The sequence below is a fragment of the Pan troglodytes genome, chromosome 10 (assembly GCF_028858775.2).
Source record: "Pan troglodytes isolate AG18354 chromosome 10, NHGRI_mPanTro3-v2.0_pri, whole genome shotgun sequence".
Classification (NCBI taxonomy): domain Eukaryota; kingdom Metazoa; phylum Chordata; class Mammalia; order Primates; family Hominidae; genus Pan; species Pan troglodytes.
The window spans coordinates 93,774,405-93,846,493 of NC_072408.2; the positions used below are offsets into that span (position 1 = coordinate 93,774,405).

Sequence of the window (72,089 nt, forward strand, 5' to 3'; positions counted from 1 at the left end):
ATGAATGTACCACAGTAATGGAAGACGTTAATAATCAGGAAAATCAGAGGGGGGCATTTGGGAACCCTTGTACTTTTTGTTAATTTTTTTCTGTAAACTTAAAACTTCTCTAAAAAATAAATTATATTAATTTAAAAAATAAGATGAGTTTTTTTAGTCATTGTTTTCCAATAATTATTTTATAAGTAATAAAATAGCCTAATAACTAGAGCAACATATAGATGAATATTAATCCAAAATAAAAATGCAAGGGGTTTATAAGCAGAAGAGATATGTAAGAAATTATAAAGAAAAACAGTTAAAACTTTGACATAAAAATTAACTCCATAAAAAAGAAAATTGTAAATATTCAACTAAAATTAGAAAAAATACAAATGAGAATAAATATTGGTGAGGTATTAGAAAATAAGGGTCAATATCTTAAAGCAGCATAATTTAGTCCATTCTGTAATAGAAATTAGTACTTATGACTGGGGTACTGCCTCAAAAACTAAAATCAAATATTTGTAGAATTGTTTTAGGGGTTCAGCAGTAGGTAGTGAGAAAAAATATATATCATCAGGGTATGAGACAGTATCCAAATTTTGTAGTGGAAAATATTTAGTGCAATACACCAGCAAAGAACTGGAAAACATATGATACAGCTAATTTACCCAGGATTGGTGGGTAACAGGAGGTTAAAATAGCTTGTTGGTAGCACGTAATTTTTGCTCTTTGCTGTGTTTGACAAGGCATTATAAGAAACTTATAGCTAAGCAAAGCATTAGCCATTTTGCAAGCAAGAATAAAAGGGAATAGAAAAGAGTAAATAAATTTAGGCATCAGGATGGAAAAGACAAACTGATAGTTGGTCAATATTAAATGATAAGAATGAATGTATTTTAGAAAAGAAGACCATGAAATACAACTAACCCTGCTACAAGAACTAAAACAGTGCCATCACGAGACCCAGTGTTCATAACTAGAAATGAATTAAGGTGGTGCCTGAGAATTCCTCTTTATTATACCCTTGTTTGGCTCTGTTCTTACATAAAGATCATATTAAGAAAGCATTGTTCAAAAATGAGTACACATTATAGGAAATTACTCAAAAGCCCAATACTAGCTGTCAGGCCTCTGAGCCCAAGCCAAGCCATCGCATCCCCTGTGACTTGCACGTATAAGCCCAGATGGCCTGAAGTAACTGAACAATCACAAAAGAAGTGAATATGCCCTGCCCCACCTTAACTGATGACATTCCACCACAAAAGAAGTGTAAATGGCCGGTCCTTGCCTTAAGTGATGACATTACCTTGTGAAAGTCCTTTTCCTAGCTCATCCTGGCTCAAAAAGCACCCCCACTGAGCACCTTGCAACCCCCACTCCTGCCGGCCAGAGAACAAACCCCCTTTGACTGTAATTTTCCTTTACCTACCCAAATCCTATAAAACAGCTCCACCCTTATCTCCCTTCGCTGACTCTCTTTTTGGACTCAGCCCACCTGCACCCAGGTGAAATAAACAGCTTTATTGCTCACACAAAGCCTGTTTGGTGGTCTCTTCATACAGACGTGCATGAAATTTGGTGCCGTGACTCAGATGGGGGACCTTCCTTGGGAGATCAATCCCCTGTCCTCCTGTTCTTTGCTCCGTGAGAAAGATCCACCTACCACCTCAGGTCCTCAGACCGACCAGCCCAAGAAACATCTCACCAATTTCAAATCCGGTAAGCGGCCTCTTTTTACTCTTCTCCAACCTCCCTCACTATCCCTCAACCTGTTTCTCCTTTCAATCTTGGCGCCACACTTCAATAGCTCCCTTCTCTTAATTTCAATTCCTTTCATTTTCTGGTAGAGACAAAGGAGACACGTTTTATCCCTGGACCCAAAACTCTGGCACCGGTCACAGACTGGGAAGGCAGCCTTCCCTTGGTGTTTAGTCATTTCAGGGATGCCTCTCTGATTATTCAACCACGTTTCAAAGATGTCAAACCACCCAGGGACACCTGCCTTGGTCTCTCACCCTTAGCGGCAAGTCCCGCTTTTCTGGGGAAGGGGCAAGTACCCCAACCCCTTCTCTCCTTGTCTCTACCCCTTCTCTGCTTTTCTAGGGGAGGGGCAAGTACCCCTCAACCCCTCTCCTTCACCCTTAGCGGCAAGTCCCGCTTTTCTATGGGGCAAGAACCCCCAATCCCTTATTTCCACGCCCCAACCTCACATCTCTGCACCCCAATCCCTTATTTCTGAGCCCCAACCTCATATCTCTACACCCCAATCCCTTATTTCTGCACCCCAACCTCTTATATCTCTGTGCCCCAATCCCTTATTTCTGCGCCCCAACCTCTTATTTCTGTGCCCCATCCCTTATTTCCATGCCCTGACCTCTTATCTCTGTGCCCCAACCCCTTTTCTGGAAGGTAAGAACCCCTGAACCCCTTCCCTCCATTTCTCTACTCTCTCTTTTCTCTAGGCTTGCTTCCTTCACTATGGGCAACCTTCCACCCTCCATTCCTCCTTCTACTCCCTCGGTCTGTGTTCTCAAAAACTTAAAACCTCTTCAACTCACACCTGACCTAAAACCTAAATGCCTTATTTTCTTCTGCAATGCCGCTTGACCCCAATACAAACTCGACAGTAGTTCCAAATAGCCAGAAAATGGCACTTTGAATTTTTCCATCCTGCAAGATCTAAATAATTCTTGTCGTAAAATAGGCAAACGGTCTGCGGTGCCTGACATCCAGGCATTCTTTTACACATCAGTCCCTTCCTAGTCTCTGTGCCCAGTGCAACTCGTCCCAAATCTTCCTTCTTTCCCTCTTGCCTGTCCCCTCAGTACCAATCCCAAGCATCGCTGAGTCTTTCTAATCTTCCTTTTCTACATACCCATCTGACTTCTCCCTTCCTCCCCAGGCTGCTACTCACCAGGCCGAGCTAGGTCCCAATTCTTCCTCAGCCTCTGCTCCTCCACCCTATAATCTTTTTATCACCTCCCCTCCTCACACCTGGTCTGGCTTACAGTTTCGTTCCGTGACTAGCCCTCCCCCTCCTTCCCAGCAATTTACTCTTAAAAAGGTGGCTGGAGCCAAAGGCATAGTCAAGGTTAATGTTCCTTTTTCTTTATCCCAAATCAGATAGCGTTTAGGCTCTTTTTCATCAAATATAAAAATCCAGCCCAGTTCATGGCTCATTTGGCAGCAACCCTGAGACACTTTAGAGCCTTAGACCCTAAAAGGTCAAAAGGCTGTCTTATTCTCAAAATACATTTTATTACCCAATCTGCTCCCGACATTAAATAAAACTCCAAAAATTAAATTCCGGCCCTCAAACCCCACAACAGGATTTAATTAACCTCGCCTTCAAGGTGTACGATAATAGAAAAAAGTTGCAATTCCTTGCCTCCACTGTGAAACAAACCCCAGCCACATCTCCAGCACACAAGAACTTCCAAACACCTGAACCGCAGCGACCAGGCGTTCCTCCAGAACCTCCTCCCACAGGAGCTTGCTACACGTGCCAGAAATCTGGCCAGTGGGCCAAGGAATGCCTGCAGCACGGGATTCCTCCTAAGCCGCGTCCCATCTGTGTGGGACCCCACTGAAAATCAGACTGTTCAACTCACCTGGCAGCCACTCCCAGAGCCCCTGGAACTCTGGCCCAAGGCTCTCTGACTGACTCCTTCCCAGATCTTCTTGGCTTAGCTGCTGAAGACTGACACTGCCCGATGGCCTCGGAAGCCCTCTAGACCATCACGGACGCCGAGCTTCGGGTAACTCTCACAGTGGAAGGTAAGCCCGTCCCCTTCTTAATCAATACGGAGGCTACCCACTCCACATTACCTTCTTTTCAAGGGCCTGTTTCCCTTGCCTCCATAACTGTTGTGGGTATTGACGGCCAGGCCTCTAAACCTCTTAAAATCCCCAACTCTGGTGCCAACTTAGACAATACTCTTTTAAGCACTCCTTTTTAGTTATCCCCACCTGCCCAGTTCCCTTATTAGGCTGAGACACTTTCACTAAATTATCTGCTTCCCTGACTATTCCTGGACTACAGCTGTATCTCATTGCCGCCCTTCTTCCCAATCCAAAGCCTCCTTTGTGTCTTCCTCTTGTATCCCCCCACCTTAACCCACAAGTATAAGATACCTCTACTCCCTCCTTGGCGACCGATCATGCACCCCTTACCATCTCATTAAGACCTAATCACCCTTACCCCACTCAACGCCAATATCCCATCCCGCAGCACGCTTTAAAAAGATTAAAGCCTGTTATCACTCGCCTGCTAGAGCATGGCCTTTTAAAGCCTATAAACTCTCCTTACAATTCCCCCATTTTACCTGTCCTAAAACCAGACAAGCCTTACAAGTTATTTCAGGATCTGCACCTTATCAACCAAATTGTTTTGCCTATGCACCCCGTGGCACCAAACCCATATACTCTCCTATCCTAAATACCTGCCTCTACAACCCATTATTCTGTTCTAGATCTCAAACATGCTTTCTTTACTATTCCTTTGCATCCTTAATCCCAGCCTCTCTTCGCTTTCACTTGGACTGACCCTGACACCCATCAAGCTCAGCAAATTACCTAGGCTGTACTGCCGCAAAGCTTCACAGACAGCCCCCATTACTTCAATCAAGCCCAAATTTCTTCCTCATCTGTTACCTATCTCGGCATAATTCTCATAAAAACACACGTGCTGTCCCTGCCAATCGTGTCCGACTGATCTCTCAAACCCCAACCCCTTCTACAAAACAACTCCTTTCCTTCCTGGGCATGGTTGGATACTTTCACCTTTGGATACCTGGTTTTGCCACCCTAACAAAACCATTAGATAAACTCACAAAAGGAAACCTAGCTGACCCCATAGATCCTAAATCCTTTCCCCACTCCTCTTTCCATTCCTTGAAGACAGCTTTAGAAACTGCCCCCACTCTAGCTCTCCCTGACTCATCCCAACCCTTTTCATTACACACAGCTGAAGTGCAGGGCTGTGCAGTCAGAATTCTTACATAAGGACCAGGATCGCGTCCTGTAGCCTTTTTCTCCAAACAACTTGACCTTACTGTTTTAGGCTGGCCATCATGTCTCCATGCAGCCGCTTCTGCTGCCCTAATACTTTTAGAGGCCCTCAAAATCACAAACTATGCTCAACTCACTCTCTACAGTTCTCATAACTTCCAAAATCTATTTTCTTCCTCATACCTGATGCATATACTTTCTGCTTCCCGGTTCCTTCAGCTATACTCACTCTTTGTTGAGTCTCCCACAATTACCGTTGTTCCTGGCCCAGACTTCAATCCGGCCTTCCACATTATTCCTGATACCACACCTGACCCCCATGACTGTATCTCTCTGATCCACCTGACATTCACCTCATTTCCCCAGATTTCCTTCTTTCCTGTTCTTCACCCTCATCACGCTTGATTTATTGATGATAGTTCCACCAGGCCGAATTGCCACACACCAGCAAAGGCAGGTTATGCTACAGTACAAGCCACTAGCCCGCCTCTTAGAACCTCTCATTTCCTTTCCATCGTGGAAATCTATCCTCAAGGAAATAACTTCTCAGTGTTCCATCTGCTATTCTACTACTCCTCAGGGATTATTCAGGCCCCCTCCCTTCCCTACACATCAAGCTCAAGGATTTGCCCCACCCAGGACTGGCAAATTAGCTTTACTCAACATGCCCTGAGTCAGATAACTAAAATACCTCTTAGTCTAGGTAGATACTTTCACTGGATAGGTAGAGGCCTTTCCTACAGGGTCTGAGAAGGCCACCCCAGTCATTTCCTTCCCTTCTGTCAGACATAATTCCTCAGTTTAGCCTTCCCACCTCAATACAGTCTGATAACAGACGAGCCTTTATTAGTCAAATCAGCCAAGCAGTTTTTCAGGCTCTTAGTATTCAGTGAAACCTTTATATCCCTTACAGTCCTCCGCCTTCAAGAAAAGTAGAATGGACTAAAGGTCTTTTAAAAACACACCTCACCAAGCTCAGCCACCAACTTAAAAAGGACTGGACAATACTTTTACCACTTTCCCTTCTCAGAATTCAGGCCTGTCCTCGGAATGCTACAGGGTACAGCCCATTTAAGCTCCTGTATAGACGCTCCTTTTTATTAGGCCCCAGTCTCATTCCAGACACCAGACCAACTTAGACTGTGCCCCCAAAAAACTTATCATCCCTACTATCTTCTGTCTAGTCATACTCCTATTCACCGTTCTCAACTACTCATATATGCCCTGCTCTTGTTTACACTGCCGGTTTACACTGTTTTTCCAGGCCATCACAGCTGATATCTCCTAGTGCTATCCCCAAACTTCCACTCTTAACTCTTGAAGTAAATAAATAATCTCTGCTGGCAGGACTATCCTGAATCTCCTTAGGCACTCTCTAATCAGATGTCCTGAGTCATCCCAATTCCTAGAACTTTTATACCTGTTTTTCTCCTTCTGTTATTCCATTTAGTTTCTCAATTCATCCAAAACCGTATCCAGGCCATCACCAATCAGTCTATATGACAAATGTTTCTTCTAACATCCCCACAATATCACCCCTTACCACAAGACCTCCCTTCAGCTTAATCTCTCCCACTCTAGGTTCCCACACCGCCCCTAATCCCGCTTGAAGCAGCCCTGAGAAACATAGCCCATTCTCTCTCCATACCACCCCCCAAAAATTTTCGCCACCCCAACACTTCAACACTATTTTGTTTTATTTTTCTTATTAATATAAGAAGGCAGGAATGTCAGGCCTCTGAGCCCAAGCCAAGCCATCGCATCCCCTGTGACAGGCCCACATGGCCTGAAATAACTGAAGAATCACAAAAGAAGTGAATATGCCCTGCCCCACCTTAACTGATGACATTCCACCACAAAAGAAGTGTAAATGGCCGGTCCTTGCCTTAAGTGATGACATTACCTTGTGAAAGTCCTTTTTCTAGCTCATCCTGGCTCAAAAAGCACCCCCACTGAGCACCTTGCAACCCCCACTCCTGCCGGCCAGAGAACAAACCCCCTTTGACTGTAATTTTCCTTTACCTCTCCAAATCCTATAAAACAGCCCCACCCTTATCTCCCTTCGCTGACTCTCTTTTCGGACTCAGCCCACCTGCACCCAGGTGAAATGAACAGCTTTATTGCTCACACAAAGCCTGTTTGGTGGTCTCTTCACACGGATGTGCATGAAACTAGCAACACATAAACTCTGGTTTAGAAGAAGTAAAAATGTACTGCTGATAGATATGAGAGAATATGCTATATTTCATTTATCATAATACATGTGGTAATAAGCTGTACAGATCTACACAGCTAATCTACTTAATATAATTTTTTAGTCTTGAGAAACACAAATTGTTTTGCTCATCAGTTCAATTTCTAATCTATGTTTAAGTTCATTACATAAAATTCATGGATTTATACCAGCATTCTAAGCAAACAGAGTTTGTGGCATTGGAAAAAAAGGATTCTGTGATTGTTGAAGTGAATTATGTTATAAATGCAAAGAGAAGATAAAATATTTTTTAAAAAAATTTCTAAAATATATATCTATATATATTTTCCCTTTTTTTTCTGAACATTTTTTTTGCTGAACCTTTCTATAGTACAGAAATATCATGCAAAAAAGTTCATTCTCAGTCAAGGTTTAAAATAATTTTCTTAAACAGAAAATCCACTTAATATTCATCTAAATTTCTTTCCATAGAGAAGATTTTTGTATATACAAAGTATAATTACAATATATTATTCAAACCTACACTGTAAATGAATAAGAGATATGTAGCAAAAGAAAATGTGCTTTGAGTCCTTTACATATTATCATTGAAGCAGAGTAATAAGATCATATTTTCTGTTAGGAGTATTATCAAGATGGTGCCTTCTCTCCTATATTATTATTACTATTATTATTATTATTATGTTATAATATTGGGTTACTTTAATAATATAGTGGAGAAGATTTAGCCATATCAGTGTAAAATAACATTATACAGTAGAGATAAAAATAAAGGCTTTGAATTTAAGAATTTTATGTTAAAATTAAAATGATTTAACAAAAATTCTTCAAAAATCATACAAGTTATTTCCATTTTTTGATTTAGAGGTCATTTTTATTTGAAATAGCAATGCGTTCACTCTATTGCTGAAATGATAGTTTATTGTAGGCAAAAATAAATTAATTTAATAGGATTTTAACTTAACTTTTTCCTCTCCAGGATCTTTATACTTTACTTCTTATTTCTTTTTTTTTAACTGATACCCTTGCTTCTTGATATCACAGCCTCACAACCTTATTCACCTCAGCAGGGAGCATCACATAAAAGAGATGCTTGAAAGGGTAATGGCATTCACTGCACTGCTAATCTATTCTTTCAACCACTGATTAGCATTGAAATTGATTTTGAACTCCTTGTGACTAAAATGACATTAATTTAGCATTTGCTGTTAGAAACATAGCACTTATTTCATGTTAGCAGGTGACACATGATTAATTTGATAACTTGATGGTTCCAACTCTTTACAAGCATCAGAAATGTTAGCCGAGAAGAGCTCTGTGAGAGAAAAGTAACTGTAAATGTCTTTGAATACCAAAGACTGAAAAGTCCTCCTTCTGTGGAAAGTATTTGGACTAGGTAGTTTCTGTGAATGCTGTGTATGCATTCGACACTCGAATTCTCATCAGCATCTCTGTGATAACTCAGAGGTTCTCAATTCTAGCTCAGTGTTAGAATCACCTAAAGAACTTTAAAAATATTGGTACCTTGATCCCAATCCCAGAGGTCCTGATTTATTTGGTGAGGTATGGTGTCAAGGCACATCAGTACATGCCTTGACACCAAAGCTCACCAAACAAATATATATAGTTGTATACCATATATAATATACAGTGTACAACATGATGTTTTGAAATGTACCTACACTGTGAAATGACATAATCAAGCTAATTAATATACACATTACCTCACGTACTTATTGTTTGTCATTAGAAAACAAAAATCTCTCTTAGCAATTTTCAGATTCAAATACATTATTACCAACTATAGTCAATATGTTGTACCATAAATGTCTAGAATTTATTTATCCCATCTAACTGAAATTTTATATATTTTGACCAACATCTTCCCAACCTCTCATCCTTTAAGTCCCTGGAAACCATTCTACTCTCTTCTTCTATGAGTTCAACATTTTCTACCTAGAAGCCTCTGATGAGAACCAGTGATTAAATATTTAGTTTAAATTTCAACTATTATTGTAGATACAATGGGTACATATGTAGGTCTGTTACTTAAGAACATTTTGTGATACTGGTGTTTGGGGGTACACAGCCATAAAAAATGAAATAGTGCCTTTTGCAGTAACATGGTTGGAACTGCAGGCCATGATCCTTAGTGAGAACCAATTTTAACTCAGTCTTCAAGTACCCACACTGATGTATGCCTCTTGTCATGGACTTGCCCATGTATGTTCCAAAACTGTCTATAAATAGTAAGTATAAATATTAAGTATTTTTTTCTGGCTCTCATATAGGAATTTGTGCAAGTGAAAAGGACAGTAATATTTCCCTTGTAATATATGTAAGACAAATTGTGCTTCATTTTAATGTCAAATGTTTTCAACACTTTTCAGTAAAATAATTTTTTTATTATATTTCAAGTTTTAGGGTACATGTCCACAACGTGCAGGTTAGTTACATATGTATACATGTGCCATGTTGGTGTGCTGCACCCATTAACTTGTCATTTAACATTAGGTATATCTCCTAAAGCTATCTCTCCCCACTCTCCCTACCCCACAACAGGCCCCGGTATGTAATGTTCCCCTTCCTGTGTCCATGTGTTCTCATTTTTAATCACACAGGGAAAATGTTGGTATAATTTATTTTTAAATCTCCAAAATATTTTTACAGGATAGAACCATATTAAAAATAAAATTTAAAATATAAACTCTCTTAGTCTATGTGTTAGAATGAAATATTCATTCCCACTATTTCATCCCATTGCTCTTTACAATTATTCATTTTTGTTAGAAATAATAAAATATGCAACGGAAAGAAAATCAGTCTTTCTAAAAAAAAAAAAAAAAAAAAAAATTGGCCTAGATAGAGGATCAGGATTCTAGGGATGACTCTGCAGCTCACTTGCTGTAAGATTTAGGTAAACTTTTAATCCTGCTTCTCTTCACTTTCATAAAACATTAGGCTTGCAATAAGCTAATTCTAATATTCTTTTGAGGCATTTACTCCCCCCAAATTCATTTCTCATACTACAGGAAAATTAAACTACTCACTTTGGATCTATTGTCAAACCACATTTAGTTTGATTGGCACTACAAAGGCACTGCAAAAATACTTGTGAAATAAATGAATGACTGTTTCCCTTACTTTACTGAATATTTTACTTTAAACCCTACATATTTTTCAAAAAATAAGGTTTTATCTTTAGCTTCTGCAATGTTGCTTTGCAGGATCCTTAATGAAACCCAATCTCACAAATATTTCAGTAATACAACTATCAAACTAATTTTTATTTATATTACCAATTAATAACAACAACAATGCTGACTTCTCCTTATATAGGACCTGATGCTTTTAACATGCATTCATGTGTGTATATATCTTGCCATGATTCTAACATGGTGTGGTGTTCAAGGGCAGTATCATGATCTCGTGTAACAGATGAGGAAACAGTTTTTCTTTGGAAGCTGAAAAGTGATAGAACATCTCATTTAAGGCTGTATTTCTCTTAATTATATTGCCGGCATTTGAATACAGATATTGTGCACAGATTCTAAAATGGATCCCAATGATAACCAGACCTTTGTGTAACCCGCTTCACTTCTGTGTACACCAGATCTGCCGGCTTGCTTCTAATAAACAGAATACCACAAATGTGATGAAATGTCACTTCAGAAATTGGGTGATAAACAACTTTGAGCTACCTCACTTTCTTTCTATTTTTTTTTTCTCTCTCTCACTTCTCTCAGGACTTGCTCTGAGAGAACATCAATAGGTGTTCATCTTGAAAATAAAATTAAGAAGACTGAAATGTTACCTTACCACAAAATGATTATTCTGACAATGCTTTTGCCACATTCGAGGTGAAAATCATGACAAGCGTCTATGGTACTGCCATTTTAAAATAGTAAACTAGTAAAAAAATAATGAATGAATCTCACAGAACAACTTGAGGACCAGAAAAATAAAAATGTGATGATTAAAGTCTCAGGAAGATAAACACATAAGATACATTTCACTAAAGTCGAAGAAAAATAAAATTCAAGAAAAATCTCTAAGGTATGACATGACTTTTAAAAGTTGCTATAAAAGAAAGAAAACAAAACAAGTACATATGCCATTAAATATTTGGTTCTTCTCCAAAAAGTCTGTGTGTGTGTGTGTGTGTGTGTGTGTGTAAATAAACATATACCAGAAAATAGCCTTCTACTTGCCCACAGTATGGTGCAATACACAGTACACCACAGCAGGAGTTTGTCATGGTACCTCTATGATTTGAAACTTTATCATAAAAACACATGACTGATGTAGAACTTGCAGTTAAAGATGCCATTCTATAATAGCAATACACATTGCTTCCTGGTGAAGAGTTTATACACTAAGGCCAAATTACATGTTTGGGATACTGACAGCCTTGTTTAACATTTGGAACATAAAGTATATAAACACATTAGTTGAATGAAAGAAAAAATAATTTCTCCAATAGCAGATGTACTGATATGTATCTTGATCATGTCACAGAGCTTGGCCCTAAAGAGCTGTGATCTTAACCTTCTTGTCTATAATGACTCAATATATGTTCCTGGATTAGTATCTTTTTAAAACATCAAAAAGATCATGGGAAAAATTTCAAAGTAAGAGAAAAAGATGGAGTCTATAAAACACATATTTTCTTGATATGGGGTGAGATAAATGAAATTGTAGAAATATTTCCAAAATACTTGGGGTGAAATGGGGATGAGCTTAATGGAATATTTAAAAAATATTAGAAGAAATAAATGTTGAAAGATGAATACATGAAAGTTGTGCGAATGCTGAACTTAAAGACTATTAATCAATAAAATATAAATACAAATAAAACAATTCAATATTAGATTGTGAAAGCAAGAGGTACCTATGAAAACGAATATAATTGTTGAATACTGAGACTAGAGAACCTGGGAGGTCACTAAGCTTTGATTTGTAAGCAAACACTCCCTTAAGAGCTTAACTTCGTTCAAGTGTTATCATTTCATTAAAATCTTGAAATAATCTTTCCATTTGATTTGAGATTCTGGAAAATAAAATTTTAATGTTATTTTTTCCTGTGGTTGTTTTTAACAAGTATTTTTTAACATAAAGTTGAACTTAACATATTTCCTATTTTTGTTGGACTTGTAGTCCTGATAGAGAAGTTTCCTTCCTCCCTAGTTAGAAATTCACTCACAGCTTCTTTTAATAGCTTTTTTTGTTTGTTTTACTTGGTACATTTACATAATTAATCCAAAAAAAGATAAATTTGGAAGTTAACTCGTTGCATATGGCAGGATAAAACTTCTCTTTTAGTATTGCTTCTTCACTTTTTAGTTTTCTGTTTGTATCAGTGAATGTTATTTTAGTGTGTTGATTGTGAAATCAGCCACTTTCTTATTTGGATTGTGAAAGTGATTTTGGGGAAGATTCCTAGATGTATATTCAGGTTATATTTAAATAAAGTTTATGTTATGTTTTTCTTTCCAATTTCAATGATTTTGTCTCACCTAATTGATGTGGCTAGTATTTTCAAATTGATGTGGCTAAAATGACAAAGGGTCTGATATTTTAACTACTTGCCAACTAACAAATTAGAATGCCACAGTTCCAACTTTGCTAATAGACAACATGAGACTCCTGGGTCAAATACAAAGGATTTTATTATTTACACCAAAGCAGACAGAAGGGGCTTCATATTTCTATTGGTTCTTGTTCTCCAAGTTCCACACGGGTGATTTGGAGCAGCCTACAATGTTCCGCATGGGTGATTTGGAGCAGCCACAATGCTTTGTGTCACAAATGACGAACTCTCAACTTGGGACATTCCCAACCTTACAGGGAGAAAACAAACAATCCTGTCCAACCTTTATTCCAGGATAAGATGTATATATTATCTTTATTATCCTGGTCAGTGAACAAGTCTACCCTCTGCTCTGTAGGGTGACATTATTCCTGCTTCCAAACTGTTTATCATAGAAACACACTTGAGAATATATTCTGGAAAAAAATTAATACAGACCTTTAGAGATACCATGAAGAATTTTCTCCCAACATAATGTTAAGTAATAATGAAGATAAGATAAATCCGTTTTTGTTCGTTTGTTTCTGATCAGGTGGAAAAGCTCTTAGCATGTATGCATTAAGTTAGTGTCTGGCTTTAGTGCTGAGATATATTAATTCTAACATGCTAAGGATACATTAACTGATACCAAATTATTGACTGTCTTTTTAACAGAATTGGGGGTAATATTTTGTCAAATGCCTTTTAAGAACCTACAGATATAATCATATGCTAATTTTATCTACCTATATTAATGTGTAATAATGGATAAATTAGTGGCTAAATGAAGATAATAATAGATTTATTAATGTATGTCTATTATTATAAATTAGAGAAATAATTCTAAGATAATCCCCAATGACCTGTATCCATGTTTAATATCCTTGAGTGTAGGAATGACCTGTAACTTCGTTTTAGAATATAGCAAAGGGAAGATAATATTATTCCAATGATTACATTAAGTATCATAATATGGCAAAAATAAAGAGATACCAAAGATGCATTTAAGGTTCCTAGTCAGTTTACTTTCAGGTTAATGAAAAAAGAAATTGTACTGGATGAGTTTGACATAATCAGGTTAGCCATTTAAAAGAGGGTCTAGAGATCAGACAGAAATCTGAGACTAGAAGAGTAGAAATGTTCTGGCCATGAAGAAGCTAACAGCCTGGTTTGAACTCTCAATGGACAGAGACAACTTCTTGGAACTGGGAACCTCGATTCTACAACTAAAGGAAGTGAAAAATGCCAACAACCCTGTGATCTTGGGAGGGCACCCAGGACTTCAGATGAGACACCTTGATTGCTGCCTTGGAAGACCCTGCCAGAAGAATCGGTTAAGGTATGCTTGAACTTCTGAGCTGTAAAACTGTGAGATAATGAAGTAAATTGTTTCAAGATGCTAAGCTTGAGATAATTTGTTATGCAGCAATATAAATCAATACATTTTGTAGTAAATGCACTAGATTTATTAATGGATATAATGCATTCCAATGAATTCCGAGATGAACCCTATTTTAAAGTATTTTTAACGATGTCATTGCCTTTGGTTTGGTAATATTTTATTTAAGACTTTTATATTCATTAGTGAGTTTGCGATGTAGTGCTTTTTAGGTATGTAGCATTCTTATATTGCAGATGACTAGAATTCACAATAAATTTGATAAGCATTGTATGTTAAAAATATATTCATTTTACCCTGACACTTGAATGTTCATTTAGTCATTGACATTTAGGGTTCAAAATTAATAAGAAGGCAGGTGGCGGTTATTTTTTCTGTTTTCTTTATGAATGCATTTCAAGCAGCTGGGACCGTGATTAAAAAATTATGGTTGGTCCATTAAATTTCTTGATGAATGAAAAAGTAATTATTTCATCATTGCTTTTTATAAGTCAGTATTGTGCATGAGTTGGCCATAGATAACTTTATTCCCATACTTTCATAGATTCTCCACTTACCATATATGCATGTATATATGTATTTGCTTATTCATTTGTTCATTTTTATTATTATTTGTTGCTGTTGGCATTGAAATGTTTAGAGTCGTATGCCTAGGTCTTTATATTCATCCTGTTTATTACCTGGATGGTACACTCTAGATATCTTATTTACTTATATCTGTTTTCAACTCTGGAAAAAGATTTTTTATTGTTTCTTTGGTAACATTTTTTCTTCTGTTCTTGTTGCAGCTAATCTTTATATCTTCTATTTTAACCTTCCTTTCTTATTTTTCTCTCATTGTCTTGCATTTACTACATTTTAGTAAAAAAAAAAAGAACAAAATTCAGGTTTGTAGGCTCATTATTTCTAATGTATTAATTCTGCTATTCAGCCCTTCTATTTAGTTTTGTTACTATGATTGTTAGACATATTTCAAGGAATTCTAATTTTCTCACTTTATCTTTGGTTTTAACCATTTTCGTTTTTAAGATGAGATGTCCACCACATAAACAAATGTCATCTATAAATATTAATTCAACAATATATTTCAATACATTACATTTTAGGCTTTTCTATACCTTGAAGCTACTGAATTTCACTGGAAAAAAAGTCCTAACCTTTGCATTATGCAGTTTAGTTCTGTGTGGGAAGTTTTTTTAAAATGAAAGAAATCGTGCGTGTGTGTGTGTGTGTGTGTGTGGGATATGTTTGAAAGGGGATGTTAAATTACTAAATGGTAACGAAAAAAATAGAGCAGGTTAAGGAGATAAAGACTACAGTGGGCAGTAGGGGGTGCAACTTTATATAGAATGGTCAGAAAAGTCTTTGATTAGGTGACCCTTAAGCAGAGACGAGAGGAAGTGAAAGATGAAAGAGCAAGTCATGCAAAAACTAGAAAAAATTTTGGGGAAGGAAAAATGACTCTTTTATGAAAAGGCTCTTTTAGTGTATATAAGCATTAATGTTTACAAAAACTTACTCCTATATCTTCTACAGAAAATGTTATAGACATTTTTATTTTGTGCATCAGTTAGCTATTTCTGAGTAACAATTTACCCTAATATAAAACGGCTTAAAATATCAGGTGTTTATTATTTTCACGAGTCTGTGTGTTAGCCAGGTTGGTCTACTGAAGTGGATGAAGCTCAGCTTATCTCTCCTAGACTTACGTGTTTGAAATGAGCAAGTGGGTTAGCTGGAGGCCTGTTACCCTAAGACAGCTGCAATTAGGATGCTCCACCATGTAATTTATTGTCCTCCTCCAGTTTATCCTGTCTGGCTCTCAGGGTAGTGGAAGGTTCTGAAAAGAGAGAGTGAAATGTGCAAATAATTTTCAAGATTTTGCTTGTATTAAAATTGCTACAGTCTCATTGTGCAAAGCAGGTTATACAGTTTAACAAAAAGTCAGAGTGAAAGTAGACTACAAAGTTATAAAAGAAAGGACATATACAGTGGGAACACTTAAATGGGGTAATTAGTGCAATCAATCAATGTTGATTTAACATAAATCAATAAATTATTACTCTGAGAATTTGAATTATGTTCAATTACCATTTATTTATGGTTGTAGGCTTTGTATCTCAAAGGGTTTGTTAACTCATATGTAGCTGCTATTTCTGTATATCATAGTCAAACTCAGTTAACTCTAGAGAAAGTATGCTGCCCTGTAATATAAATCAATTCTACATCTTCTTAAATGTTTCATTTTTTATTTTTGTGGGTACACAGTAGTTGCATATATTCATGAAGTACATGAGATATTTTGATGCAGACATGCAATACATAATTACATCATGGAAAATGGGATGTCTGTCTCCTTAAGCATTTATCCTTTGTGTTACAAACAATCCAATTATACTCTTCTAGTTATTTTAAATGCTACAATTAAATGATTATTGACTGTATTCACCATGTAGTGCTGTCAAATACTAAATCTTATTTACTCTTTCTATTTTTTGTGCCCAGTAACTGTCCTCAGCTCCTCCCACTCCCCACCCTCACCCTTCCCAGCCTCCGCTAACTTTCCTTCTACTCTCTATCTCCATGAGTTCAATTGTTTTGATTTTTAGATCCCACAAATAAGTGAGAACATGTGACGTTTGTTGTTTTGTGCTTGGCTTATTTTACTTAACATAATAACCTCCAGTTCCATCCATGTTGTTACAAATGAAATGATCTTGTCTTTTTATAGCTGAATAGTACTCCATTGTTTATATGTACCTCATTTGCTTTATCCATTCATCTGTTGATGGACACTTAGCTTGGTTACTTATAAGTCTTCACTATTGTGAAGAGTGCTGCAATAAACACAGGAGTGCAGATAACTCTTTGATATACTGATTTCCTTTCTATATACTCAGCAGTGGTAGCTCTATTTTTAGTTTTACGAGAACCTCCAAGCTGCTCTTCATAGTGGTCGTACTAATTTACATTCACATCAACAATGTAGGAAGTTTCTCTTTTCTCCATATCCTCTCCAGCATTTGTTATTGCCTGTTGTTTGCATATAAACTATTTTAACTGGGGTGACATGGTATCTCATGGTAGTTTTGATTTGCATTTCTCTGATGGTCAGTGATATAGAGCACCTTTCATATACCTGTTTTTCACTTGTATGTCTTTCTTTTTGAGAAATCTCTGCTCAGATCTTTTGCCCATTTTTAATCAGATTATGATATTTCTTTCCTGTAGAATTGTTAGAGCTCCTTATATATTCTGGTTATTAATTCTTTGTCAAATGAGTAGTTTGCAAATATTTTCTCTCATTCTGTGGGTTGTCTCTTCACTTCGTTTACTGTTTCCTTTACTGTGCAGAAACTTTTGACTTGTTCTGATTCCATTTGTCCATTTTTGCTTTGGTTGCCTGTGCTTGTGGCATATTACTGAAGAAATCTCTGCCCAGTCCAATGTTCTGGAGAGTTTCCCCCAATATTTTCCTGTGGTAGTTTCATAATTTGATTTAGCCTTTAATTCATTCTGACTTTATTTTTTATATGGCCAGAGATAGGGGTCTAGTTTCATTCTTCTGCATATGGCTATTCAGTTTTCCCAGTACCATTTGTTGATGAGACTGTATTTTCCCCAGTGTATGTTCTTGGCACCTTGTTGAAAATGAGCTCACTATAGGTGTGTGAATTTGTTTCTGGGTTCTCTATTCTGTTCCCTTGGTCTATGGGTCTGTTTTTATGCCAGTACCTTGCTGTTTTTGGTTATTATACCTTTGTAGCATAATTTGAAGTAAGGTAATGTGATTCCTCCAGTTTTGTACATTTTGCTTAGGAGAAGTTTGGCTATTCTGGGTCTTTTATGGTTCCATATAAATTTTAGGATTTTTTTTTTCTACGTCTGTCAAGAATGTCATTGGTATTTTGATAGGAATTACATTAAATCTGTAGACTGCCTTGGTTAGTATGGACATTTTAACAATATTGATTCTTCCAACTCGTGAACATGGAATATTTTCATTTTTTTGTATCTTCTTCAATTTATTTCATCAGTGTTTTATAATTTTTATTGTAGAGAGCCTTCACTTCTTTGGTTAAGTTGATTCCTAGGTACTTATTTTTTTATGATTATTGAAAATGAGATTACTGTTTTAATCTTCAACTTTTATTTTTAAGTTCAGTGGTACATACATGTGCAGGATGTGCAGATTTGTTACATAGGTAAACATGTGCCATGGTGGTTAGCTGTACAGATCATCCCATCACCTAGGTATTAAGCCTTGCATCCATTAGCTATTCTTCCTGATGCCCTCCTTCCCCACATCACCCCCACCAGCAGGACCCAGTATGTGTAGTTCTCCCCCATAATGTTATTACTTTTTCAATTTCATTTTCAGATTTTTTGCTGTTGGTACATAGAAACACAACTGATTTTTGTATGTTGATTTTGTATCCTGCCACTGAATTTGTTATCACTTCTAATAGTTTTTTTTTTTTTTTTTTTGGTGGAGTCTTCAGGTTTTTCCAAATAGAAGATCATATCATCTGCAAACATATAATTTGACTCCTCCCTTTTCAATTTGGATGACTTTTTTAAAAATTTATTTTGTCTGATTGCTGTAGCTAGAACTTCCAGTACTATGTTGAATAACAGTGTTGAAAGTGGGCATCCTTATTGTGTTCCAGATCTAGGGTAATGGCTTTCAGAATTTTCCCATTTAGTATGATACCAGCTGCGGGTCTTTTTATTATGGTGAGGTATGTTCCTTTGATACCCAGTTTTTTGAAGGCTTTTTACACAAAGGGATATTGAATTTTATCAAATGTTTTTTAGCACCAATTGAAATGGTCATATGGTTTTTGTCCTTTACTCTGATGGTATGATGTATCATATTGATTGATTTGTATATGTTGAACCATCTTTGTGTCCCTAGGATAAACCACAGGGTTATTTATTTGAACCCCATTTGGCCAAGATGAATAATCTCTTTGACGTATTATTGAATTTCATTAGCTAGTATTTTGTTGAGAATTTTTATATCAATATTCGTCAGAGATATTGGTCTGTAGTTTTCTTTTGTTGACGTGTTTTTGGTTTTAATATCAGGCTAATACTAACCTCATAGAATGAGACTGGAAGTATTGCGAACTTCTATTTTTGGAATAGTTTGAGTAGGATTGATACTAATTCTTCTTTAAAGGTTTGGTAGAATTCAGCAGTGAAACCATTGGGTCCCAAGATAATTGTTTAATGGGAGAGTTTTCATTACAGCTTCAATCTCGTTACTCTTTATTGGTCTGTTCATGTTTTGGATTTCTTATTGGTTTAATCTTTGTAGGTTGTATGTTTATAGGAATTTATCTATTTCATCTGGATTTACCAATTTATTGGCATATAATTGCTCAGAGTAGTCACTAATGATCATTTTAATATCTGAAGTATCAGTTGTACAACTGAAGTATCAGTTGTAAGGTCTCCTTTTTCATCTCTGATTTTAATTACTTGAGTCTTCTCTTTTTTTTCATTGTTAGTCTGCATAGAGTTTTTTCAGTTCTGTTTATCTTTTCTAAAAAGCACCTTTTTATTTTATTTGTATGTGTTCTTCATTTCATTTCATTTATTTTGCTCTGATCTTCATTATTTATTTTCTTCTACTAATAGTGGGTTGAGTTTGCGCTTGTTTTTTCAGTTCTTTAAGATGCATCATTAGATCATTTGTTTGAACATTTTCTTCTTTTGATGTAGGCACTTATAGCTATAAACTTCCAGTTAGTACTGCTTTCACTATATCCCATATGTTTTGTTATGTTGTGTGTTCATTAATACTTAAGTCATTTTTCAACTTTCTTCTTAATTTTTTCATTGTCTCACTGGTCATTCAGGAGCATATTAGTTAATTTCTATGTGTTCATATAGTTTCCAAAATTCCTTTTGTTATTGATTTCTAGTTTTCTTTCACTGTGGTCAGAGAATGTACTTGATATTTTAGTTTTTTTTTAATGTTTTAGGACTTATTTTGTAAACTAACATATGGTATATCCTTAAGAATGATTTATGGCCTGAGGAGAAAAAATATTGTGCAGCCATTAGATGAAATGTTATATACATATCTATTAGGTACATTTGTTCTATAATGCAGATTAAGCCCATTTTTTCTTTATTGATTTTCTACCTAGGAGATCTGTCCAATGATGACAATGAGGTGTTGAATTCTTCAGCTATTATTGTATTGAGGTATTGAGGTGAGTCTCTCTCTTTATCTCTAATAATATTTGCTTTATATGCCCCAGTGTTTTATATATATATATATATACATATACATATATATATTTACAATCATTATATCCTCTTGCTGAATTGACTGCTTTATCATTATATAATGACCATTTTTGTTTCTTCTTACTTTTTTTGTCTTGAAACATCTTTTGTCTGATATAAGTATAACTACTTCTGCTCTTTTTTTGTTTCCATTTGAATGGTATATCTTTTTCCAATCCTTTAATTTCAGCCTTCATGACTCTTACAGATGAAGTGTTTCTTGTAAGTAATGGATCATTGGGTCTTGTTTTTTCATCCATTCAGCTATTCTCTATCTTTTTATTGGTTAGTTTACTCCACTTACATTCAGTGGCATTATTAATAAGTAGGACTTACTCCTGCCATTTTGTTATTTGTTTTCTGGTTGTTTTGTGGTCTTCTCTTCCTTGTTTCCTTCTTTCATTTTTTCCTGTCTTCCTTTTAGTGGAGGTGATTTTCTCTGGTGGTATGATTTATTGCCATTAATAATTTCTTCCTTTTTATTTTTTGTATATCTATTGTATTTTTTCAATTTCAGAATAATGTCTTATAACCCATTATTTTATACTGATGACAACTTGACACTGATAGTATAAACAAAAAACTAATAAACAGGCAAAAAGAAAACTAATAAAATCTCTACAATTTAACTTTCTGTCCCTGCTTTTTAACTTATTGTTGTTTCTCTTTGTGTCTTATTGTACTGTCTATGCCTTGAAAAGTTGTCCTAATTATTATTTTTTATTGATCATTTAGTCTTTCTACTTAAGATATGAGTAGCTTACACAACACAATTACATGTTATAATAACCTGTTTTTCTTCGTGCTTACTATTAGCAATGAGTTTTGTACCTTCAGATGATTTCCTCATGCTTATTAATTAATATCATTTTCTTTCAGATTGAAGAATTCCTTTTAGTATGTCTTGTAGGACAGGTCTGGTGTCAATGAAGTCCCTCAACCTTTGTTTGTGTGAGAAGGTCTTTATTTTTACTTCATGTGTGAAGGTTATTTTTGGTGGATATACTATTCTAGGGTAAGAGCCTTTTTTTTTTCCTTTAGTACTTTAAATATATTATGCTACTTCTGGCCTGTAAGGTTTCCACTTAAAAGTCTGCAGCTAGATGTATAGGAGCTCCATCGTATGTTGTCATTTCACTTCTCTTGCTGCTTTTAGAATCCTTTGTCCTTGACCATTGGGAGTTTTATTACTAAATGCCTTGAGATAGTCTTCTTTTGGTTAAATCTGCTTAGTGTTTTATAACCTTCTTGTGTTTGAATGTTGCTATCTTTATCTAGGTTTGGGAAATTATCTGATATTATCCCTTTGAATAAATTTTCTACCCGTCTCCTTCTCTACTTCCTGTTTAAGGCCAATAACTCTTATATTTGCTCTACTAAGGCTATTTTCTAGATCTCATATGTGTGCTTTTTTTTTTTGTCTCCTCTCACAGTGTATTTTCAAACAGCCTGTCTTCAAGTTCACTAAATCTTACTTCTGCTTGATAAATTCTGCTATTAAGAGATTCTGATGCATTACTCAGTATGTCAGTTGCATTTTTCATGTCTAGACTTTGTGCTTGATCTTTTTTATTTCAATGTCTTTGTTAAATTTATCTGATAAAATTCTGAATTACTATTCTGTGTTATCTTGAATTTCTTTGAGTTTCCTCAAAATGACTATTTTAAATTCTCTTTCTGAAAGGATACATATCTCTGTTTCTCCAGGATTGGTCTTTGGTGCCTTATTTAGTTCACTTGGTGATGTCATATTTTCCTGGATAGTGCTGATACTTGCAGATGTGTGACTGTGTCTGGGCATTGAAGAGTTGGGTATTTATTACAGCCTTCTCAGTCTAGGCTTGTTTGTGCCTGTACTTATTGGGAAAGCTTTACAAGTATTTGAAGGAACTTGGGCCCTAAGCCCAATAATGTTGTGGATTTTGCAGACTTGTAGAGGTACCACCTTGGTGGTCTTGGATAAAATCTAGAAAAATTATCTGGATTATGAGGTAGAGATTCTTGTTCTTTTCCCTTACTTTCTCCCAAACGAATGGAGTCTCTCTCTCTGCGCTGAGTCATCTAGAACTGGGAGTGTGGTGATCCAAGCACCCCTTTGGCCACTGCCACGGGACTCTGCTGAGACAGATCTGAAGCCTGTACTGCACTGGGTCTCACACAAGGCTCTCAGTAACCATTACCGCCTAACACCTATATTCACCCAAGGCTGTAGGGTTCTAAGATCAGTAGTTGGTGAAGCCAGTAAGGTTCGTATCCTTCCCTTTGGGGTGGTGAGTTCCCATGGGCCCCAGGCGGATCCAGAGATACTGTCTGAGAGCCAGGGATTACAGTCCAACACTATACAAAATTATCTGATGTTCTATTCTACCACAGCTAAGTTGGCACTCAAACCACAATACAAAGTCCTTCCCACTTCTCCCTCTCCTTTCCACAGGCAAAGGAGCCTCTCCTTGTGCTTACCACCACTGCCAGCCCATGGGGGTTTGTTCTAGGCCACCGCCAATATGCACTCAAGAGCCCAAGGGCTCTTGAGTCAGGTTGTGGTAAACGCTGGCAGGCCAGGGACTCACCCTTCATGGCAGTAGGCTCCTTTCTAGCCCAGGGTAGGTCTAGAAATGCTGCCCAAGAACCTAGGCCTGGACTTGAGGACTCCAAGTGCCTATTATTTGCTCTGCCCCACTGCGACTGAGTTGGTACCTAAGGTGCAAGACAAAGTCCCCTTGACTTTTCCGTCTGCTTTTCTCAAACAAGAGTCTTTCTCCACAGCTAACACAACTGGGAATGTGCTAGGTCACACCTGAAACCAGCACATCTCAGTCTCACTTAAGGCCGACAGTGTACTACCTGGGTATCACTGCTAGTTATTGAGTGCCTAAAGGCTCTTTAATCAGCAGGAGACAAATCCTGCCAAGACTAGGTCTTTCCCTTCAAGGCAGTGGTTCCCTTTTGGCCCAGACTGTGCCTAGAAATGTCATCTGGAGGCTAGGGCATGGAATGGTGGCCTCACAACTCTGCCAGGTGGCGTATCCTATTGTCACTGAGCTGGTACTCAGGATGCAAGTCCTCTTTACTCTTTGATCTCCTCTCCTTAAGCAAAATGAAGGAGTCACTTTCATTTCTTGAGCTGATCTGCCTGAAGAGGGGTGACACAAGTTCTCCCTTAGCCGTCCTGGAGGTGTCTCCCTAGGTGACAAGCCGAAGTCCACTGGCTCTAAGCCCAGCCAAACACTAGGACTTGCCTAAGACTTGCAGTCCTTGTGTCCTAGAATATCTTTGAAGTGTACCTAGGACCACAGAACACTTTGGCTCATGGTAGTAAGGTTTGCTGAGAAACTCAAATTCTAACCTCTGGGATAGGCAATTCCCCTTTCTAGGGCTGGTCCAAATGCTCCCTCCATGTATGGGCACTGCCTGGGCCCAGCATGGCTTTTCTCTCCTCTCTGCTATGACAGAACAGCACTGAGTTCAATGTAAAGTCCCCCAAATGCTGTGTTCTCCCTCCCTCAAGTGCACAGGCTCTCTTTGTTGCACAGCTGAAGATGGAGGAGGGGTGGGATTGGCAATTCAGAACTAACTCTTCTACTTTCTTCAATGCCTTTTCAGTGATATAAAGTTAAAAACAGGTACAGTGATTGCTCACCTGATTTTTGGTTCTTGTGATGGTGCTTTTCTGTGTGCAGATAGATATTAAAATTTGATGTTCTCACGGCAGGAGAGACAAATGGTGTAGGCTTCTATTCTGCCATCTTGCTCTGACTCCCTTGAGTTAATTTTTAAAATTAATTTTCTTTTCTAAGACTTTCAGTTTCAGCAAAGATAGATTAGCTTATTTTGGACTGACTTTTTTGCTGCAAATAACTGTAAATGTGAGACTATATATATATGAAATTTTGGAGAATAACCAATAGAGGAAGGATATGAGCATAGACAATCACTGAGAAACATTAAGCGTATAAGATAAGCTATATATTCATCTTATGTTTCCTCTGAGGATTTTTTTCTTAATTTTTTATAGAAATAGAGTACAAGCTGAAAGCAGTAGTATTAGTGGCTTGAGGAAACAGATGTTGGAGCTTGACATAGTTTAAACAGATGTGTAGAACGCAGGATCATTTCTAAAAAGTAAGAGGCACACCACAGAAGTTATAGCTATACCATGTAAGTGAAAGCAAAACTAAAATAAACCAGACCCAGCCAACCCTTGAGAATGAAAATATTTCCCACAAATTTAAGCAAAAACTGATTATTCTGTAGCCATGGTTGTAAATAGCCATCAAAATCTGAGTTTCATTGATCAGCGGCAACTCAGTGAACGCATTTTTACAAGCCAATAAATCAATGTAAATCTCTCATTTATGGTAGTCAGCTAATCATACACATGATTCCAATAAATATGCATCTATATGCTTGATAACTGATAAACAGCCTATTTTCAAATAACAACCTGTGTGGTTGATGTCAGCTCACTCATGCTTCTGAAAGTCTACCAATACATGAATTCTGTCCTCATCAAAGTCCCTATGGAAGATGAGTTCTCAGCTCTACTTGGAAATTATATGTCCAATAGAAACAATTTTCCCTTAATATAGTAAGAGATAGTTTCAATTTTTAAAAAATTTTAGACATCAATTTTGATTTCATCATCCAGTGATAATCTAAAACCAACCCAATATAGTATCAAAGAGATCCACTGGTACTCTATCTACCTGCCAAGAGAAAAATAAATCGTATATAAAAAGTCATATCACCTAGCCCTTCTAAAATGTTTTCATCCACAATAATATGGGTTCTACTGAAAATTCAGAAACTTGAAATAAAATATGACCAGATGATCAAAAAGGAATAAAAACAGACTATGAAAACAGACCTACAGACGATTCCCATAAGAGTTGCCAAAGTTACTTTAAAATTCTGAGAATACAGTCAAGAAAATAGGAGAAAAGGATAAAATTTCAAAATGTGAAGATTTTCAATAGAGATATTCAATCTATAGAAAAAGTATTAAAATAATTGTAAAGAATTGAAAATAATACAATACCTATAATTAAGAATTCATTAAAATTATCAGCATTCCGGAAACAACAGAAGATATAATTAATGAAATTGAAGACATTTACTTAAATAGAATAAGAGAAAATTTATTCCTGGAATAAGTCATGATGAAAAATAAGTCTTGGAAGATTGTCTGGTGGTATCTACTAAAGCTAAACAGAGTAACTTCATTTCAAGGTATATACCCAAGAGAAATGAATGAATATATCCACCACAAGTCCTGCCCCCAAACATAAATTGCAGCTTTATTTATAATTGCATAAACTAGAAAAAAAATAAGTATTTTATTTTATTTTTAACTTTTATTTTAGGTTCAGGGATACAAATGCACGTTTGTTATATAGATGAATTGCATGTCACAGCAGTTTGGTGTACAGATTATTTTTCACTCAAGTCATAAGAATAGTACCCAATAGGTTGTTTGTTTGTTTTTTTATCTAGCTCTCCTACCATCCTCCACCTCAAGGAAGCCCCAGAGTCTGTTATTCCCTTATTTGTGTCCATGTATACTCGATGTTTAGCTCCCACTTATAAGTGAGAAGATGCAGTATTTGGTTTTTGGTTCTTGCATTAGTTCACTAAGGATAATGTCCTCCAGCTCCATTAATGTTCCTGCAAAGAACATTACCTTGTTGCTTTATGGCTTCATAGTATTTCATATGTACCCCATTTTCTTTATCCAGTCTACAGTTGATAAGTTTTAGGTTGATTCAATATCTTTGCTATTGTGACTAGTGCGGCAATGAACATACACTTGCATGTGTCTTTATGGTAGAATGACTTGTATTCTTTTAAGTATATATCCAATAATGGGATTGCTGGGTTGAATAGTAATTATTTAAGTTCTTTGAGAAATTGCCAAACTTTTTTCCACAATGGCTGAACTAATTTACATTCCCACCATCAGTGTATAAATGTTCCCTTTTCTCTGCAACCTGTCCAGCATCTGTAACTTTTTGACTTTTTAATAATAACCATTCTGACTCATGTGAGATGATATCTCATTATTGTTTTGGTTTGCATTTCTCTGATGATTAGTGATGTTGAGTATTTTTTCATATGCTTATTGGCCGCATCTATGTCTTCTTTTTAAAAGGGTTTGCTCGTGTCGTTTGCCCACTTTTTAATGGGGCTGTTTGTTTCTTCTGTGTGTGTTAATTTGTTTAAGTTCCTTATAGGTTTTGGATATTAGTCCTTTGTCAGATGTTCTCAAAAATTTTTCTCCCATTCAGTAGGTTGTATATTTACTCCATTGACAGTTTATTTTGCTGTCTAAAGCTTTTTAGTTTTATTAGGTCTCATTTGTCAATTCTTAAAAAAATCAAGTATTTATCAGCAGTAAACATTAAATAAATTACGATAAATCACAAAAGGGTACTACACAGCAACAAAAAACATTGAGCTACTGCTAAGTGTGACAAAATGAATAAATATCACAGATATCTGAAAGAAAACAGAAACTGAGTACGTCTGTACATGCAGTATGATTTTATTTCTATACGATTCAAAACAGGCAGAATTAATCTATGGTGGAAAAAATGTGTACTTTAAAAGGAAAAAATTGAGTCACATTACTGTTGCTAAATTCACCCTCACATCTTCAATTAGGATAGAACACACATCTATTCCTTCTTGTACAAAAGAAGGAGGCAAAAACAATAATTAAAAAAAAAGAAAAAGAAAAATATAGATACCAGCAAGAAACTATCCTTTTCCCTTCACTTTAATTTTGTTAGTGCTTGACCTCTCCCAATACCTAGAATCCAACCAACTAAGTAAGGATTTAAAGATACAACTGAAGTATAATATTTTGGCTAAGAAAAAAATCTAGTTTTGAATTTCATTTTACATGTTTTCAGAATATCCATACAATAATTTTTGAGTAGTGTTAGGTTTTATTTCTTGAAATGAATTTTCTGCAAATAGTGTTTAAGAAATCTGATAACAGACTGTGACCTAATTCTGAATACCTGAGAAAGAGGTGGTATCTCAGGTGACCACCTCAAAGGCACAGAAAATGAATCAGCTGTTTCTCATTATCACCCACCTTCGAGGTACAGCAGCAACATTTCTTCACCTTTACAAAGGTCTAAGGTGGTAATTATGTCTGCATTCTTCTTTTATGATAGACATAGCAGCCTACAAAAAGCATTAATTCAACCTTGTTGATTACATTACTTCTAGCTACAAAGGTAGCAAATTGTTTATTTTCTGAAATGACTTATTACACATCTGGCTTTAGTAGATTAAAGAAAATATAAGCTCATTTGAATTTGCATGCATAAACTGGAACTATTGATAAATGCGACTGTAGCATTAAAATGTTTTATGTTAATTTTTTTCTATGACAACAGTTTTATAAAACCACGTACTTTAAATGAATGCCAACCCAAACTGGCATTAGAATCGTTGACATTCCAGTACAATCACTCTGAATGTAATAATATTTAAATGAAAATATCTGAGGTTTTACATTTTTAATATAATTTCAGTAAGAATGCAGTGAAACAACAGGTGAAGTATTATAAAATTTTCTGTATAGTGTGCTAAAGATTAAGAAAGTGAATTCTATTTCTTTTATCTTATCACTTATATATATAAAGAGTACAAAATCAAACATTTTTAAAAATTGAAAAATAATTCTAAATATCTCCCTATACATATGATAATATTATACTCAAATATTTTGAACCTATAGAATGACTTTTGGGAGTATTTTGGTTGTGCTCCTGTGGGTGTGTGTTGATGTGCATTACACTTAATTTTAATTTTTATAGATACATAATAGTTGTACATATTTATATATTACATGTACAAACAATGTACTTATTGGATGATTAATAAAAACGTTGTCACTATAGATTTATGTGAATTTAAAAAAAATGGAGCACCAAAACAACTAATGTTTTTCTAAAGGATCACTTCCAGTGAGCAGATAACCTCTTGCTTTATAAATCTGTTAAAGGAAATGTATATTAATTGGTGATGGTACCCTTCCTTTAGTTGTAAAGATTTTTCTGGTGTGTGTGTGTGTGTGTGTGTGTGTTTAAATTTCCACTTAATAGTTTTTTTGTGCTCAATAGAATTTATTTATTTATTTATTTATTTACTTATTTATTTTTAAGACAGAGTCTCACTCTGTCACCCAGGCTTGAGTGCAGTGGCGTGATCTCGGCTCACTGCAACCTCTGCCGCCCAGGTTCAAGAAATTCTCCGGCCTCAGCCTCCCGAGTAGCTGAGGTTACAGGCACCTGCCACCACTCCCAGCTAATTTTTGTATTTGTAGTAGAGACGGGGTTTCACCATATTGGTCAGGCTGGTCTTGAACTCCTGACCTCATGATCCACCCGCCTCGGCCTCCCAAAGTGTTAGGATTACAGGAGTGAGCCATGGCGCCCGGCCGTGCTCAATAGAATTTAAATGTTATGTTTGATTTGGTAGATATACTGTAACCCCAAGCTTGAAAAAAAAAATTTTCAAGAGAAAAGTCTCTCTATCCATAGATCAAATTTATAGGTAAAATTTCAATTAAGCTCACAGTTTACTGAACATTCAATACTCAAATGTATTATAAGTCATTTTCAAACAAAGATATTGAAGTGTAAGAGGTAATAGCCTAAGACTGATCATCTGCCAAGTGACCTGTTTTATATATATATATATATATATATATATATATATATACACACACACACACACACACAATATATATACATAATATGACCTTTCATATATATATATATACACACGTATATATTATATATACATATATAATATATACATTTAATATATATGTATATATGAAAAGTATTTTCTCTTTCTCAAAATGTTACAGAAACTGGCTTAGGTTAGGTTTAGAAAACTCAACTTCCTCAGTTGCAGTGCTTGGATACTAAGACTCTACCTCTAGCTCTGTCATTAAAGGGAAAGACTGATGCTTCACCAAACACAAAGGCTAGAGTGGTAAAGTCTGTCATTGGATTGCTCCGCCACATAGTTGCAACCACAAGGATTAAACTCCAGCCCTGTAATAATACCATAAAAATGCTGGTTCTTCCACTAACCATCAATGCTGAACCATCAGGATGAAGCTGTAGCGAAGATTTTAACAAGTCACATTACTGTCATATCCTGATCACATTAATAAGGCAGCTCAAAGCTCCCCAGCTCACAGGTCAGATCTTGTACTCAAAACTTCCGAGTACGATGAGCAATCTTGATTGTTACTGTTCTCTTTCCATGATATATCACATATATGGACACTAAAATGCATTAGAAGTTCCTTATGTAGGTAGGTTTGCAAAAATAATATCATGACCTCCTAAACCTGAAGGAATACATTCAAGGAAAAATAATGAGTTTAGGCAATAACATGTCAAATTGTAAATTTATTTAAAACTGGTTTACCAATTTTAATTAATTTGAATATAATTTTAATGACAAACCTGTGTTACTTAAGTGTCCTATTGTTCTGTCAATTGATTTTAAAAAGATAGGTACATATATATTACATACGTTTCTGTTTACATTTACATATAATATATAGTATTTTACAATGATTCTTCCTTCTCTTTATAAACAAAGTAAACAGTTTCTGCTGGGCTAAGTCAGATATTTCCTGATCACCTAACTAAGAGAAGAAAAATAAAATAGATTTTTCCAGCCCATGGTTGTTTCATTACTCCAGACAACACTTTATATTGATCCTTCTCTATTTATTTCTAATTTTGTTGCCACTGATTGAGTTGAGCTCTAAATCTTGTGATGGCTTACATGCTGTTAGGATGCTGCATTGCTACCAGAAGCACCAGGTAGCAATGTTCTCATTTTAAACTCTAATTTGGTCTTATTTGCAGCAAATTAAGGTGTCTGATGCAGCACTTTAGCACCCAAAATGCATTATTTTACGTCTTTCATAATTCACCCTCACAGAAAATATGTTGTATGTGATCATTACGAGTTTGTATATTAGATATCTAGAATAAGAACTGTGAATCAGATAAATAAACATAGAAATTGCCCCACAATCCACCAATATATGTGGCAAAGCTTGAGTCTCTAAATCATTATATTTCCAATTTCTTTGTTTAAAACTTGCCAGAAAAGCAAAATGTGACATGAAAAGGGTTTGAATGGTATACCTATTTTAAGGATTATTTCCTATTATAGACGCTGAATCCTGACTTTTGGATAAGGTTTAGTTTTGAAGAGATGTCTCAATGAAGGATTATATATGTAGTACATTTACTCATGGACATACAATGAGAACTACTGATTACTCACATCAACAATTTTTTTGGAATATAAAAATTAAGGCAGTGTAATTTATGAAAAGAATAGATGAATGAGAAGGATGAGGAGTCTGGAAAAATGGCCCGAATTTGGGCTACTGCCATAACTATTTAGGTAAGACCCCATGCCTGAAACACAGTATAGGTATTTAGTAAGGAGAAGAACACACAATAAGAAGAAAAAAATTAATGTAGATTTTTAGAATTATAGAAAATATAGCTAAATGTGTATTTTGAAATACAGGTACTGGTTTTACATTTTGTCATTTTTATTTACATTTTACACATTGTGAAATAAAAAGGCTGCATTGATTGCTTTTTAACATCACTTCTTCGCTTTGGACGGGTTTGTCTTTTGTTGTTGTTGTTTACAGGAGACCCACTTTATTTTTTTAATTATTATTATACTTTAAGTTCTAGGGTACATGTGCACAACGTGCAGGTTTGTTACATATGTATACAAGTGCCACGTTGGTGTGCTGCACCCATTAACTCGTCATGTACATTAGGTATATCTCCTAATGCTATCCCTCTCGCCTTCCCCAACCCCATGACAGGCCCCAGTGTGTGATGCTCCCCTTCCTGTGTCCAAGTATTCTCATTGTTCAATTCCCACTTATGCATGAGAACATGCAGTGTTTGGTTTTTTGTCCTTGCGATAGTTTGCTGAGAATGATGGTTTCCAGCTTCATCCATGTCCCTACAAAGGACATGAACTCATCCTTTTTTATGGCTGCATAGTATTCCATGGTATATATGTGCCACATTTTCTTAATCCAGTCTATCATTGATGGATATTTGGGTTGGTTCCAAGTCTTTGCTATTGTGAATAGTGCTGCAATAAACATACGTGTGCATGTTTGTCTTTTTTATGGCCTTTTCACACTTTTTTTTTTTTTACTGAGGCCATGGGTCATACCTTATTCCTTTCATCCTTAAAACTGGACAAATTGTTATTGGACCAAATTTACCACACTTTGCAATAAAATGGTTTACCAGTCTTTATTTTTAAGAAAACACCGTAAGTTTGTAAAATTTCTGTAGTTACACTTACTACACTTCTCAAGCTATCATAATTATCTCACATTCATTACTCAAAAACAGTGATTAGCAAATTCTGCCACAAAAGATAATGCATAACATAAAGCTTTAAGCTGCAGGAAACATCCTAGAGTTTTGTGTGGCCTTCATGACAGCTTTAGGCACCACATCATATTATAGTTGCGAGAAATTGAATTTAGAGAGGTCCAAACTGAAACTAATTGACCTTTGTCTTTCTATCACCCTTATTTTTATCTCTAACATTGTATCCACTTCCATCACCATGGAATTATTTGCAGTGCCCTACTGGCTGATGTGGGTTCATCACAACTTCTGGTGAATTTGCCTACCAATTAGCAACCCCTGGGAAGAGAGGTAGATAAAACATAGACTTTCAAACATGTTATGTGATTACATTGGGTCATTTTCTAAATACAATTAAAAACTCAACTATAGCTATGGTCAACATGAGTAAAGTGGCTGAAAGTTTTGCAAAATTTATAAGTTATACAAGACATTGTAAATTAAGCAGAGGTTTTCCAGTTGTTCTTCATCCAATGTGCAATAAATTAAAAAACTGGTTTTACAAGATGTGATATGAAGGAGCATTATGAGACCATTTACATTTTGTATGTATCTTATATTTTAAAGTAAGATAAAGTGCAAGAACTCATTAAACAATGAATACTTCTTGGCTATGACATTTTAGAGTTGTTGTTTGTGCTAGTTATAGTTTCTGAAAATTTAGTCAAAAGATAAAAGCATTTAATGTAGGAAATAAATGAATACTCAAACATAGCAACATGACTACACAATTTTGCATTTGTAAATGAGACATACTGATAGACTTTTGTTTAAAAGACTTTCCAGGGTGGAGCCAAGATGGCCGAATAGGAACAGCTCCAGTCTACAGCTCCCAGTGTGAGCAATGCAGAATACGGGTGATTTCTGCATTTCTAACTGAGGTACCGGGTTCATCTCACTGGGGAGTGTTGGAAAGTGGGTGCAGGACAGTGGGTGCAGTGCACTGAGCACCAGCCGAAGCAGGGAGAGGCATTGCCTCACCCAGGAAGTGCAAGGGGTCAGGGAATTCCCTTTCCTAGTCAAAGAAAGGGGTGACAGACGGCACCTGGAAAATCGGGTCACTCCCACCCTAATACTGTGCTTTTCCAATGGTCTTAGCAAAGGGCAAACCAGGAGATTATATCCCATGCCTGGCTCGGAGGGTCCTATGGCCATGGAGCCTCGCTCATTGCTAGCACAGCAGTCTGAGATCAAACTGCAAGGTGGCAGTGAGGCTGGGGGTGGGGCGCCTGCCATTGCCAAGGCTTGAGGAGGTAAACAAAGCCGCTGGGAAGCTCAAACTGGGTGGAGCCCAACGCAGCTCAAGGAAACCTGCCTGCCTCTGTAGACTCCACCTATGGGGGCAGGGCACAGGCAAACAAAAGGGAGCAGAATCCTCTGCAGACTTAATTGTCCCTGTCTGACACTCTTGAAGAGAGTAGTGGTTCCCCAGCACGCAGCTAGAGATCTGAGAACAGACAGACTGCCTCCTCAAGTGGGTCCCTGACCCCCGAGTAGCCTAACTGGGAGGCACCCCCAAGTAGGGGCAGACTGACACCTCACACGGCCGGGTACTCCTCTGAGACAAAACTTCTAGAGGAACAATCAGGCAGCAACATTTGCTGTTCACCAATATCCGCTGTTCTGCAGCCTCCGCTGCTGATACCCAGGCAAACAGGGTCTGGAGTGGACCTCCAGCAAACTCCAACAGACCTGCAGCTGAGGGTCCTGACTGTTAGAAAGAAGACTAACAAACAGAAAGGACATCCACACCAACACCCCATCTGTATGTCACCATCATCAAAGACCAAAGGTAGATAAAACCACAAAGATGGGGAAAAACCAGAGCAGAAAAACTGGAAACTCTAAAAATCAGAGCACCTCTCCTCCCCAAAAGGAATGCAGCTCCTCACCAGCAATGGAACAAAGCTGGACGGAGAATGACTTTGATGAGTTGAGAGAAGAAGGCTTCAGACGATCAAAGTACTCCGAGCTAAAGGAGGAAGTTCGAACACATGGCAAAGAAGTTAAAAACCTTGAAAAAAAAAAAAGAAAAAAACCCAGACAAATGGCTAAGTAGAATAACCAATGCAGAGAAGTCCTTAAAGGACATGATGGAGCTGAAAACCAAGGCACGAGAACTACGTGACGAATGCACAAGCCTCAGTAGCCGATTTGATCAAATGGAAGAAAGGGTATCAGTGATGGAAGATGAAATGAATGAAATGAAGCGAGAAGAGTTTAGAGAAAAAAGAATAAAAAGAAATGAACAAAGCCTCCAAGAAATATGGGACTATGTGAAAAGACCAAATCTATGTCTGATTGGTGTACCTGAAAGTGACGGGTAGAATGGAACCAAGTTGGAAAACACTCTGCAGGATATTATCCAGGAGAACTTCCCCAATCTAGCAAGGCAGGCCAACATTCATATTCAGGAAATACAGAGAACGCCACAAAAATACTCGTTGAGAAGAGCAACTCCAAGACACATAATTGTCAGATTCACCAAAGTTGAAATGAAGGAAAAAATGTTAAGCGCAGCCAGAGAGAAAGGTCGGGTTACCCACAAAGAGAAGCCCATCGGACTAACAGCTGACCTCTAGGCAGAAACTCTGCAAGCCAGAAAAGAGTGGGGGCCAATATTCAACATTCTTAAAGAAAAGAATTTTCAACCCAGAATTTCATATCCAGCCAAACTAAGCTTCATAAGTAAGTGAAGGAGGAATAAAATCCTTTACACACAAGCAAACGCTGAGAGATTTTGTCACCACCAGGCCTGCCCTACAAGAGCTCCTGAAGGAAGCACTAAACATGGAAAGGAACAACTGGTCCCAGTGACTGCAAAAACATGCCAAATTATAAAGACCATCGAGGCTAGGAAGAAACTGCATCAACTAACGAGCAAAATAACCAGCTAACATCATAATGACAGGATCAAATTCACACTTAACAATATTAACCTTAAATGTAACTGGGCTAAATGCTCCAATTAAAAGACACAGACTGGCAAATTGGATAAAGATTCAAGATCCATCAGTGTGCTGTATTCAGGAAACCCATCTCATGTGCAGAGACACACATAGGCTCAAAATAAAGGAGTGGAGGAAGATCTATCAAGCAAATGGAAAACAAAAAAAGGCAGGGGTTTTAATCCTACTCTCTGATAAAACAGACTTTAAACCAACAAACATCAAAAGAGACAAAGAAGGCCGTTACATAATGGTAAAGGCATCAATTCAACAAGAAGAGCTAACTATCCTAAATATATATGCACCCAATACAGGAGCACCCAGACTCATAAAGCAACTCCTTGGAGACCTACAAAGAGACTTAGACTCCCACACAATAATAATGGGAGACTTTAATACCCCACTGTCAACATAAGACAGATCAACAAGACAGAAAGTTAACCAGGATATCCAGGAATTGAACTCAGCTCTGCACCAAGTGGACCTAATAGACATCTACAGAACTTTCCACCCCAATCCAACAGAATATACATTCTTTTCAGCGCCACACCACACTTATTCCAAAATTGAACACATAGTTGGAAGTAAAGCACTCCTCAGCAAATGTCAAAGAAAAGAAATTATAACAAACTGCCTCTCAGACCACAGTGCAATCAAACTAGAACTCAGGATTAAGAAACTCACTCAAAACTGCTCAACTACATGGAAACTGAACAACCTGCTTCTGAATGACTACTGGGTACATAACGAAATGAAGGCAGAAATAAAGGTGTTCTTTGAAACCAACGAGAACAAAGACACAACATACCAGAATCTCTGGGACACATTCAAAGCAGTGTGTAGAGGGAAATTTATAGCACTAAATGCCCACAAGAGAAAGCAGGAAAGATCTAAAATTGACAACCTAACATCACAATTAAAAGAACTAGAAAAGCAAGAGCAAACACATTCAAAAGCTAGCAGAAGGCAAAAAATAACTAAGATCAGAGCAGAACTGAAGGAGATAGAGCCACAAAAAACCCTTCAAAAAATCAATGAATCCAGGAGTTGGTTTTTTGAAAAGATCAACAAAATTGATAGACCTCTAGCAAGACTAATAAAGAAGAAAAGAGAGAAGAATCGAATAGACGCAACAAAAAAATGATAAAGGGGATATCACCACCGATCCCACAGAAATACAAACTACCATCAGAGAATACTATAAACACCTGTATGAAAATAAACTAGAAAATCTAGAAGAAATGGATAAATTCCTCAACACATACACCCTCCCAAGACTAAACCAGGAAGAAGTTGAATCTCTGAATAGACCAATAACAGGATCTGAAATTGAGGAAATAATTAATAGCTTATGAACCAAAAAAGTCGAGGATCAAATGGATTCAGAGCCGAATTCTACCAGAGGTACAAGGAAGAGCTGGTACCATTCCTTCTGAAACTGTTCCAATCAATAGAAAAAGAGGGAATCTTCCCTAACTCATTTTATGAGGCCAGCATCATCCTGATACCAAAGCCTGGCAAAGACACAACAAATAAAGAGAATTTTAGACCAATATCCCTGATGAACATCGATGCAAAAATCCTCAATAAAATATTGGCAAACTGAATCCAGCAGCACATCAAAAAGCTTATCCACCATGATCAAGTGGGCTTCATCCCTGGGATGCAAGGCTGGTTCAACATACACAAATCAATAAACGTAATCCAGTATATAAACAGAACCAATGACAATAACCACATGATTATCTCAATAGATGCAGAAAAGGCCTTTGACAAAATTCAACAACCCTTCACGCTAAGAACTCTCAATAAATTAGGTATTTATTGGACGTATCTCAAAATAATAAGAACTATCTATGACAAACCCACAGTCAATATCATACTGAATGGGCAAAAACTGGAAGCATTCCCTTTGAAAACTGGCACAAGACAGGGATGCCCTCTCTCACCACTCCTATTCAACATAGTGTTGGAAGTTCTGGCCAGGGCAATTAGGCAGGAGAAGGAAATAAAGGGTATTCAATTGGGAAAAGAGGAAGTCAAATTGTCCCTGTTTGCAGATGACATGATTGTATATCTAGAAAACTCCATCGTCTCAGCCCAAAATCTCCTTAATCTGATAGGCAACTTCAGCAAAGTCTCAGGATACAAAATCAATGTACAAAAATCACAAGCATTCTTATACACCAATAACAGACCAACAGAGAGCCAAATCACGAGTGAACTCCCATTCACAATTGCTTCAAAGAGAATAAAATACCTAGGAATCCAACTTACAAGAGACATGAAGGACCTCTTCAAGAGAACTACAAACCACTGCTCAATGAAATAAAAGAGGATACAAACAAATGGTAGAACACTCCATGCTTATGGGTAGGAAGAATCAATATCATGAAAATGGCCATACTGACCAAGGTAATTTATAGATTCAATGCCATCCCCATCAAGCTACCAATGACTCTCTTCACAGAATTGGAAAAAAACTACTTTAAAGTTCATCTGGAACCAAAAAAAAAGCCAAAAGAACAAAGCTGGAGGCATCACGCTACCTGACTTCAAACTACAAGCCTACAGTAACCACAACAGCATGGTACTGGTACCAAAACACAGATATAGACCAATGGAACAGAACAGAGCCCTTAGAAATAACACCACACATCTACAACCATCTGATCTTTGACAAACCTGCCAAAAACAAGCAATGGGGAAAGGATTCCCTATTTAATAAATGGTGCTGGGAAAACTGGCTAGCCATATGTAGAAAGCTGAAACTGGATCCCTTCCTTACACCTTATACAAAAATTAATTCAAGATGGATTAAAGACTTAAATGTTAAACCTAAAACCATAAAAACCGTAGAAGAAAACCTAGGCAATACCATGCAGGACATAGGCATGGGTAAGGACTTCATGTCTAAAACACCAAAAGCAATGGCAACACAAGCCAAAATTGACAAATGGGATCTAATTAAACTAAAGAGCTTCTGCACAGCAAAAGAAACTACCATCAGAGTGAACAGGCAACCTACAGAATGGAAGAAAATTTTTGCAATCTACTCATCTGACAAAGGGCTAATATCCAGAATCTACAATGAACTCAAACAAATTTACAAGAAAAAAACAAACAACCCCATCAAGAAGTGGGCAAAGGATATGAACAGACACTTCTCAAAAGAAGACATTTATGCAGCCAAAAGACACATGTAAAAATGCTCATCATCACTGGCCATCAGAGAAATGCAAATCAAAACCACAATGAGATACCATCTCACACCAGTTAGAATGGCTATCATTAAAAAGTCAGGAAAGAACAGGTGCTGGAGAGGATATGGAAAAATAGGAGCACTTTTACACTGTTGGTGGGACTGTAAACTATTTCAAACATTGTGGAAGTCAGTGTGGCGATTCCTCAAGGATCTAGAACTAGAAATACCATTGGACCCAGCCATCCCATTACTGGGTATATAGCCAAAGGATTATAAATCATGCTGCTATAAAGGCACATGCACACGTTTATTGTGGCACTCTTTACAATAGCAAAAACTTGGAACCAAGCCAAATGTCCAACAATGATAGACTGGATTAAGAAATGTGGCACATATATACCATGGAATACTCTGCAGCCATAAAAAAGGATGAGTTCATGTCCTTTGTAGGGACATGGATGAAGATGGAAACCATCATTCTCAGCAAACTATTGCAAAGACAAAAAACCAAACACCGCATGTTCTCACTCATTTGTGGGAATTTAACAATAAGAACTCGTGGACACCAGAAGGGGAACAGCACACTCCGGGATCTGTTGTGGAGTGGGGGGAGGAGGGAGGGATAGCATTAGGAGATATACCTAATGTTAAATGACGAGTTAATGGGTGCATCACACCAACATGGCACATGTATACATATGTAACTAACCTGCACGTTGTGCACATGTACCCTAAAACTTAAAAGTATAATAAAAATAAATAAATAAATAAATAAAAATAAAAGACTTTCCAGAACATGTGTTTTCCTAAGCAAAGCAAGCATTCATGTAATTTTTTTCCCTACAACATATGTGTATATTCACTAATATTAAAAGTTCAATTTTTGGAACAGATATACTTCTGTCAAGAGTAGTAGAAATAAAATCAGTAGAAAACTTATGTTGTCTTTTTGAGATTTTTTTTCCATATTGACTTCTATTAATCTTGGAAAGATTTATGTTATTTATATAAGGGGTAAGGAATGTACTATTTTGCCTTAATTCATTTTCAAGTTCAAAAGACTCAATTTTTAGACACAATACAGTGTGTTTTATAACATAAAATAATATAGAGCAGTTTAATTTTCATGTAAAATAACTTTAATTTTGTCTTCAGAAATATAGAATAAAATAAGTTTGAAAGAGCATGAAATCCACCAGCTTTTCTGGCACATAGGCCAAATGTGGACTCAGGCTGCTCCTTAAGGAACATGACAAATTTGAGTATCACAGCCTTTCTTGAGATGTACCCAGTAACCAAAAGAACATGCGTAATTCTTTAAAAAATTAAAGAAATGTGACTTGAAAATGAATATTTTTCATGGAAAACTTTCAGACTTACCCATATTTATAGTTGAACAACTGATTAAATGATATGAAAAGAACATTTGGATTTGTTTAGAAAATCCAAATTTCAAAATAAATCCAAATGTTCAAAATAAAATAGAATAACATGTTAATTTATATCGATCACACAAAGAGCAAAAGAACTATAAGGTCTATTTATGGCAAGACTTTAGAGGTCATAGTCAATAGAAATGTGAATTGATGTAATTTGTTTGGAAAAATACCTTGTGAACCTAAGTCATTCTCCTGGATATGTCCCATGGAAATCAAAGTAAGTGAATGCTTCCAGCATTTGTATTGCAGCATTGGATGCTGGACTAACATAAAGAAATACTGTGCGTGTTCATAATTTAAAAAATGCAAAGATGATGGTACATTCATGTCATGTACTCTCATATGGATATTAAAAATACATTGGAGGGATACCAGTCAATTGAATCTGCAAGGTCTTATTGAGTAAAAAGCCATGACTCAAAATAGTATAGTATGATCCCATATATGTTTGATTATAATTACACAAGCATAGATATGAAAACACATTCCACCAGTAAACAGGAGTGGTCAGAGTAGTAATATCAGTTGAGAAAAAGCAAAAAGTTCAAGGGAGAAAGATGAGCAAAAGAGGAAAATTTAAAAAGTAAACCAAACATTATACACTATGTAACCTAACCACATTTATAAGATGTTTAAAAACACATATATATAATGAATTAAATATAATTTAAATTTTCAATTTTAAGTAGTCTAAAATTAAAAATATGAAACATATTTTATAATATGATATTAAAACAAGACTAATTTTTCAAGTAAACTACTTTCATATATGTGTATGTGTGTCTGTGTGTGTGTGGTGGGTGGAGAGGCTTAAGATGTCAGACAATCTATGAATGCAATCTTGTAACACAAAGAAAATAAATAAAAATAATTCTTAATTCATGTATTAATCATAGAACAAATGCTGCCTTGTGGAGAAAAGTGAAAAGTATAGTTACTTGAATGCCTATTATTTTCCTGACATTATTTATTCAGTAAATGTTTGTTGAGTTTCTACTATGTGCCAAGTTCTGTGTGAAGCATATAGGATATAGCAGTAAAGTGAAGTGGCATGGTCTCTGTTTTTTGGGCTAATAATATAAGACACAAGATATAAAATAAATCAAAATAAGTAACATAGTTCCAATGTAAAGGCAGTAATCATTGTTGCTGGGAAAGAGAGTAAGTGTGAAAGCCATATTATATACGGCAGTTAGGAAAGAACTACCTAGGCCTGCAGTCTGCAGATACATGAAAACAAGGGTAAGTGTTCCATGCATTGTGTTAAGGACTTGTAATGATCAGTTATATGAGTGGACCTCAAGAAGTTTGAGAAAAAAGTTCAATAAACGGATAGAAATTAAAAACATAAACTTTATTTCTCAACATAAGCTCCATCACATTCAAAACACTTTTGTAAGTGATACCAGCCATTTAGTGCATCCCTAAATAACTGAGGGTCCTGAAAATTTAACCATGTCAATGCAGTCTTTTTTACATGATTAACTGAAGGAAAATGGGTGCCCTTTTGAGATTTTTTTTTTTTTTTTGATTAGGAAACATAAAGAAGTCAAACATAGCTGAATCAAGAGTTAAAGGTGGATGCCTAATGACTTCCTACCAAAACTCTTGCAAAATTTCCCTTGTTTGATGAAAGGAATGAACAGGAGCATTGTCATGGTGGAGAGGGACTCTCTGGTGAAGCTTTCTCAGGCATTTTTCTGCTATAGTTCTGGCTAACTTTATCAAATCTCATAATAAGCAGATGTTATTATTCTTTGGCCCTCTAGAAAGTCAATAAGCAAAATACCTCAAGATCCCAAAAAACTATTATTATGGCCTTTCCTCTTCACTAGTCCACTTTGGTTTGAAGAGATAACTTCCACCTCTGGGAAGCCATGGCAATGATTGTGATTTGTCTTTAGGACCATACTGGTAAAGCCATTTCATCTCCTGTTACAGTTCTTTGAAGGAATGCTTTAGGATCTTGATCTCACTTGTTTAACTCAACAGGATTTTCTGTATTGATGGAAATGTTCTATATTTGTCCTGTCCAATACAATATCCACTAGCCACTGCTGAGCACTAGAAATATGACTATTACATCTAGAGAGCTAAGTTGTAAATGTTATTTAATTAGAATTCATTTAAATTTTAATATAATAGCCAGATGTGGTTACTGGCTATGTATTCGGCAGCACAGATCTTGACTGATGTTACTATATATATACTGTTCCAACCTTAATTGGGCTTTCAATGAAGTCCAGAAATCTTGGTAATTTTCTTCTTAACTTTCTCTCTCAATCTTTACTATTTTAGATAAGAGTCAGGCTTCTCCAAGTTCTTTAATCTTATTCTCTACCTTCTTTCTCACTTTCATTAAATGACTGACTTTTTAACACACAAAATACTCCATTAAGCTACTGTCACAAACACCGTGAACTTACTGCAAACACACCAATCATTTTCTGTTACCATCCAGTCACAATGAATAAAATGTCACTAATCTTCTAAAAAAAATAATTATTCCGGCCGGGCATGGTGGCTCACACCTGTAATCCAGCACTTTGGGATGCCGAGGTGGGCAGATCACAAGGTCAGGAGTTTGAGACTAGCCTGGCCAGTATGGTGAAACCCCATCACTACTAAGAATACAAAAATTAGCTGAGCATAGTGGCACACGCCTGTAGTTCCAGCTACTCAGGAGGCTGAGGCAAGAGAATCACTTGAACCTGGGAGGCGGTGGTTGCAGTGAGCTGAAATTGCGCCACTGCACTCTAGCCTGGGTGACAGAGAGAGACTCCATCTCAAAAATAAATAAATAAATAAATAATTATTATTTCAAATATGGTCTGGGGTGTTTGAATATTTATTATTATTAGTTAGTCCCCCTCTTCCTATATCTTTAATTTATTCTTTTATTCTAGATCATTTCTCTAATATTTTAATATGCCCAATTTCCTTGAGAATTTTTTCTCACTCTACCTCACATTGCACACTAACTAACATTCATTTTTGTATTAAAACACACAGTCAAAACCTACATGATAAATCATCTGTTAATAAAAATCAATATTTTTCAATCCTTATCCTATAAAAGTGAGATTTTTGACATAATACCAGAACTTTCTCCACCTTCTGGTCTTCTTCTCAATCTCCTTTTCAAAATCTCTTTCCTATGTTTATCCATTAAATATTCCTCAGGCCACTTTATTAACTCTCGCCTCCTCAGACCCTTAGCCATCTCCCTGAGCTTCAAGTAATGATTCCCAGCTCATGGCAGACAGATGCACTACACAAATTTCTTTCCACAGACAGACTTGTGCCCCACCGTTGGGGAAGGAACTTGTAAGCTAGCTTTCAGCACGCAGTAGCTTCAGGGTCTGTATCAGCTGCAGAGAACAAACTCCCCTGATGTTATATCATAGGTAATCCTTGCTGCAGCATTCCGTACCAAGTAGGCTGAAGCCTCCTTAGGCCTGTGTAACAGTTTAGCAGTTTCTTCTGTCTAGTTCTACTTCTTCCACATACACAAATATAGGTGGGTGCAAAAGTAGCTGCGGTTTTTGCAATTACTTTTAATGGGGAAACTGCGATTAATTTTGCACCAATCTAATAGATACAAGATGTAATGGAAGAGAAAAACAATTTAAAAGAGTAAGAAAAATATAAAATGCTGGGGATTTGATTTTTTTTAATGCAACATCTCTATGGAAAGAAAAGAAAACTACTGAAAGGATTGCAAGTATATTTGAACAAATGGAAAGCCATTTTTTGTTCCTGGATAACTTACACAACAACATGAAGGTGTAAAGATGCCTAGCTAGTCTGCTTTTCTGATACACAGACACACACATGTATGTATGTGTATGTGTTTGTATGTGTATATATCCATCCTAATAAAATTAAATACACTATATTTAAGGAACTATAAGAACATATCAAAATCAACACAATCTCAATACACAAGTCTCTTGCCTTACTAATGTCCTTTTATACACGATGCAATCCAAATACAATTGTTAACAAGCTATTATTCATTTTTATCTGAAACAACAAATATTAATAATGAAGTTCCTATGGAAAGTTAAAATTAAGAAAGAACTTTTAAAAATCTCTTGAAAAGGGGAACCATAGGAGATACCAGACAAGCTAGACATTAAAATATACTATTAATGTCTGCATAGCAACATGGCTATACTATTGACTTGAATATTGACTTTGTATTCTTGCTTAACATATTTAAACACATTGACTCTTTGTCAAGTCTTTGAGATTTTCTATATAGAAAAACAAGTCTCGGGTAAATAGATTCATTTTTTATTTTTCTCCTTTAAATTTCATATGCATTTTATTTTTTTTTTCTTTTATTGCATTCGCTGGAAATTCCACTGTGATGTTGATCAGCACTAATGAGAGTGGACATTCTTGGTCTCTTCCTGAACTTAGAGAGCAAGAAGGCACTTTATTAAGGTAGGATCATTAATATAGTTTGGCTCTGTGTCCGCACCTAAATCTCATCTCAAATTCTAATCTCCTGTGTCAAGGGAAGGACCTGGTGAGAGGTGGTTAGATTATGGAGACAGTTTCCACTATGCTGTTCTTGTGACAGTAAATTCTCAAGAGATCTGATCATTTAAAAGTGTGGCACTTCCCCCTTGCTTACTCTGTCTCTCTCTTTCCTGCTGCCATGTAACATGTGCTTTGCTTCCCCTTCACCTTCTGCCATGATTGTAAGTTTTCTGAGGCTTCTCCAGGCAGGCAAAACTGTCAGTTGATTAAACCTCTATTAAACAAAAGAGGTTTAATAAATTAACCAGTGTTGGGTACTATCTGTATAGCAGTACAAAAGTGGAGTAATACAGTGATAATCTTCTATTCATTATTTGCTAAGAATATTTATCATGAATTGATGTTGAATTTTGTCAAATGCTCTTTCTTTGTCAATTGAGAAAATCATATTGTATTTTTCCTTTAGTATATTAATCCGGTGATTTACATTGTTTTTTGTTTGTTTATTTGTTTTATTTTTGAAGCAATTTGTGCATTCCTAGGATGAACCAAACTTAGTGGTGAGCTATTACCTCTTATATATATTGCTGAATATAATATGCTAATGTTTTGTTGAGGAGCTTTTCATCTACTTTAACAAGGTATATTGACCTCTAGTTTCCTTAGTTTAATTACTTTTTTTAAATTAAAGCAATATCATCTTTATATGATGAGGTGAGAAGTGTTTACTTCCCTTCTATTTTTAAAATATATCATTTATAATTGTTATAATTTCTTTCCTTCCATCATCTGCAATGGCTTTCCAACGGTGCCTTAAGGAGGCAATTTTTATTTTGCTTTCTCTTGGCTGCTTAAATATTTTATACTGAATGGAAGATAGAGGAGGTGTGATCTAGGTAGTTTCAGGAGTGAATGCCATTCCATTTTCCCAGCCAGCACCAGGAGTGAGCTTTCTTGGACAATTCAGACTTTTTTCTGTGATCTCATTGGGTTTAAACAGGGAAAGTCTGCAGAAAGTTATGATGCCCTCATGTCTACAGCACCTAAGGGTTTCCCACACTCATCTAGTCCATTCTTGGTTTTGAGCAATGACCATATTTCTTATCTACTCCAGAAATAAGCAAAAAAGAGGGTCTTATTTCTTGAAGGTATTTTCTAATTCAGGTTATTTAATTGCACTGTAACCTCAGTTTTTGTGATGGTTCAAGAAAAATAATTAATGTGCAGTTTGCACAGGTTTATGAGAGCAGAAACCAAGCTCCTTTTAAAGAGCAGAAATCTGGCCTTTAAAATTATCTTGACAATTTATTTAAGGAAACATGTTAAGAACCTGTCAAAATCATTGACACAATTTTCATGCAAAAATCTTTTGCTGTTCTGATTAGTCTTTTACAACATCACAAAAACAAACTTTCTCCCAATATTAAAATATGCTTATTTAAATCTATTAATTTTCAAGCAACTGAAAGAATAAAGTTCTAAGATGTGGTTTTTACAATTATTTTTGATTATATTCAATGCTTACATTTAATACAAGACACATGTATAGCATACAACTCAAATTCAAAAACCCTGAATGTTAAAACCTGATTATGAACATTAGAATACATTTAGTTTTGTAGAAATAAAAAGCCTCCACTAAATATGTCTTTTGTGACTTTGATGCATTTACTTTCTTAAATGTTCTTGAAAGTTCATTAATTATAAAAATTGAGATCAACTTATAAGACATCCAATAGAATGTTTTAATTCATGTATCTTCATCTAGTGGGAGCAATATTTTGAGATATTAATTAATTATTCATTTTTATCTATATCATATCATATTGCATTATAGTATATTAGCATTTTTCTTCCCTCAATTCTAGAATTTAGATGATATGATACAAAGCAGAAACTACTTGTGACTCTTCCTAGATTTTGTTTCCAAAAGCCAAAATTTATGTCTAGGAAAACGAGCTTGAGTAGGAAATAATATCTGTAGCTGTTTCCATATCTACACCTATCTGTCAGTCAGCCTTTCTGTCCTTCTGTCTATCACCAGGAACAGGCATAGCAGGGGTAGGTTCAACCCTGGATAGGAATAAGATTCCAGGCATTCCAATCCTTGAGATTTAACTAAGAAACCTAAAATGTATGTCTACAAAATGACATGCATATAAATATTCATAGCAGCTTTATTAGTAATAGCTCTAAATTTGAAACAACCCTAATGACCTTCAACATTAATAATGAAACAAATTAACAATTAAGCAAATTACAGTATATCTATATAATGGAATGATATGTAGCACTAAATATAGACAGCCACATAGATAAATAGTAAAATAATTGCAGAGTGAAAGAGAGCTAGAAAAGATAATATTGTGCATGAATCCACTTATATAACATTCTAGAAAATACTAACTAATCTACAGTGAGAGAAAGCAGATAAGTTGTTGCTTGGAATGGGAGAATACGAATGTGCAGAGGAGGAAGAGGAGATTAAATAGCAGTGTGGGAAAACTCTTGGGAGTGATAGATGCTTATTGTCTTGATTTTAGTGATGTTTTTATGAGTTCATACATATGTCAAAATCACCAATTGTACATTTTAAATATATACACATATTTAAATATATATTTAACACATTATATATACATTATTGGTCATATATGTTTATATATAAGACATACATGGAAAAAAATGTATGTATGATCAAGTATAAAAATACCTGGAAACTGGAGTGGCTGTATTAATATTAGACACTTTAGAATTTAGAGCAAGTAAGTACCTCAGGGATAAAAAGGAACCTTAAATAAGAAAAGAGAGCAATTAAGCAAGAAGATATAGCCATCCTAATTTTATATGGACTTAAAGACAGTCTAAGTACATAAAGCAAAAGCTGGTAGAACTGAATCAGATATTTCAACACCACTATCTCAGAAAATGAAAAAACTCACCTACAGTCCAGAAAACTTTACATATAATAAAAGAAACAGATACGCACTATCAAACTACTTCCTTAATCGATATAGAACACTCCAATAAACAAGATAAAATTGAACTTTCTTTTCAAATGCATGGGGAATATTTATGAAGATGTATAATGTACCAGACCACAAAAAATGTTGATTCATTTAAAGAAATGGAAATATTACAAGGTATTTTCTCTGCACATTCATGTTTATAGCAGCACAATTCCCAACTGCAAAAATATGAAATCAGCCTAAATGCCCATCGATCAAGTGGATAAATAAAAAAATATATATATATGTATGTATACACACACACACACACACACACACCATGGAATACTACTCAGCCATAAAAAGGAGCAAAATAATTGCATTTGCCACAACCTGGATGGAATTGGAGAATATTATTCTGTTAAGTGATGTAAGTCAGGAATGGAAAACCAAACATTGTATGTTCTCACACACAAGTGGGAGCTAAGCTATGAGGACTCAAAGGCATAAGAATGATACAATGGGCTTTGGGGACTTGGGGGAAAGGGTGGGAGGAGGGTGAGGGATAAAAGTACAGTGTACACTGCTCAGGTGACAGGTGCACCAGACTCTTAGAAATCACCACTTAAGAACTTGTTTATTTACAAAAATAAATAAATACATACATACATATTAAAAAAGGAAACAACTTGAAATACCTGGAAGTAAATTAAACACAATAGTAAACTCTCCAAAAATTGATCCTCGCTATTTGCAGATTTCGTATTTGCAAATTTGCCTTCTTGCTAAAATTTATTTGGAAATCTCAAATCAATACTGCCAGCATTTGACCGGGCATCTGTTAACATAGAGCTCTGAAAATTTGCATGCACTGCTAGGATGCACACATTCCTAGCTGAGATTGAATAAGGTAATACTCTGTCTTCTGGTTTGGGCTCTTTGAAGAAAGGCTAGATCTGTCTCTGGGGGCATTTGGACAAGGTTTGAATCCCAGCTTTCACACCTGATTCAACCTGACTGACTCTTTTAAAAAAATAATACAGAAGCAAGATGAATTGTTTTTAGTGTATAAGATTATAATCTAGGTGAGATATGTGACACACACACACCCCATACACTCCAAATATTTCCTCTAGGAGTAATGATTCTGTATTCACTAATTCAGTGTTCACTGTGACTTTAGAAAACATGATGAACATGAATGATGATAATTGGCTCTATTTGTCGGTTAAAAACACTTCTAAATAATCCACCAATCAAAAAAGGAATTGCAAAAACATATTTAAATGTATTTTGAACTAAACAAAAATGAAAACATCAAAATTCGTGGGATGCAGCTAAACTAATGCTTAGAGATAAATTTATTAAATCAAATATTTAAGTAAGAAAAATAAGATAATTTTCATATTAATGACTCAAACATCCACCTGAAAAAAACTAGAAAGAAAACAGCAAACTAAGCACAATGGAGACAAGGGAAATAATAAACATAAGGGGCAAAATTAATGACACAGAAAACAAAAATGATTTAAGGAAGTCAATAAAATAATATATTGGTTCTTTGAATAAATCAATATAACCAGTAAAATACTAGACAGATTAGTGTAAAAAAAAGAAAAGAAAAGAACAAGTTAATGTCAGGAAAAAAGAAGGAAGATTGCTACAGATCATGGAGACAGTAAGAGTATTAAAAGGAAATATAATGACTTTATTATGTCAGTAATATTTACATTATCCACACTCCTTTAAAGTTATAATTTATCAAAACTCACTCAAGGAGGAACAGATAATGTGAAGAGCTGTATATCTATTACATTAAGTTTAACTGAATCTCTTTAACCCCTAAAAAGATAGAAAACAAAAGCAAAACTTTAAAAGCCCTGAAAAATCCAGGTCCAATTAGTTTCATTCATGAATTTTGTTAAATATTTAACACTATTTCTGTATTAACTCTTTCAGAAATGCACAATGAGGGAACATTTCCTATGCGATTTATGTAGCCAGCAATACCTGAAACCATAACTGGACACAGACATAATGTAAAATAAATCTACCGACCAATATTATTTGTGAATATAAACTAAAGAAAAGCTTAACCAGATATTAATTAATCAAATCTAGTAATATAGGAAGGATAGTATATTATCGCCAAACATGTTGTCTTAGGAATGCAAGAGTATGTAGACATTTGAAATCAGTTAATTTAATTTCCTGTATGTATTAGGACTAAAGAGGAAAAATCATGATTATCACAACGCATGGAGCAAAAGCCTTTGATGTAGTACAATATCGATTCAGGGACAAAAGTGTTCAGCAAACTCAACACAGAGGAGAACTTAAAGTAGTAACAGTTCACTACCAAAAAATTATAATTAATAATTATGTAGCAAAATCTTAATTCATTATGAAAAAGTGAGTGCCTTTGCCCTACAACTTGGAACAAGAGAGGGATATTTGCTCCCACTACTTCCATTAAACATTGTCCTAGCCAATACAACACGACAATAAAGGAAATAAAGGTTCTTCAGATTGAAAAGAAACAAAACTCTCTTTATTTGCAGAAAGGATGAAAATCTGCATAGAACATACCAAATTACCAACAACAAGAAAAGCTACTAGCACTAAATAAGTGAGTTTAGCAATGTGGCAAGATACATGGTTAATATGCCTGGGCAAAAGATTTGAACAGACATTCACCAGAAAAATACGGCAAATGATCACATTAAGATATGCTCTAATCATAGTCAATACGGTAACCTAAATTAGAATCATAGTGAGATACTACCAGATTCTTAACACAATGGTTCAAGTTTAAAACGTATAGTACTAACTATTGGTGATAATGTAATATAACTGAAACTGTTGTGAATGCTACTTTGAAAACCAGTTTTTCATTTCCTTATGTAATTAAACATGCTTTTTGCTATATAACCCACTACTTGAATTGCTAGTTATCAGTTAAGAGACAGGAAAACATGTACTGACAAGACTGTGAATGTGCATAGTAACATTATTAATAATATTTCAAATATAGGAATAATATCAACTTTAAGTTTGAATGGATACATGGGAATATATGGATGAGTAAAATAGAATAATCTACTCTGTAAGAGAAAGAATTATTGCTACCTGCAAACTCATGGTTAAATTTCAAAAGCATTTTATTATGTTAGAAAAATCAGACACAAAAAGCTAGGTACGATATTATTCTATTTATATGATATTATGAAAAAGATTTAACTATAGGGTCAAGTATCAAATCAGTCATGGCCATAGGCTATTGCCTGGGATGAGGGAAGTGATAATAAAGGGCATGAGGGGACTTTATTATGACAATAGAATTGTTTTGTATTTTCATTTTTATGATGGTTGTATGACTTCATACACTTGCCATAAGTCATTGAGCAATACAGTTTTAAATACTGTTATTTTATCCAGTTTATACCTCAATAAGTCTGATTTTATTGTTTTGGGAAATGAAAAATTACACTCTATTTCTCCAAGACAAGAAAATAGACTGCACAAGACATATATTATCTAAAGATAGTCTCCCATTTTTATTAAGTAAATGACCTTACATTTATATTTTTTCTATAATTTATTTTCCTTTTAATGTTTCTTTTATAAAACTTTATTTCTTTCTCACATTTATATTTCTTTCCAAATTGTTTGTGTAGGAACAAAGTTCTTGTCTGTCAATCAAAAAGAAATGGGTTAATTTATAAATTATACAGTTACTAAGATTTAGTCAAAAGTAATTTCTATGCAGTCACAAAAACTGAAATATTAGTTTAAGAATATGAAATTGAAAATATGATTCTTAATTGCATAAAATATTTTATACACACAAATACATCTTTTGTTCAGAAATAATGTACTATTATGTTAAAAGATTCATTACAGCAACATAAAGTACATTAAATTATACAAGAAAATTTAAACAAAAATATAAAGATTTAGGGAATAAGGTTAGTATATCCTTAAATTCTAGTTTTTTATGTAGAGGCCAAAAACTTGCCTCCAAACTTTGTAGCAAAGACAAAATTCACACTGTGCATGAGGTGAATATAAATCTGATGTTCTAGAAAAGCACAAATGATATAAATAGACAAGTGTTATTTGCTTTTGCCCCCATAAAGAATATATTCTGAGCAATACTTTAACCACATGTTAAGAATAAAAATAGATTGTTATATCCCTCAACAGAGATTAAGGTACTCACATCAAAGAACATTTTTAAAAAATAATTAGATGAAAAGGAGTGATTCAAAAACCTGATTCTCAGGTAGCCTATCTTAATCCAAGGGAAGTTTGATATCATGCAGAGAAATGAATAAATCTATACCCATTTGGTAATTTTTAATAAATAGATTTTATCTCTGAACGCTTTTTTTTAACTACTAAATCTTCTGCCCCAAACCCTAGGGATAAAAAATGTTCTTTTTCCTTGTGGGGAGGCTTCTTTCTTCATCTTCCTTTGTCTTTAAAATTGTAAGATCTAGAGGTCCAAAATGGGGTGAAGACCTACAGGAAATGGGTCAAAGAAGCCACTCAACTTGATTTTATTTTCTGCCAGGGATTGGAGATCCAAATTAGTCTCTGTGATTCACATACAGTCACCATTTCAGGCAACTAAATGGAGTTTGGGCCAAAGCTCAGCTTGTGATAAAGTTAATGCATTTGACAGGTGCAGATGCATCTGCCTTCCTCAGGGACATAAAAGGGTGCCTATTGGAAGCAGATGAGTTTTATTTTATTTTATATCCATTATTATTCTTCTAGCAGACATGGCTGAACAAAATAATTTTATCTGCATTAAACTATAGTTTAATTTCTGGCCAATACTTTGTTTTTCATGAAAACTAATAGCTAAGGTTCTCCCCTCTTTTACTAACAGTTTCACTCATGACTCTTCGACAGGAGTGGCATAGTTATTTTAGTGTTGCTAACATTCAAGGGTTTTTCTTAAAATGAAAGTGAGCTTTTATAAAGCAATTAGCTCATTTCAAAATAAGCCAACTGAATTATTTGATTCTTTCTATCAGGACACTAAAATGAAAGATTTGAACTCAAAGGTTTTACCCTGAGTGCATTTTGATCATTGCTATTTCCTGAACAATATTCTAAAGTAATACTCATTTCAGTGAGGATATCATGTAACTAAGTCCAGAGAAGACAACTTTCTTTCAGAGCCATCTATTTCAAAATTACATCATCATAACTGCACTCCAAATGGACCTACTCATCTTTGAAATGTTTTAAAAATAAAGTTTTCCAACACCAGTTCTAATTTTACATAGAAGTCTTTTAAAATAGGGCGAAAAACATGCTACATATTATTTACAGTGAAAAAAGGAGGTGACATAAAAACTAAATAAATTGCACATTTCTTTGTGGTTTAACATTTATCCATGTACCATCTTAACTCCAAGCAGGCAAATTTACTTTTCCCCTCCACTTTAACCTCCAGGCCAAGAACGTCAAATTGAATTAACTTACTATTCAGTAAGATTGTTTATGAAACCGAGCAATTATGGTAAGTTAGTTCATCCTTATTCTTCTCAGTTCTGCATATATAACACTGATTAAGTTAAAACTCCAATTTACATATTACAATCAGTGGTTGACTAAACTGTCATATTTTTCAATTTTGAGGTAACAGTAATTAAGAGAAATGAAAAATTCATCTAAGAGGTGAGCCTAGAAAAGCCTTTATGCAGAAAAATTACATATAATTGTACTCTTCTTAGGAGCAGTGGAGTTGTTGCAGTAATGACGAATGGTTGTGCTTTACTCATGATGGATTTGAAAGGGTTTGAAGTACACCACTGGTGAATACTTTCAATCAGTAAATCTTATACAACAAAATACAAATTAGCTATCTACATTTTAATCTTGATAGTTGCTCCTACCTCTAAAACAACCTCCCCCAAAATAAAAAATATTGTAGTTCTGATTATAAATTTAATACATCTGATGCAATAGTATCCTTTGGAATACATCTGTAACAATTTTCTGAACAAGTTTCTCCCTGTTTTGAGTCACAACCTTTTTCCAGCTTTTAATATATTTTTCTTATCAAACAATTACCTATGTTTTGCTATTAAAAACATTGCTCACAAGATATAATAAATAATTTAGCTTAAATTGGAAATGTTTTATGTTCTATGCACCATGGCACATACTGGGGACTTAGAGAGGAATAAGGCATAGTCTCTGTACTAGGAGAACTTGTCATTCAGTAAGAGAGTCAGAGACATAAATAAACACTGACAGTTAAGCATGATAAATGCAAAGCAGGAAAAGCATACAGATATTGCACAGAGAGTGAGTGATTATTACAACTTAAGGGAGTCAGGGAAGACTTCTCAAAGAAAGTGATGTGTGATTTGGGACTTAAGAATGAATAAAATATTTATCAGGTGGATAAAAAGGCATTTTAAATAATGGAACTTAGATATCCAAAGAAAAATAGGAATGTATTATTCTTTTATAAACAAAATTCAACCACTTTTCATAACAGAACCCATGCTAATGTCACTAGTGAGATATTCACACCCTCATTCAGGTTTATTTTATCACTATTCAAAACTCCCCTATCAGCTGTGTTTTATGGTACTTCTCAGGTATTAAGCACTCAGATTCTCCTTCTGGTTACATGGTAGGATTGTACTTTCTCTCCTAATTTAATGGTAGTTCTGAAGAAGTGACTTTATTCGATCAATGCAATATGGGTGGAAGTAGTGTCTGCTATATTAGGTAAATGCTTTAAGATCTGATGTATTATTTGACACATTTTATTCCATCTGTCATGGTGACCACGAATACTCACATTGAGAATGAGCCTTTATGAGCCTGCATTCTTGAGTGACAATAAGCAGATTTCAAACTGCTCCTTGATGGACATTTAATGTAAAGAAATAATAAATATTTAGTCTCATGTATCAATAAGATATTGAGTTGTTTGCTACCATAGCATAGTCCAGCCCATCCTGACTGCTGATGGTTTTAAACATTTGAATATTAATCCTTTGGTATCAAAATGGAGTGGTTAAATGAGAGAGACGTTGCCTCTATACATAAAATGTATATTATTGTATAGTATATCTAAGTATTATAGTGATTTTCCTTAGAACCAGCACTGCACAGCTTATACACATATTCCTGCACATACATAGCCATAATTATTCCCCCAGCTTTAAAGTGTTCTCCTAACACTCTAAACTTTGTTCTCATAGCATTTATCAACTTACAATTGTGAAATTACTGCTGTGATTATTTCATTACTGTTGCCGCCTCCATATATTGTGATTTCCTAGTAGATAGTGCCATCTCCAAACACCACAGTGAAGAGCAAAGACACTGAATCAGAGTGAATATTTAATAAGTAAGGGAAGGTTAAAAATTAAATGAACTGATATGTGAGCATATAAATGTATGGTAAATTGAGAGCACTAAATGCATATTTATTAATTTGACTACCCCTTAAAGGCTTACATAAGGAGAAAAGATAACTAGTACAAGTTGTTGTAAGTAGGTTTTACTAACCAGGATTTAAAATAATAAACAAAATCTAAAATCATTGACCTAAGAGCTAAGGGATTATTTACAATGATTTAATGCTTTTTCGGTTTTTTTTGCATTTTATAGCTTAGAAAACTGAAATCTAGACAGACTTGTGATTTACCAGTAGTGACACAGTGGGTCAATGGCATTGCTTTCAATTTTGTGATAATAATGATGCTTTTCCTTCTTAGAATGATGTTTCCACAAATTAATAAAGACTCAAAATGAATAGCTGCCATTTGACAGCTGCATCATCTTGAACAAATATTTCAACCTTTGGGACTTTGGTGTTCTCATCTCTAAAAAATGAATATCAATATTATCTACCACAATAGTTTGTTATGAGGACTAAAAAAGTTAATGCATGCTTAATACATAAGAAGAATTTCTGCATACTATATATGTATGTATATGTATATGTACATATCTATACACAAACTATAACTTTTCACACATACATTTGGTATGATGATGATGGTGATAAATACATATGTCACAAATTGTGGAATCTTTAAAAGTTTCAGAACTTTAATCTTTCTTAATGTATACTTTAAGTCTTTGAAAATAGCCATGAAATTAGATAAAATTTCTAAGACTAAGGAATTTTATGACATAGGGTGAGAAAATTACAAGCATGTTTAAAAGGACATGAAGATCAACAATTTGTCAAAATAGTAAGCCAGATAACTACTAAGTTTAGAAAGAAAGTAGATTAATAAAATTTAAATGCTAAAAAACAAATATTAGGCTTCATAACCAATGTAATTAAACATTTTTAGAACAGGTCAACTAAAATATCCAGTTATACAGAGATCAACTGTTTTAACTATTTTGTTTGTGATGTGGACTTCAATCTCAAGGTTTCCAAGGGGCTTGCCTAAGGTTGCATAGTGTCTGAGGGGTGATAATTCTGAATCTGCACTCCCCCATCCTTGGTCTAATTACAAGAGATTTATATTAGTATGTATTTTACAGTATTTGTAATACAGGCTTATTAATTCAGACTTCCACCAGAAAATGAATGTGTGGTATTCTTGCAGATGATCATCTACCCCCATTAGGTCAGATTTTTCCCATTTATTTTAGAGTCCATTTTTATTCCATACATTCACCTTTCTCAGACCATTGTTTATGCCACAATCAATCTAAGTTATAATTAAAATCTATCATAAGATTCTAAAAAAACTTTAAGGTTACTGTTAGAAAGGTTGCAGATAACTTGAAAAAATGTAGATACTAAAGACGGTTTATGCCCCAGTGAGATAAATTATTGCATCCATGCAGATGAGTGACTATGAATGTTAATATCTAACCCACCTAGGCAGAACAAAGTTGGTTAAAGTAGAATCCTGTAAAGGAAACTACTTTCTGCTAATTCTATATAAAAATAAACATTGAGAGCCTTTTAAGTCAGGACTTTATGAAAGTTTGTAAAGGAATTGTTGAGAATTATTGAATACATATGAGCATTGTGTATAATATATATGTATATGTACACACATGAACACACATGAATATATACTTTATGTATATATTAGGTATCTCTATGCATATGTACCACATATATATGCTATGCAACTTTCTATTTTTGTATGCAAGTATGTGTATATATGTGTATGTATATCCTATTGTTAATTTTGGCATACTATATAAAACTATATTGTTGAAATTGCGAAAAGATAGAATTCTAATATGTAAATGTAATATTCTTTATAAAGAAGGCACTAGTAAAACAAAGAAAGCTTACAAAAATAAACCAACCCTTAACATTGTCTTAAAGTATAGTCTCTGTTCTTAGTACTTTCTGTTTCCTTGTAGTCCCTTATGATTATTCTTGCAAGCCTGTTTTTTACCATAGGATTCTTAGAAATCATAATCCTTGTATAAGAAAAATTATTTCTTTTGCAGAAAATTTTAATCCTTTGTACATGACCTTAACTTTCACTTGAAACAGACATTTTTCAACATTTTGACTGAAGAATCTTTATGTCTCGCTAAACAGTATTGCACAAGGAGTCCCGAATCCAATTACTGCTTGCATACTAGTTCTGAAGAGTCCCTAGGGTCTCAAAAATTTAAGACAATGTATGGACAATGTTCTTATAACTAGACCCTTGTGATAACCACAAATTAGAGGTGGGATGTCAGCATTCATTTTTCACACCTGAAGGTATTGAACCAAGCAGTGTTATCTTTGTGTAATTTGATATTGTCTCTTTCCCAGCTAACTTTTGGAGTGAAATGTTCAATGCTTGAGAAAACATAAAAGCTGTTTTCAATTTAAAAGTTTCTAATTATCAGAATTTTTGTTTAAAAATATATTCACTATGGTTTGACTTAAGAACCTTGATTGGAATTAATATTTACAGGTAACAGCATTTTTAACATCTGTATCTTTAAACACAGCATTTTAGTTTTCCAAAAATAACATGTAATAAAATAAAGTTAGAATGCCCATTACATGTTTTAAAATTGGCATAATTCAAGATTAATGCATCCAAAGGGGAAGATAAACTTAGGGCAATGCATTTTTGGAGATTATAAATCTATAATGAATACAGTTGACTGTATTCTATAATACTGTTCTTTAATTTTTCATCATCATTAGTAGTATATTATTGAAAGGCCCTTTGTAAATAATCTATATACCTTATTGTAGTTATGAGGTTTTTGAATAAGTAATGTTCAAATATTTTTTCCCTTTTAGGTGCATTTTTTTTTCCTTTACCTCTAGCGGCAGTGACACCATCATCACATAATGAGTGCTTGGATAACATTCATTTGCCTCTGTCTTGGTTCCCTTGTTTTTCTGTCCTATTTTTTGTATACTAATAATAGAATCTGCTGAAATAATGAGGTGACAGCTCCTTTGAAAAGTATATATATATATATATATATATATATATATATGTGTGTGTGTGTACGGATATATATATACATATATATATATAAAGCAGTGTTCCCTTATTCCATTTTATGCTGCTATAACAACATATCAAAAGGTGGGAAATTCATAAAGAACATAAATGTATTCTCTCACAGTTTTGGAAGCTTAGAGTTTCAAAATAAAGGCTATTGCACATTTGTTGTCTGGTGAGGGCTGTTCACTAATTCCAAGATGGTGTATTCGTCCATTTTCACACTGCTGATAAAGACCTAATCGAGACTGGGCAATTTACAAAAGAAAGAGGTTTAATGGACTTATAGTTCCATGTGGCTGGGGGACCTCACAATCATGGCAGAAGACAACGAGAAACAAGTCTATAGAAAGCTTCTATTGACTTGAACCCCATTAAATAATTTTAATGGCACAAAGGTGTCATTCACCCCTTTTGAGGTGTTCTGTTTTCTTGTGGAGTTTCAAGAGTCATAGGCAAATTCTTCTTAGGTCTAAAGCTCTGTTTTCCTGTTTTGCATTACCTGACGTTTTTGGCTGTGGAGGTACCAGAGATTACCTTGTACTGTGAGAGGATTTGACCTTGGCATGTGTAATGGCATACAAGAGCTACAAAGTAGGGGTGACTGAGCACAGTTTACAAGAAGTAGTCTTGGCTGTTTTATTATTATTAGTAGTATTCCTCTCCTAAGAAGTTGTTTAAGGATCCTAATTCTAATTCAGAGATGCATTCTAAGGGGTATTCAGTATTGCTTTTTCTCTCAAAATTAATCTCAATTTGGGTTGTCTGTGAACATTTGCATGAGGAACTGAATGAACTGTTGTTTTCATAGGTAAAAGACTGAGTTTTCTCAGCTCCAGAGAGAAAGGACATTTGCTCCTCCCAGCTGAAAGGTGCCCCTGAGTGACTGGGGGCCTCATGGGAGTGTCTGCAAGGTTGATCCCCCACAACGAGCAGTGGCCCCACAGGGAAATTTCCAACAAAAATTATTTTTTAAAAAAGGCTCATCCCGGAAATGCATAGAAGGGCTGATCACCCAGCGTTTTGGGCCCTCTCAGAGGTCATAGACCTTTGAAGAGAGAAACTGAGACACGTAAGAGGACAGATGATACAACACAGTGGTGACACACTGTGGAGTCTTGCTCACAAGCAGCACGCATCAATCCACCACATAAAAACCCTAGGCAACAGCTCAGTTTCTCCTTTTAAGAAAAAAAGTGGGAAACAAGTAATATTGGTATAAGGAGAAAACAAGGAGAATTACCTTTTCAAGGACCTGTTAGATTTTACGACACCTCTACTCACCAGAGTTTATGTAAAATGGAAGTAATGTGGTCTTTATGCACATTTACATTAAGGAAAAAGAGCCCTAAGGTCGACCTGCAAACTATAGCGTTTCTAAGTTTTCTTTTTCTCTATTGTTCTTTTCTGCCTGCTTTAAATCCGCTGTTTGGATCCAACAGGTTCTTTTTACAAGCCAGTGAATTTGTATATATCTTATGGTTAAAGTTCTGAAATAAAAGCTATAGGATCTTTGTGTGTGTGTGTGTGTGTGTGTGTGTGTGCGTATTTAAAAGGCCTTTATAATTTCTATAATTTAATGTTTAATTGGCAATTAAATCCATTTTAATTCCTTTCTAGCACACTAGACATTTTTTCTCTGTACCTTATGATGTAAATTTTGCTATTTGATTTTCACCTAAGTTGTTTCCTTTAATATGCAAATTTAAGTCTATTTAGCTGACAATTGCGTAGGGTAGTAAAACAGGTTATCAAAAATTTGAAAGTGTAAGGTAGGAAAAAAAGGTTTTTATGAATCTATAAGATATATTTTTATCATCATACCTAATATGTCTGTGTATCTATGTGTTGTGTACAGAATGTTTCACTACTGAAAATATATAAAAGAGCTCCACCTAATTGGCTTAAGAAAATAAAAGTACTTGAATCAAATACTTCATCAGGAAGAAAGAAAAGACTAATCAAATGCTCTTTCAAGTTTATGTAAATTAAGTAAAATCTTTAATAAATAAGCTAGCTTTAAAATTATTGGTTAACTAATATTAGAAATGTCTTAAAACTGCCAGCATTCATTTTAGTTTCCATTTATTAATCAAGCAATTTCATACTTGTCCCTGCCAAATACTATAAGGTATCAAAATGTGGCATAGGGGTTACAAAACCATAAACCCATCCCAAAACAGAATGATCTTTGCTTATGTAATCTTTAATAAATAAGACATTGATATTGGCTTAATAAAAATGCTACATCTTGAATTTAATAAGGTTACCATAACTTCCAACCTTGTGGCTTTAGATAGTCTAGTCCACAGGCTATAAGATTTGTTTTGGAAAGGGACTCTTATCATCTTTGATTTAAAGGTAAACTATAAACTAAGTTCCTCCCAATTAGCTCAGAATATGCCCAGGAATGAACAAGGATGGCTTGGAGGTTAGAAGAGAGATGAAATCATTTAGGTCAGATCTTTTTCACTGTCTGTTATAATTTTGCCACGATGGTTCTATAACTTTAAAGGACAACTGTATTAGTCTGTTTTCATGCTGCTGATAAAGACATACCCAAGACTGGGCAATTTACAAAAGAAGGAGGTTTAATTGGACTTACAGTTCCATGTGGCTGGGGAAGCCTCACAATCATGGTGGAAGGCAAGGAGGAGCAAGTCACGTCTTACATGGATGGCATCAGGCAAAGAGAGAGCCTGTGCAGAACCACCCCCCCTTATAATAACCATCAGATCTCATGAGACTTACTATCACAAGAACAGCACAGAAAGGTCCACCCCCCATGATTCAATTACCTTCCACTGGGTCGCTCCCACAACACATGAGAATTTAAGATGAGGTATGGATGAGGACACAGCCAAACCATATCATTCCACCCCTAGCCCCTCCCAAATCTCATGTCCTCACATTTCAAAACCAATCATGCCTTCCCATCAGTCACCCAAAGTCTTAACTTATTTCAGCATTAACTCAAAATTCCACAGTCCCAATCTCATCTGAGACAAGGCTAGTCCCTTCTGCCTATGAGCCTGTAAAATCAAAAGCAAAAATTAGTTACTTCCTAGATACAATGGGGGTACAGGCATTGGGTAAATACAGCCATTCCAAATGGGAGAAATTGGACAAAACAAAGGAGCTACAGGCCCCATGCAAGTCTGAATTCCAGCAGGTCAGTCAAATCTTAAAGCTTCAAAATAATCTCCTTGGACTCCTTGTCTGACATGCAGGTCATTCTGATGCAAAAGGTGGGTTCCCATGGTCTTGGGCAGCTCTGCCCCTGTGGCTTTGCAGGGTACAGCCTCTTTCCCAGCTGCTTTCACAGGCTGGTTTTTGTGTCTGTGGCTTTTCCAGGAACAGGGTGCAAGCTGTTGGTGGATCTATCATTCTGGGGTCTGGAGACCAGTGGCCCTCTTCTCATATCTCCACTAGGCAATACCCCAGTAGGGACTCTGTGTGGGGGCTTTCACCCCACATTTCCCTTCTGCATGCCCTAGCAGAGGTTTTCCATTAGTGCCCCAACACTGCAGCAAACTTCTGTCTGGGCATCCAGTCATTTCCATACATCTGAAATCTTGGCAGAGGCTCCCAAACCACAGTTCTAGACTTCTGTGCACTCGTAGGCTCAACAACACATGGAGGCTGCCAAGGCTTGAAGCTTGCACTCTCTCAAGCTACAGACCAAAATCTACATTGGCCTCTTTCAACCAGGGCTGTGGTGGCTGGAATGCAGGTTCCAAGTCCCTAGACTGTACATAGCACAGGGACCTTGCACCCAGCCCAGGAAACCACTTTTTTCTTCTAGGCCTCTGGGTCTGTGATGAGGGGGGCTGTAATGAAGACGTCTGACATGCCCTGGAGACATTTTCCCCATTGTCTTGGGGATTAACATTTGGCTCCTCATTACTTATGCAAATTTAGGCAGCTGGCTTGAATTTCTCCTCAGAAAAATTGGATTTTCTTTTCTGTCATATTGTCAGGCTGTACATTTTCCAAACGTTTATGCTCTGTTTCCCTTTTAAAACGGAATGCCTTTAACAGTGCCCAAGTTACCTCTTGAATGCTTTGCTGCTTAGAAATTTCTTCTGCCAGACACCCTAAATTATCTCTCTCAAGTTCAAAATTCCACAAATCTCTAGGGCAGGGACAAAATGCCGCCAGTCTCTTCATTGAAACATGACAAGAGTCACCTTACTCCAGTTCCCAACAAGTTCTTCATTTCCATCTGAGACCACTTCTGATTGGATTTCATTGTCCATATCATTATCAGAATTTTGGTCAAAGCCATTCAGTAAATCTCTAGGGAGTTCCAGACTCTCCCACATTTGAGGGGTTCCTCTGAGCCTTCAAAATTGTTCCAACCTTTGCCTGTTACCCAGTTACAAAGTAGCTTCCACATTTTCAGGTATCTTTTTAGCAGCCTTCCACTCCACTGGTAACAAGTAACTGTATTAATCTGTTTTCATAATGCTGATAAAGACGTACCCAAAACTGGGCACTTTACAAAAGAATGAGGTTTAATTGTTCTTACAGTTCCACATGGATGGGGAAGCATCACAATCATGGCAGAAGGCAACGAGAAGCAAGTCACATCTTACATGGATGGCAGCAGGCAATAAGACAGCTTGTGCAGGAAAACTCCCCCTTGTAATAACCATCAGATCTCATGAGATTTACTCACTATCATGAGAACCACATGGAAAAGACCCATCCACATGTTTCAATTACCTTCCACTTGGTCCCTCCCACAACAAGTGGGAATTCAAGATGAGATTTGGATAGGGACACAGCCAAACCATATCAATGACTCTTGCAGTTTTCATAAATCATCTATATAAACAGTTAAATAATTAGGTAAATGTAATGGGATTAATACATGTTAATAATAATAAATTCTAAATCAGAATTTAGAATCTATTGTTATATTAAATAATAAATATTTCATTATTAGTTTTTTTCCAATAAGAAGGTATTTGTAGGAAAACGTCTTTTCTATTAAAAACCCTGTGTCCTTTTTAAAAAGGTGAATAATTTGTCTAATTTAAAGCTTATCTAAAGGTTATGTATAAAACAAGGTAAAAGGAACCAGGAAATAAGAGAGATGTAAAGAAAGTTATAAAAATAAAGAGGTTTCTTTATTTGGTAAGAAAGCTTAAAGATAACTAATTTTATATGAGAAATAATCTTGTATGGTAGATTTAGTCCCAGAATAAAATGACTGATTGTTTAAGAAAGACGGATGTTCAGGATGAACCAGAGAGTCCAAGCATGTCATAAATGGTCTAAGTCACAATAAAAGGATTTATTAAAAAAAAAACTTTTATATGATCAAGTTGTCTATTAAAGAGAAATTATAATGGTCTTTCTAGAGATTAGGCTTGATGTAAAAAAATGAAAACACTTCTACATTAAATATTTGGTTAAAATGATGAAATTTTTAAGGGATTGATTTATTATTAATAAATTATAAAATTTTAATTTTTTAAACCAAAAATTCAACTTTTATTGCATCTGGCCATTTTCAATTTTCCCTCTCCTATTAAAAGGGTGTGAAATAGTAATGCTCTCCTTCAACTCATTTTCAGGTCAAATAAATTTTTCTTCCTCGAGTTTCTTTGTTGTGGCTTGATGCTAACAATGTTTTTTTAAATGTTTAAAGGAAACATTTTATTCAAACATAATATTCTGTGCAGTGCAAAGCATCTTTACTTTTGCCTTTTAGTAACTGGCCTAACGATTTTATATTTTATTGAAGCAATTCCTATGCCATTATCAGTAAGTTTTGGTTTGCTTAGGAAAAATACTGTGATTTAAAAAAAATTAAATTAAGGTTATTACATCCACTTATCTTTCTGCATGTGCTCTTAAAGTAATTGTGACATTGAGTTACAGGGCTCTGACTCTTGGGTTTAAGAAGGACACCAAGTCCTGCTAAATCTTAAACACTGACAGCAATTAAAGCCTCATCTTCAGGCCTGGTAGAAGATGTCAATCAAACGAAACTGCATTCTTGGGACATACACAGGACCAGAAATTAAAACTATACAACTCCTCAAGGCCCAGGTACTAACATGGGAGAGGTGTGTATATGAGATTGTAAGGGCCAATTCTGAGAGATAAAGTTTCAGTTTCTCTATAAATTAATCATTAATGTCAAAGGCACACTAATGCAAGAACAGCATATGCCACATCATTATTAGAGGGAAGCTTCAGGTCAATAGTCAAAAGAGCCAGAATGGTAGCACAGAAAGAAGAGAATTCAGCTTTGAGCTACTAATTTAGTATGCCCCAATAGCATCATGTCTTTGGATATCTTGTAATATGGGTTAACAAATACCCTCTTTTACTTATAATATTTTATCTTACACATTGAATCAATTACAGTTAAAGCATAAAGCATTCTAATATATTTATCTATACATATAGGTTTCCCAAATGATATATAGATATTTTTAATAAAGGCAGATAATTTTAACATGAATATGAACATGTAAAATAGTTGATAAAATTCTCAAAATTAAGGTTAATTAGGTAGCAATGAATACCAATACACAATTTTTAAAAAGTTTGTAAGAAGCTAACACAACATTTTTCTTTTAAGCTTTCATTTTAAATACAGGGAATATATATATATACGTGTATACCTGTGTATATATATGTATGTATACACAGGTATACATGTATATATGTGTATATATACACACATGTATATGTATACCTGTGTATATATACATATATGTGTATATATGTATACCTGTGTATATATACATATATGTGTATATATGTATACCTGTGTATATATACATATATGTGTATATATGTATACCTGTGTATATATACATATATGTGTATATATGTATACCTGTGTATATATACATATATGTGTATATATGTATACATGTGTATATATGTATACATGTGTATATATACATATATGTGTATATATGTATACATGTGTATATATACATATATGTGTATATGTATACATGTGTATATATACATATATGTGTATATGTATACATGTGTATATACATATATGTGTATATATGTATACATGTGTATATACATATATGTGTATATATGTATACATGTGTATATATACATATATGTGTATATATGTATACATGTGTATATATACATATATGTGTATATATGTATACATGTGTATATATACATATATGTGTATATATGTATACATGTGTATATATACATATATGTATACATGTATATATATACATAATGTATATATGTATACATGTGTATATATACACGTGTGTGTGTATATATGTATACATGTGTATATATACGTGTGTATATATGTATACATGTGTATATATACACACATGTATGTGTATATATGTATACATGTGTATATATATACACATATATGTGTATATATGTATACATGTGTATATATACACACATATATGTGTATATATGTATACATGTGTATATATATACACATATATGTGTATATATGTATACATGTGTATATATATACACATATATGTGTATATATGTATACATGTGTATATATATACATATATATGTGTGTATATATATAGACTGACAGCTTTTCCACCTCCCTTGCCACTCTAGTAGTCCACATTGTCTATTATCATCATCTTAATGTTCATGTGTACTCAATGTTGAGTTCCCACTTATAAGTGAGAACATGTAGTATTGGGTTTTCTGTTTCTGTATTAATTCACTTAGGATTATGGCCTCCAGCTGCATCTATGTTGCTGCAAAGGACATAATTTCAACATTTTTTATAGCTTCATAGTATTCCATGTTGTGTATGTACTGCATTTTCTTTATTCAACCCAGCATTGATGAGCACCTAGGTTGATTCCATGTCTTTGCTATTGTGAATATCACTAAAATGAACATACAAGTGCATGTGTCTTTTTGGTATAACAATTTATTTCCTTTGGGTACATACCTAGTAATATGATTTGCTGGGTTGAATTGCAGCTCTGTTTTAAGTTCTTTGAGAAATCTCCAAACTAGTTTTCACAGTGGGTGAAATGATTTACATTTCCACCAACCCAACAATGTATAAGCATTCCCTTTTCTCTGCAGCATCACCAGCATCTGTTATTATTTAATTTTTTTATAACAAACACTCTGACTGGCATGAGATGGAATCTCATTTGGTTTTGATTTGCGTTTCTCTTATAATTAGTGATAATGAGAATGTTTTTATATCTTTGTTAGCTGATTGTATGTCTTCTTTTGAGAAGTGTCTGTTCATGCCCTTTGCCCACTTTTTAACGGGGTAAAGTTTTCTTTTCAAATGTTTAAGTTTCTCATAGATGCTGGATATTAGAACTTTTTTGGATACATAGTTTACAAGTATTTTCTCCCATTGGGTAGATTGTCTGTTTATTCTGTTGATAGTTTCTAGTTTAATGAAGTCCTACTTATCAATTTTTGTTTCTGCTGCAATTGCTTTTGGAGTCCTGGACAAAAATTCACTGCCAAAGCCAATATGAAGAAGTGTCCTTTTGTAAATTTTCTTTCAGGATGTTTATACTGTAAGGTTTTACATTTAAATCTTTAATGCATCTTGAGCTAATTTTTGTATATGATGAAACATAGGAGTCTAGTTTCATTCTTTTGCATATTCCAGTTTTCCTAGCAGCAATTATTGAATAAATCATCCTTTCTCCACTGCTTGTTTTTGTCAGCTTTGTCAAAGATCAGATGGGTATACGTGTGTGGCTTTATTTCTGGGTTATCTCTTCTGTACCACTGGTCTATGTTTCTGTTTTTGTACCTGTTCCATGCTACCATGCTGTTTTGTTTACTGCAGACCTGCAATATAGTTTGAAGTCAGGTAAACATGGCTCTTTTGGTTTTGCTTCCTTTGCTTAGGATTGCTTTGGCTACTCAGGATCTTTTTTGATTCTATATGAATTTAAAAAGTTTTTCTAGTTCTGTGAAAAAATAATATTGGTAGTTGGATAGGAAAACATTGAATCAGCAAATTACTTTCTGCAGCATAGCCATTTTAATGATATTGGTTGATCTAATTTATGAACTTGGAATGTTTTTCCATTTATTTGTAACACTTCTACTTTATTTCAGCAGTGTTTTATGGTTATCATGATAGAATGATAGGAAAAACATTGGATCAGCAAATTACTTTGTGCAGTATAGCCATTTTAATGATATTGGTTGATCCAATCTATGGGCTTGGAATGTTTTTCCATTTATTTGTATCACTTCCACTTTATTTCAGCAGTGTTTTATGGTTTCATGGCAGAGATCTTTCACTTCCTTAGCTGTATTCCTAGATATTCCTCTTTTTTTGTGACTAATGTAAATGATAGTGTGCTCTTAATTTGACTCTTAGCTTGGACATCATTGATGTACAGAAATGCTTTTGATTTTTTTTACATTGATTTTGAATCCTGAAAATTTACTAAAGTCATTTATCAGTTCTAGGAGCCATTTGGTAGAATCTTTAGGGTTTTCTAGGTATAGAATGATATCATCAGTGAAGAGACATAATTTGACATCTCCTATTTGGATGCTTTATATTTTTTTCTCTTGCATTATTGCTCCAGCTAGGACTTTCAGTACTATGTTAAATAGGAGTGGTGAATGGGCATTCTTGTCTTGTTCCAGTTCTTAAGCAGCATATTTGCTGTTTTTGCGGTATCAGTGTGATATTGGGTGTATATTTCTCTTACATGGATTTTATTATTTTCAGTACGTTGCTTCAACGCCTTCTCTGTTGAGGGTTTTTATCATAAAGGGATGTTGGATCTTACCCAAAGCTTTTTCTGTGTTTATTGATATAATTTTGTACTTTGCTTTTAATTCTGTTTATGTGGTGAATCACATTGATTGATTTGCATATGTTGAACAAAGTTTGCCTCCAAAGAATAAAGCCTATGAGATCGTGGTGTATTAATTTTTTGATGTGCTGCTGGTTTCAGTTTGCTAGCATTTTCTTGAGGATTATTCTGTCTTGCTCATCAAGGATATTGACCTCCAGTGCCTGTTTTGTTGATGTGTCTCTGCCAGATTTTGGTATTATGCTGATGGTGGCTTTGTAGAATGAGTTTGGGAGGATTTCCTCCCCCTCAAGTTTTTGGAATAGTTTCAGTAAAATTGGTACCAATTCTTTTTTGTATGTCTAGTAGAATTCTACTGTGAATCCATCTGATCCAGGACATTTTTTTGGTTGGTAGGCTTTTTATTACTGATTCAATTTCAGACCCTGTTGTTTGTTTGTTCCAGTTTTCATTTTCTTCCTGGTTCATTCTTGGGAGCTGTGTATTTCCCGAAATTATCCATTTCCTCCAGTTTTTCTAATTTGTGTGCATAAAGTTGTTCATAATAGTCTCTGAGGAACTTGTCTATTTTTGTGGGCTTAGTTGTAATGTCATCTTTGTCATTTCTGATTGTATTTTTTGGATCTTCTCTTTTTTGTTTTTAATCTAACTAGTGGTTTATTAACCTTATTATCTGAAATAACTATTGGTTGATTGATCTTTTGTATAGATATTTTACACCTTAATTTCATTCATTTTTTTCTAATATTAGTTATTTCTTTTATTTCTGCTAGCTTTACAACTATTTTGCTCTTCTATCTCTTTTTTCATTTTCTCTAAGTGTAACATTATATTGCTAATTGAAATCATTCTAACTTCTTTATGAAGGAGTTTAGCACTATAAACTACTTTTGCTGCATCTCAAAAGTTTTGGTAGGTTATGTCTCTATTTTCATTAATTTCTTTTTTTTTTTTTTTTTGAGACAGAGTCTCACTCTGTCATCCAGACTGCAATGCACTGTTGTGATCTGGCTTACTGCAACCTCCACCTCCTAAGCTCAAGTGATTCTCGTGCCTCAGTTTCCTGAGTAGTTGGGACTATAGGCACAGGTTACTATGCCCAGCTAATTTTTGTATTTTTACTAGATATGAGGTTTTGTCATATTGGCCAGGCTGCTCTCAATCTCCTGAACTCAAGTGATCAGTCTATTGCATCCTCCTAAAGTGCTGGGATTAAAGGCATGAGCCACCATGCCCAGCTCAAATAATTTTTTGATGTCTGCCTTAATTTTGTTGTTTACCCAGGAATTATTCAGGAGCAAGCTATGTAGTTTCATATATCTGTGTAGTTTTGAGAGATCTTCTTGATGTTGATTTCTATTTTTAATGCACTGTTGTCCAAGAGTGTGGTGGGTAGTATTTCTACTTTTTTTTTAATTTATTGAGACTTACCTTATTATTGAGCCTATAATGCATCTTAGATTATGTTCCACGTGCAGATGAGAAGATTGTATATTCTGTAGATGTCTGTAGATTGAATATGCTGTAGATGTCTATTAAACCCAATTTGTCAAGTGTCAAGTTTATGTGCAAAATTTCTTTGTTAGTTTTCTATGTCAGTGGTCTATCTAATGCTTTCAGTTGGGGGGTTAAAATCTCCCGCTATTGGGTGCCTGTAATCCCAGCTACACAGGAGGCTGAGACAGGAGAATCATTTGAACCCAGGAGATGGACGTTGCAGTGAGCCGAGATCATGCCATTGCACTCCAGCCTGGGCAAAAGAGCAAGATTCAATCTAAAAAAAAACAAAAACAAAAACAAAACTCCCGCTATTGTTGTGTGGCTAAGTGTGTTTTGAAGGTCAACAAGGACTTGTTTATAAATATGGGTGCTCCAATGATGGGTGTGTATATATTTAGGATAGCTAAATTTTCTTGTTGAATTGAACCCTTTATTATAATGTAGTGCCCATCTTTGTAGTTCTTGATTTTCATTGGTTTAAAGTCTTTTATCTGATATAAGAAAAACAGTTACTGATTCCTTTTATTTTTCTGCTTATGTGTTAGACCTTTCTCCATCCCTTTACTCTGAGCCTGTGGGTGTCATTACATATGAGATGGGTTTCTTGAAGACAGTAGACAGTTTGATTTTTTTTTTCCAACTTGCCACTCTGTGCCTTTTAATGATGTGTTTAGAATATTTATATTCAGTGTTAGTATTGATATATGAAAATTTGATGCTGTCATTGTGTTCTTAGCTGGTTGTTTTGTATACTTGATCATGCAGTTTCTTTATAGGGTTGGTGGGGTATCTGCTTTATTTTATTTCTCTGGTAGCAGGTGTCATTCATTCTTTTCCATGTTTACTACTCCCTTAAGAACCTCTTGTAAAGCTTGTCTAGTTGTAACAAATACCATCAGCATTTGCTTATCTGAACAGGATTTTATTTCTCCTTCACTTATGAAGCTTAGTGATATGGTTTGTCCCCACCCAAATCTCATCTCAAATTGTAGTTCCCACAATCCCCATGTGTTGTGTAAGGGACCCAGTGGGAGGTTACTGAATCATGGAGGTGGTTACCCCCACACTGCTGTTCTCATGATACTGTGTTCCTATGAGATCTGATGGTTTTATAAGGGTTATAAGGGGCTTTTATCTCTTTGCCGGGCACTTCTCTTCCTGCCACCATGTCAAGAATGATGTGTTTGCTTCCCCTGCTGCCATGATTGTAAGTTTCCTGAGGCCTTCCCAGCCATGCTGAACTATAGGTCAATTAAACCTCTTTTCTTTATAAATTACTCAGTCTCAGATATGCCCTTATTAGCAGTGTGAGAATGGGCTAATACACTTAGTTTGAAAGGAAGTGAAATTGTTGATTGGAATTTCTTTTAATTATGCTGAAAATAGGCCTCCAATCTCTCCCAGCTTGTAATATTTCTGCTGAGAGGTTCACTGCCAGCCTGAGCAGGGTCCCTTTGAATGTGGTCTGATGGTTCTCTCTAGCTGAATTTAATATTTTTTTCTTTTACATTGGCCTTGGTGAATCTGATGACTCTGCGCCTTGGTGATTATCATCTTGTAGCGTATCTAGACAGGGTTCTCTGCATTTCTTAAATTTGCTTGTCAACCTCTAGAGAGATTAGGAAAATTGTATGGAGTATATCATGATATATAATTTCCAAGTTGTTTATTTTGTCTCCTCTCAGGAATACCAATTAAATGTAAGTGCGATGTCTTTACATAATCCTATATTTTCAGAAGTTTTGTTCATTTCATAATTATTTTTTATCTGACTGAGTTGATTCAAAGAACCAGCCTTTGAACTCTAATATTCTTTCCTCAGCTTGGTCTCTTCTGTTAGAATTAACATAATCTTTAAGTGTGAGACTGATGAATGAGTACACATGTCTTAAAACCAGAATACATATTTTAGAAATGAACTCAATACACATGAAAATTTAGTATATAATAAACATGGCATAATACATTTTGAAGAAAACATATTATTTAGTCAATGGTGATGAGAACAATTTCTATAAAAATAAATTTTGTATAGTCAATGATTAAAAGTAAAATAAATAAGTAAATATAAAAAGTAAAATATAAACACATAAGAAAAGAAACAAAACTTTTAATAAGCCGTATAGGAAGGAGCAGAATAAATAGAATGTTATATGCTATTTGAACAAATTAGTAAAACAATTACTGGTTAAAATATCTAAAAGATTAAAATAATACATGGAATATTACAAAGTAACATGTAGTTGTTAAATGGAGATTAAAAACATCCTGTCTTTTGTTAGTGTAAATGTAATTAGTACAATTTGGAATGCCATTTAGCCACATCTATCAAAATTTTAAATGTCTACACCTGTTCAATCAGCTCTTTGACTTCCAGGAATTTTTCTTTCAAATACATTTGCAAGTGTGCTTAATGATAAAACGAATAAACAATGTTGTGTTGAGATGTCACCACCTACCACATAACCTAAAAAGATGTTTTGTTATATTAGAGAAACAAGACCTAGTTAATAGTAGGTGGATATTGGTGGCCATGGCCAACAAGAAGCCATCAAATTTGTGTCAGACAAAAAAGAGAAAAAATAAATAGAACTTTCTGTTAAAATAATAGAAAAAAGTTATGAAGTCTTACTAATAATCCCATGAGTTTGAAGGGCATATCAGGACAAACACAGGAAAGATTTTTCTTTTTTTCTTTATTATCTTATCTTTGATTTCCACACCTTTTAATTTCTATGCTGAAATCTGTAGACAGAAAAGCTACTGAAAGTGACTGCTTATATTTTGGGAAGAAAATTTAGTTTTAACTTTAATTTGATGTGATGTCTGTGTACATGTGTGTGTGTGTGTGTGTTGTGGGGCAGTGGGGGGGGTCAAAGAACTATAGATTGAGATTCTCCCAAGAAGTCAGAAGTCTATCACAAATATAATAAAGGTACTTGTATGAAAAAAATGAACGGAAAAATGTTTATGTTTCTCTGTGCCAAAGAGAAAAAGTTTAGAAGCAAACATTTAAGCTTTTCCTTGTCCTCACATTCTGCTTTCATTTGTCTTTGTTACTAAAAGTCTAAAGAAGGGAGTCTTTTAAAATTCTGTTATCTAGCCTCAGCCCCCAGATGAGTATTTTTGCCTGAATATCGATTGAACACTGGTATAGCAATCTTGTTTGAAAACTTCAGAGCAAAAGGCACTTTATTTACCAGGTATCAAGAACAAACACTTTGAACTCTTTAGCAATACAATACTTATCTGCAAAAGTCAAAGTCTTGTCTTGTTTGCAAATTCTCTTTGCTCCTAAAATGATGAGAGTTACAAT

The 72,089-nt window shown here is 35.0% G+C and overlaps 1 long non-coding RNA gene across 1 annotated transcript; it reads left to right on the top strand.

Annotated features, from left to right (window-relative positions):
• Window positions 1–1,156: 1,156 nt before the first annotated feature.
• LOC107967779 (uncharacterized) lies at window positions 1,157–43,994 on the top strand. The gene is made up of 6 exons (XR_001708496.3): window positions 1,157–1,704; window positions 3,661–3,762; window positions 10,957–11,266; window positions 13,969–14,118; window positions 20,340–20,405; window positions 43,928–43,994. It is a non-coding gene; the product is annotated as an uncharacterized LOC107967779 (long non-coding RNA).
• The last annotated feature ends 28,095 nt before the right edge of the window (window positions 43,995–72,089 follow it).